The sequence below is a fragment of the Plecotus auritus genome, assembly GCF_963455305.1.
Source record: "Plecotus auritus genome assembly, chromosome: 4".
In the NCBI taxonomy this organism is placed as follows: domain Eukaryota; kingdom Metazoa; phylum Chordata; class Mammalia; order Chiroptera; family Vespertilionidae; genus Plecotus; species Plecotus auritus.
Window position 1 is genome coordinate 147,176,800 of NC_137775.1, and position 67,105 is coordinate 147,243,904.

Below are 67,105 nucleotides of genomic sequence, written 5' to 3' on the forward strand. Positions count from 1 at the left end.
TTGAAATAAATGGCCAAGCAACATGGAGCAATTTCCAAGAGAAACTTAAGAAGTTTTCTTATTCGGTCTTATGATGCATTCTGTGCTGTCTGTAAACTCCTTCTCTCTGCCTAAAACTTCAGCAAAGACCTTGAGTAACTTGTTTGTTTGTGGAGATAATGGAAAAGGGATATAGATCTGTGTCTCAATCAATGCCAAGATGTGGATAAGAAGAAATAACAGCAAGTGCAGGTAATGATATAGCAATGTCTGCAAGTGACTATGAGACTATAAGCCCCTCCAAGAATAATTCACAGTGCACAAAATTCTGGGTATTAAGGGGGGGTGGGGTGGGGCGGGTGGTGGTGGGAATATTCAGAAGTAGAGATACATATTTGAATTGTCCAACACAGGAATTCACTGTTGGGGTGTGATTATTGTATATTGCTAATGGAGGTTTGTACAAAACTGTTTGGAGTCCCAAGGATAGAATAATTATTTGAATTGAATAGAACAGAATTTTCCCAATATACAGGGGATTATTTGAATGAGCATTTGCCAAGTATAGTCCATTGATGATGACTAGAACTGGGAGTTCTTGCTGGATAAACTTTCCTTCAAATTCCTTAACATAACATGGTATGAATACAAACTACTTAAGGAGGCTGTTGTTGGAAGTGCCCAAAGGCCCTTCTCATGATCAGATTCTGCCCTACATAATCCTCTCTGAGCTCTCTCTTGCCCTAGAGGAGTTCAGCACTGGAGCATGTACAGTATCATCCAGATAGACAAGAATGAGTATTTTACTTTCAGAGAGAATCATGAGGTATTCAAGGACCTAAAATAAGTCCAGTATGACCAGGAGGAAAGTCCTCAATTAGGACTGAATTAAAGCCAGCATAAAACAAGATCACATGTCAAAGAGTATGAAGTGAGTCAAATCAGGAGGAAAAGCCTAGACTAAAAGTAAGGAAGAACTGCCTTGGGAGAGATTTAGGGCATAGGACAGAGGTGTCTGTCTCATAGAATTGTTGCATCCCTGACTTGCAAGTACTTGCTGTCAGCCAAATTTTTTAGGTTTTGTCTGAGTTGGTTCCACTTAAATGTATAAGTTCAGGACAAGGTGTCTCAAGGAAAGAGCTTAGAGAACTCAATGGTAGCTGAGTCTTCGTGGGAGTGACAGAAACCCGTGTAAGTCAAAAGTTCTGGTTCATTCGCCATATCCATGACCTAGGATTTGAGGTATAGTTGAAAGAACATCAGTTACAAAAGAAAAATGATTGATTCCCAACCCAAAATACCCACCTTGCTAGGCTGTTTATGAGGACCAAATAAGTCTATCTATGAAAGCAAATCATGGAGTGTACAACAAATACTAGTTTGAAGCTTTACTTCTATCCCTCCTTTCTTCCCTCCTCTCTTTCTTCCTCTTTCTCCTGTTTATCTTTCAGAGTAGAGACCTTAGAAGCATCACTCCCTGACCATCTGAGCCACCAAGACTTCCAATTAAGTCTGATTTTCAGTACTCACGTAGACCCTGCCACAGTGACCTTGAAATGCATTAATCTGCTGGCTTCTTCCCACACCATCTCAGCAAGGGTGATGCTCTATGCCCACATGGACGTAAGCAGAGGGTGATTGTAACCCTGAGTCAGGGTCCCTTAGGGAACATGAGCAGAAACCTCAGCAAACTCAAAGCATGTGTTTTATACATCAGGAGAGAGCAAGAGGGCAAACCATCTGTCAACTCTTTCCACTGCTGACTGGGGAGGTCTTGCTGAGAGCATCCCAGCAATCACTGCTCACGCCTCCCCAGAGGCTATTCATTCTCCTTTTCTCTGTGGCAAATCCTTGTTAATAGTCTAAATGATATAGATTTGATAACGCCCTCTAAAAAGAAGTTACCTGAAGAGTTACAAAACAGGGTGTAAGCAGACCATATCGACATTCATGTGACCAAAACTGTTCAGTATTTATTTTGAACACAGATGGAAAAGGCCACTGCAGCCCCGGGGAAATGTTTTGGAGGCATCTGCAGAAGGGTGGTAGCTGAAACCATGCAGCAGGATGAGGTCACTCAGGGAGAGAGTGGATGCACCATTTAATGAACAGACAGAAAAAATGGCATTCAAAAGGCATAGCCACAGCAATAAGGGAATATCTCTAAAGAAAGGCTAAAACTTTCAAGAAGTCAAGATGGGTAGGGGCTAAGAGTATGGGTTGACATGCAGGTTGAGTATGATGGAGAAGCTTCTCAGTGGTTTCCCATTCTGCCTAGGATAAGATCCTAAATTCTTCACAATGCCCACATTTCCTTCATCCTCATCTTACACCATTCTCTCATTCCCTCACTTCCAAATCTCTGCTCCAGCCTCCCTGGCTTTCTTTTAGTTCTTCTTCTGCACCATGTTCCCTCCTACCACAAGCCCTTTGTATATGTTGTTCTTCTACTAAATTACTCTTCCCTTTAAGTGCACTTTAACTTGTCTTTCTGATCTCAGATGAAGCATCATTTCCTCAGTGAAGTCTTTCCTGACTGATCCAGGCCCCGTAAAATTCCTTAGTTTTATGCTTTTGCAGAATCATGTTTCTTTCTATCCTATACTAATATCAATTTATAATTGTATGTTCATGCGTGTTATTTCATAAAAATGCCTCACCCACTGGATTGTAAACTTTATGAGTGGGACTCAAGAAATTCCTCAAACAGCCATTAGGATTTTAACCCAAAAGCTATGGTTACCCAGCAGAATCAAGTCTGGTGTGAAAAGAGACCCTCTGTACTCTCTGCCCATTAGTGCATGCCTAAACAATCCCATCAAAATCACATTGGTGTTTCTCCATGATTTGGCACTCAAGACACACCCTGGCACATCTCAAGCTTATGAACTCGCTGGTTCCATTAGTATAGGACAATCCATAAAGCAGGTTCTCTAGCCACTAGCTCTTAATCTTTGGAGGGCTAAAAACTCCTTTAAGAGTTCAATGAAAGCAATGGCTATTGTTATGGGTTGAGTTGTGTCTCCTCCAAAAAAATACATTGGAATTATAACCCTTAGTATCTGTGAATGTGATATTGTTAGGAAATGGAGTCTTTGCAGATGATCAAGTTTAAGAAGAGATCATTAGGGTGAGCCTTAATCCAATATAACTGATGTCCTTATATGAAAGGGAAATCTGGACAGAGACAGACATGGACAGAGGGAGACAATATGAAGACACAGCAAGAATGCCATCTTGTAGAATGGAAGAATGCCTGAGGCAACCAGAAGCTAGGAAAGAGGCTTGGAACAGATTCTCCCTCAGAGGCCACAGAAAGCACCAACACTGCTGACACCTTGATTTCTGACTCCTAGCCTCCAGATCTGTGAGGCAGTACATTTCTATAGTTTAAGCCACCAAGTTTGTGGAACTTTGTTAAGGCAGCCTCTGGAAACTAATACAGGTGCTCTCTCTCTAGAAATAAAAGCTCTTATGGACATACACAACTCTGCATGTAATTCAAGGTGTTCACAGATCCACTGCAGCCCAATTTAAAAATTCCTGAACCAAAATCCCATAGGATAAGGGCAAAGAAAAAAGAGGGAGAAAAAAATGGGCATCAGCAGCTGTATGTTTGTTCCATGTTTGGCCCTTGTCTAGACACTTGATATGAATTATTTTGTGGAATCCTCATAACCACTCCATGAAGAAGATGTTAGCAGCCGCATTTCAGAGAAGAGGAAATCGAGACCCTGAGAGATTTAATACAGTGCACTGATTTATACATCTACAGAGTGGTGGAGCTGGGAGTATGGCCTGAGCTTGTTTTACCCTGAAACCAATGCTTTTTCCATTCTTACCCTGCTTCTGTGCATGAGTGATATGTGAGATGCAAAGCACATGATGTGTGGTTTCCAGGGCTGTGAGGTTACAGAGAGACCAGGGTTATGCATGTGTCAGTGGCTTTGAGGGAAACAGGAGAATAGCTAATTTTTTTTAAGTTAAAAAAAAAAGTTAAAGAAAAGCCATTTCTTTGACTACTTTCCTTTCATTGTATAATATTATAACTTCTTTTGAACAAGGATTTTGGTATAGAAGGATTTTTGCTCTTGCTAGGCAAGGATAGAGACAACAAAGAATTAGTTAGGTTATACTGATAATAATTGTTAATAGGAATTTTAGGATTTTTAGGGATGGGAGAGTAATGTGGATGAGAAAGCAAAGCAAAGGGAAGTCCATCTCTCACTCATCAGGAAATATTTACTGATCATCTACTCAATGGCAGGCTCCATGTTCTCTGGACAAAGTGTGGCCACATAGAGCCTTAAGTCTAAAGGGGGAAATCAACAGTTACACCTGTCAGTACAATAAAGTAAAATGTTGTGTGACAAGCAAAAAAAAGTTTACTGTATAGCAAATAGTGGGGGTAACTACCCACTTTTAGTTGGGGAGAAAGCTGGGTCTAAGTTTGCTGAAGTCTGAGTAGTGGTTATCCTGGCACAGGGAGGTAAGAGAGGGGTTGTTTCGGGCAGAGGAAACATATGCAAAGGCCGGGAGGCAACAGAAAATATAAAACATTTGAAGACCTGAACGCAATTCACCACACCCTAAGTGTGGAATGGGAAGGGGTGAAAAAGTAATGACACTGGAGAGGTGTGCAGGAGCTAAACCATGAAGGGCCTTGTCAGTAACTGCCTGAGTTTCCTCTAGAGAGCAAGGAGAAGAGGTAAAGATTGGCAGCAGAGAAGAGAGGACTATTGGCTGTGGGAATCAGGCAAGTGAATTAATCTCTCTGAGTCTTCATTGCTTCATAGCAAGAGATATTAAGAGCCATTGTGAAGACCAAATTAGACATTTCATGCAATGTTCTTAGAATAGTTCCCCTGGCAGCATTGGCTCTTATACCAGTAATGCAGGCAAGACCTGGCGGAGGCCTGTATTACTGTCAGGTGTAGTATCCGAAACACCACACCTTCTGTCCCACCTGTCTCCTGAGAAGGGCTCCCCCATGGCAAGTGCAGGAGTGACACTTTGCCCACAGCCTCCCGAAATCATGCACAAGTTTTCAACAGAATTTACCTATTCCACCTTGGTCAGGGGCTGAGCTGTTTTCTTTCATCATCCTCAGACAAGGTCGCAAGTCTTCAGGTCTGTCAAAGGCAGGCAGTGTCCAGGGCATTGCATGCAGGAGGGGCAGCAGGCAGTGTCCAGGGCATTGCATGCAGGAGGGGCAGCAGGCAGTGTCCAGGGCATTGGGGCATTCAACAGTGCACTGCTGGCAACCCATACTCTGTCTCAGTCTTGAGCTTGCCAAGGCTTAACTTGTTCGGGCTTGCTATGGGACAGCAGAGACGCCCTGGAAGCATGCATCAGAATCTTTATGCTATATACTTCGCTGTTTTGCAGCTTTTAAAAACCCTTAAATATTTTTGGTTCTGTTTCAATGAGGCCTGGGGGAGGCAATACTTAAAAATATCACTCTGCCTCACCACCATAGAAAACTTCAGAAAATTCCATTCATTTGAGAGCTTCCCTCTTGTCTCTTTCATATGCAATTGTAGAGACTCGGTCAAAATATGTTGTGTGTTACAGCTCTTCCAAACACGCGGTGCCGTGGGATATGGGAATTAAGGTCACATTCGCACTATTTGCCAGCCACCAGGCCTCTGAGGATGAGGACAAAACCCATAGATATATGGTCCAGGGAAAGCAGGCTATCTGGGTTCTGAGGATTTCTTCTCATTAAAGACAGAATCTCATATATGCTGAATACCCACCATGCTCAGCGAACTATTGTAGTTGTTTGTTCAAACATTATCTTTTACTCTATTAAACCTGTGAAGTGATAATTAGGATTATCATCTTTACAGCTATAGAAAATATGGCCCAGAGAAGTCTGTAAATTGGACAGAATTTCTCACTTCCTGTGTGGAATTCTCTGCACCCGTTGCAGTCAGGGCCTGACCTGTGTGAATCCTAACTGTATCTCTGCCTGGCTTTGCGACCTTTGACAAGCTACTTAATCTTGCTGTGCTTCGATTCCTTAACTACAAAATAGGTAAGGAAAATATTCACCTAATAGGACCGTTGTGAGTTAGATGAATTCATACTTGTGAAATATTTAGAACAGTGTCTGGTGATTAGCAAATGCTATAACAAGTTAGTCATTACTATTATCATAACTGGAAAGACAACAAAGTCCCAACTTCATCAGGGCAAAGTAGGATATTGCCCAAGGCTTCTGGGATAAAAGTAAATACATCTATAACGAAATAAACCAACAAGGCAAAGAACATTCAATACCAGACCTCAACAGCTCATTCCAAAAATCCTTCCAAAGGAAGAAAGAAAGAAAAAAAAGAAAGAAAGAAAGAAAAGAAAGAAAGAAACCTCTAGAGCAGATACATGAGAAATGTTGGTTTTTAAAAATTGTTTTCCAGGAAGAGCTAATTCCTTTATTTACGTCTCTCACACCCCCTCTAGTTTCCCCACAACTTTATTAAGGATCTGGATGAACTGAATAATACCATCTTTGTCCCATGATTATCTACCATTGTTATTGGCATCCTCAAGTAGAACCCATCCAGAGAATTTTAGAGGAGGCTTACCGTCATTAAAATCTTCAACCTCAAGGTTTATTCAGCTTATCCTCAGCTACAAGTAGGATAACGGAAAGTTAGGGATTTAGTGACATTCCTTAATGGGCAAAGTATGAATCCAAAGTTGTAGTTGTGGTTATAGGCCCAGAACTTTCCATAGGCTTTTTCTTCTCAGAGTTTGGTGGTCCATGAATTCAGTTCAATTAGCAAATTTATATTGATCATCGTGCAAATAACTATGGGGATTTCCAGAAAAGTTGAAGACGGGGTCTTGCTTTTGAGGACAATAAAGTCTAGCTGGGAAACATGAACTGATCTTACATTTAAGTGACTGGTGGAGTCTTGCTGGGAAATTATGATGATACCGAATTATTTCTCATATACTGGCTGAAGCATGATTGAAAACATTCCATCATAATTTAATTTTTTAAAAAAATATTTTATTGATTTAAGAGAGGAAAGGAGAGGAGAGAGAAACGTCAATGATGAGAAAGAACCACCGATCGGCTGCTAAGCCCGCAACCCGGGCATGCGCCCCGACGGGGAATTGAACCCCGACCTCCTGGCTCACAGACCAACGCCCACCACCAAGCCACGCAGGCTAGGCATAATTTAATTTTTTTAATTCACACTTTTGTGCCCCATACCACCCTCCAAAAATCATATGCTTACTTGTCCTGCTCACCTTAGGAATAATTTCCTCTAGGCTAGTGGTTCTTCAACAGCATCAGCATCACCTGGGAACACGTCAGAAGTGCATATTCTCAGGCCTGGCCCAGATCTATTGAATCTGAGATTCTGGGGTGTAGGGACCAGCAATCTGTTTTACCCACTCTTTCCAGTAATTCCAATTCATGCTACAATTTGATAACCACTGCTCTAGAACTTTTCCTCTAACCCCCGTCCCAAACTGTGGCAAAGTCCTGTGGAAGACACAGTGTTTTGCATGAATATGTCTGTTTTGGAGAAGAGGACCCAAAGAATCCATGGCCAATTGATTGAAGATCAAGATTTTAATAGCCCATTAGACTGAATTAACACCCTTTAACCAAAAATAGAAAATTGATGGATAGAAAATTGCTCCAACTCTCAAAGGTAAATAGAGACAGTACCAATGCATTCTGTAAAAAATAATGTGGAAAAAAATAATGTGGAGCCTATGCTAAGAAATGATCAAATGATCAAATGATTCATTAAAAGTTAAAATTTGTACAGTACACAGCCATACTGCACAAAAAATTTAGCTGGAAACATTTAATGTTGGTGATGCCGAATGCTTGTCTCAATCATTCGGGGTGGGAGTGGGAGATGGTAGCATCAGAAATATTATAAGGTTCCCAATTTCATATCACCAAAGTGGTTTCCAGAAATGCAGATCAGCAGCTGTGTCTGAGTTCTTATTTCATCATCAATCCTTTAACATCAGTCAATATTACAAATGTTTTAATATTTACAAGTCCATGAAGGTAAAATGTTGTTTAACTTGCATATCTTTGATTGGACATTAAAAATGTTTATTAGAAATTTTTTTTCCTTTATGAATTGTCTATTTATGTCTTTTGCTTGTTTTCCAATGAACTATAAATATTAATTGATTAGTAAAATGTCACATTACAAAGGAAGTACATTGTAAAATGTCTTCCTCACTTGTTAATTATCTTTTAATCTCCTTTATGATATTATATATGTGGTAGTATGATATTACATAATGTAATATTATGTATCTATTATATATATTATATAAATTATGTTATATATATTTCTTATATTTTTGAAATAGGCAACTTTATATAGTCGGTTGTTTCTCCTGTGTGGTTTTTTTCAATTATCTTTTTTTTTTTTTTGCTTAAATTTTTAAAATCCAAGATCAGGATATGTTTTACTGTATTTTATTTAAGTAGGCTTAAAAAATCCTATAGCAGTTTCATACTGATTTTATATCTATCTCTTTAATGCACTACAATTTAATTCAGTGCATGGTATGGGAAAAACTACAGCTAGATTTTCTTTTTGAAAGAAATAGGTAGGGAGTTTTGGTCAAGATGGTGATGTAAGTGAATAGAGTACAACCACATCAAAATTACAACTAATCTAAAGAACAACCATCATTAAGAATCACCTGAAATCTAGCTGAACAGAAGTTATACATCCAAGGATATAAAAAGAAGCCACAGCAGAACTGATAGGAGGGGTGGAGATGCAGAACAGGCTGGTTCCACACCCATGTAAGGTGAGTAAGAATCAGGAGGGATATCCAGGACCCCAGCCCAGGTTCCCAGTGCCAGGAAGAGAAGTACCCATATTTCTGGCTGTAAAAACCAGCAGGGATTGTGGTTGAGTGAGATGGAGGGTTGCTGGAGTCCCAGGTATTTCTCTTAAAGGCTTGGTGTGCATGGACATACTTCAACTCACTTGCTTTGAGCTCCAGCACTGGGGCAGCAGCTCACAAGTCACCAGGCACGTTCAAGGAGTAGCTGAATTGTCTGGTTTTGGAGTGAGGACTGGAGGGGCAACTTTCTCCCAGACAGAAGTGCTGGCAGAGGCCATAGTTCCTTTGCTGAGCCCTCCCCACACAGAGCCAGCAGACTGGAACCATTTCTGAGTCTCCAGGAACCTGGCTAACACTGTTTTAGCCTTACCCTGGTGATTCCCTGAGTCCCCACCCAACTTTTGGGACCCACCCAAGCCATTTCTAGTGACTTTTCCATACAAACATCCTCTCTTGGCTCATGATGTAGACTTTCCTAAAATCTTTCAAAGAAAAACCAGCTGACCTTGGCATACCCTGCACTTCTTTTTAAGTGGCCCAAGGCCTACCACCAGTGGGAGCCTGCTTCAGTTTGCATCTTGGCCTATGCCAAGCATCTCCAAGCCCAGCACAGGTAGCAACCATCTGCAGATCACTGTCACTTAGCAAAGCTTCTTCTAAGAAAGTAACCCTGATAATAGGGCAAATGGGGGCAGAAAGGCCAGGCCCCTTTGGGTCAGTGGGAGAGAAGGTAGGACAGCTCTGTCCCAGGGCTGGGCCTGCAGGGTTGAAGGTGGAAGATAATAAACACCCCAGCACTTGCAGGGATCTTGGCAATTTGCCTTAGGAGAAGTGGGAGTTGCTCTTTCATAGCATAAAAACTCAGAGATACATGAGGCAGGGTATGCGCAAAATGGCACCCATGCTTAGTTCTGGCCCATTGTCTGGAATACCATGGCTGCAGGTAAGTGAGACAGAGGATGTTCTTATTTATTAATATTGAAGAGCCCGTCTTCTTTCTGATGATAATGTCCACTAGAGAGTTTTACATAAGACTGGTGACTAAGGAAACCCTCCTGCCACCCAGGCCTCACTCCTCAGGCTCTGTGGTTATTGGTAAAGAGAGAGCAGTGCCAAGTGCTGAGGCTGGAAAAGGAATCAGGACACTATGCTAAGGAGACTCCGCTTTACTTGGAGACCGTGGAGAACCACAGGAGCAGGACATCATCAGGTGTGTATTGAGGTCCCACCAGATGTAAAATCCTTCTGGAAGGGGTCTTTTCACTCATTTCTGTGAAATGGCTTAACTACTAAAACAGGCCAGCTGAAAAAATGTATGTCCCTGAATAAAACAAAAGAAGTTCCTTTCTCCTTTGAGTAGGAATGTGGATTGGGGTGGGCATAGCAAAGATCCATCCCAAAGGAGAATGAGCCCTCTGGAGAGCAGCAGGCCATCCTGTGGGTGGAGAGATAAGAAGTGGGGCAAAACTGTCAAAAGCTTTATCAGGCTGGCCCACCTTGAAGGCACTGGGAAAGTCTCCATCTGTGCATTGCTTGGCTGGGCTTCACTCTGCTCTGTGACTCTACCAACCAGCATGTGCCATGGAGGTAACAGGGTTGCAGTATTGGCTTATGACCACCTGAATGAGCAGAAGATGGCTTCTAGAAGAGAAGACCAAGGAAAGGACCAGGGGTATGCAGGTCTTGTAAAGCTAGTGGTGCTAAGAGCCTGGACCTGAATGGTAGCTGATGGGATGGACAAGAGACTGCAGCTCTAAGCACTAGTCTGATAGGACTCGGGACACTGATGACCTGTGAGGACTGAAGGAGAAAAATGGGTCCAGAGGGACTCTCATACTTCTGACCCAGACAACTGGACTTTAAGCAGAAGAGCAAGCTTTGAGAGAGGAGAATGAATTTCGTTTAGATCACATGAAGAACTTTATTCAATTGAGAAGAGTTTTAACTCCCTTATAACCAAGATAACTAATATTTATTACAAAAGCAAATATATCAAAGAATACTCTGAAATGCAATTAAATTTGTTTATTGAAATAATAGAAACAGTGAGTAATACAGATTGTTTCAGCATAATATAGGTGTCACACATTTCTCCTGGTGATAGATAAATAGATGAGCAGAAGCAACACAATAAAAGAATAATCTAGAATAATACATTCTATTACTGGGAGTCTCCCAAGAGATCAGCAAATCCAACCCCATTAACAGACGAAGAAACTGAACACTAGAGAGGCTGGCATTTTCCACTCTACAAATTTTTAGGGCATTCACCATGTGCCAGGCACTTACTTGCTGCTGGGCATATAAAAACTAATAGAACACGGTACCCATACTGTAGGAGATCCTAGCCAAGCTCATGATGACAGTGTCCAGTAAGCAGGAAATTAGCACACAGCCTAAATAAGCACTGTGAGAATTGCATGCTTTAGCTGCAAGGTGCACCCTATCCGGGCATGGGGGCAGTTCTCTGAAGGTCTTGTGTGAGCTGACCTATGAAGGATGAGCAGAAGTCAGGTAGACAAAGAGAATGTGTCCCAGGAAGGCCAAGGTAAGCATAGTGCATTTTGTTAACCAAAGGAATCAGAGTACAAGGGAATTCTAGTCCTGGATTTTGGAGACAATAGTCTCCAGACTCCGAGTTCAGGGCTATTTTTAGAATACTGCCTGTCTCTGTAGGTCTCCTGACAGTATCTGATGATTCAGCACAAGTATCAATACTCTTGCATAGAAAAAAGGAAGCATAAGTGGCTCATGCTTACCAGGGGTAGACATTAGGGTTTTCAAACTCTCTTGTTTAAAATGTCTCTTTAGAGGAATAATTAGTTTGTACTATAGCTTTTCATTTCTTTCCAAAATATTTATAATTGATTCATGCCATGAAGTCTTAAGTCCAGAAGAGATTTTAAGGGGTTATTTTTCAGTAGCCTAGGGAGCATGGGGTGGGGAAGAGGGAGCAGTCCCCTCCCTGGTGGAGGCAATAAAGGGGACATTACCTGTAGGGAACTTAAACATTAATAATAAACTGAACAAAATCGTTCTGCTTTTTATTATCACCATGTGCCAGGAGTCTGGTGATTCTCAGTCAATAATAAAGCATTCTTCGCTGCTGAGGCAAACTGCCCCTACTGATCTCCAGCCCCGTGTAAGCCACTGCACTTCATATACACCTGCACATGCAGAAAGCACAGCACCCAGATAGGCTACAAAAGTCCCCATGTTCATCTCTTCAGTTCATATTACCGCATCGTCTCCATCCTAGCCAACATCATATGTACAAAAAAACAAAACAGAAACCCACATCCATGTATTTCTCCAAAGAAGATGCTCATCTCTCAAGCTCAAATAGGTTTTGAGCTAAGGCCTCCAGTGTTTGATGCTGTCACTCCTGCGTTCACAGGCTTACCAGGAACAGTCCTCGCTCATCCTCTCCAGCTGGGCCGTCTGGCACGTGCTTGGGGGAATAAACACCGAGGGGTCTTTAATACCCAGCTGTATGTCGAAAAACCGCGTGGACAATATCACACTGTAATTTTGGGTGAAGGTTTCCTGGACCGGATAACAATCCTTGACTGTATAAATGCCAATCCAAGTTTCATCTATAAGAGGAAGGAAAGTTGACTTTTAATATAGAAAGCAGGCAAAATGCTTGTATTTTTTATTGTGGTAAATTATACATAAAATTTACCATTTTAACCATTTTTAAGTACAGTTCTGTGGCATTGAGTACATTCACATTGTTGTGTACCCTCACCACCACTCTCTCCAGTACTTGTTCATCTTCCCAATTGAAACTCTATGCCCATTCAATGCTAACTCCCCATTCCCCCTCCCCCTAGCCCCTGGCAACTACCATTTTCTTTCTGTCTCCATGAACTTGACTACTTGGCACCTTATATCAAGGGAATTATACAGCATTTGTCCTTTAGTGACTGCTTATTTCACTTAGCATAATGTTCACCCATGTTGTAGTGTCAGAATTTCCTTCTTTTTTAGGCTGAGTAATATTCCATTATATGAATACACCACAGTTTCTTTATCCATTCATCTGCTAATTGGCACTTGGGTTTGTTTCCACCTTCTGACAATTATGAATAATTCTGCTATAAACATCAATGTTCAAATGTCTGAGTCATTTCTTTCAATTTTTTGGGGTATATGATCAGAAGTGGAATTTTTGGGTCATATGGTAATTCTATGCTTATTGTTTTTGCAAACTGCCATACTGTTTTCCATAGCATAAAGGCCCGTATTTCTGACACAGTATTGGGCTAAGCATGTTGACAGCAGAACAAAGAGCTTCATATATGTGTCTAAAAGCCGACACTAAAAATAATGGCAGTAAATCTGGTCACTGAGACTTTAGGAAGTGATATGGGGGAAGGAAAAGGAGGCATCCAACTCTAATCTGTGCCACAGACAAACACCTTCCATGTTACTGGTCTGGGGAGGTGGGGTGGGGGGATCATCAAATGTCAGAGTCAAGGCTAAGTCCATGAGAGGTCATGTGGCAGAAAGGTACAGGTGGGGCTAGAAGGCTGAGGTGTTTCAAATGATGCTACACAACTAGCAGAGTACATGTGGGCACTTCAATGGGGGGTGGGGGGGAGTAAACAATTTGATTACACTCTTAAATCTCCCTAACAACTACCTTCCTTAGTGGACTTAAACATTTTCCCCATGATGCTCTCTGAGATGCAACCCGCCCGTATTTTTCTGAACCCTTACATGATCTGGCTGACTTTCTGTCGGACCACTCCTGAACGGTGATCTGTTCCTGGGGCCCCCCTATGGAGTACTGGTCCTCAAAGGTAGCATTCTGAGGAATGTCAAGAGGGTCCCAGGGGTCTGCCAGGGTGATCTTGGAACATTGCTTCGTGGCTTGTTCAATCTGAAACATCACTCCATCTTTATAGAGCAAAATATATTCAAATAATCTGAAAGACAGAGTAAAAGAGAAAAGTCAAAACTTTAAGTGACAATTATCATGGCTTTTATCAGCACACGGGTCAAAAGACTTTGATATAAATTACTCTTAAAACAGAAAAATACTTTTGCTCATAGGCAATCATTTACTTATTTATAAACACTAGACATACAAACAATCTGAATATAAAATAAAGTTCCGAGCTCAAAACTGAATATTCACTGGACAATTACTTACCAAGCACCATATGCCAGACTCTGCACTTAGGATACAAACATGAGAAAGACCTGAGTCTGATGAACAGATATTTGTGACCTCTCTTTTAGACACGGGGTCACAGGAGGGTTTGACCGTTGGCTTGGTTGAGCTCTCCTTACAGCACTAAGTCAAGGAATTACGGATACTGAATACAGAATGACAAGAACCTGCTGAGGATGGACCAGGCACCTCAGCCCCATTGTCTTGACTGTCAGTCATGAGCAAAGGGCTTTGGTGAGAATGGGTGCCCCTCAAATACTGGGAGGAGGCTGAGATGAATAAGGACAAAAGCTGAGGGGACCCCAGAGTGAATGGCTTCCCACGCAGTTTGTCTCTCTGCCTCATCTCTCACACCCATGTGCACACCTATTCCCAGGATATGCCTGGAGTCAGCAGACCACCCCATGGTCACCTTACATGCTGTGTTGTCAACCATCCTGTGCCATTCCTTTTTTAAAAAAATCCTCACCAAAAGATATGCTCTATTAATTTTTAGTGAGAGAGGAAGGGACAGAGAGAGAAAAAGAGAAACCTTGATTTGAGAAGCATCTATCAGCTGCCTCCCTTAGGTGCCCCCACTGGGGAGCAAACCTGCCATCTAGGTATGTTCCCTGAGAGGTAATCGAACCCCCCCACCATTTGATGTATGGGAGGATGCTCAGCCACCCGGCCAGGGCCCTGTGTCATTCTTAAAGCTAGCAATCTTGGGTGAAGCCCACTGAGTTTCTTTTGTGTGTGTGTGGTATTTTATTACTTTAAATATATTTTTTCAATTACAGTTGACATACAATATTCTGTTAGTTTCAGGTATACAACCCCATGATTAGACATTATATGATTTACTAAGTGATCACCCTAGTAAACCTCATACCATCTGACACCATACATAGTTAGAATATTATTGACTATATTCCCTCTGCTGTACTTTACATCTCCATGACTATTCTGTAACAACCAATTTGCACTTCTTAATCCCTTCACCCTTTTCACCCATCCCTCCAACCCCCCTCCCATCTGGCAACCACCAAAATGTTCTCTGTATCTATGAGTCTGTTTCTGTTCTGTTTGTTTATTTATTTTGCTTTTTAGATTCCACATATAAATGAAATCATATACCCACTGAGTTTTTGTGCGTTTGTCAATCCAAAACCCAGGCCATGCTGCTGGTTGATGCAGAGTGAGGTTGCAGCCCTGACCTCAAAAAGTGAAACTTGTAGCACCTGAGGGCGGAAGAGCCTAGAGAAGTGGCTTTTCATGAGCAAATACGGAGGGTTAACACAAATGATCTGTGGTGTGTGACTCATCTCACTCCACAGTCCCATGGAGGATGCCTGTTCGCCATCTCAAGTCTGAGCTTACACATTATTTTCTTCAGGAAGAGGTATTACAAATGATCACTGTCTATGTGGTTAAAACAGTATTACTGTTAGGATTATGCTTCTTTTTTCCATGAGCTGGTATAGAAATATATACATGACCTCATTTGACATATTTAGATATATCTATCCTGCTTATTACCGAAAACATTTAAAATGGCTTACAAGGGTAAAACTCAAGCACAGACTTTTAGAAATGAGAGTGTACATAGACAGAAAAGGAACTGTTCATTTTATGCCATATTGTTAAAAAATGGAGTCAGCCCCTTATATGCATGCAGGATTCACATCAAACTATAAGCCCTTTGGGGAAGTTTGGGGTTAGATTGTCACTGTTTCCCCATGCCACAGTTTTCTCATTAGGTCCCTGGCGCATGAGGGTCAAAACATTCGTGGAAGGAAAGCAAAAACAGCATCAATGTTAGAGCATAGTCCATTTGTTAACGTGGTAGTGGAGCTTGCTGAACCAGAGGTGGGCATCTGATATAGGCAGGACAATCTGCTTCGCTCCCTCAGACATGTGGAATTGTAACAGAAGTTCTGCCAGTCTCTGGAACTGTCATATGTAAACACAGAAGTCATAGGAGCCTATTTTACAACACGTGGACTGAACAAGAGCAAAGAATGAAGAAGAAAGAAGCATGAGCAAGCTGGGATTCCTAGAGCTGATCAGTTCCTATGTGTGTTTCTTTTCTGAGGCCCAGTGCCTGAAAAGTTATGATAAGTTTCCTTTGTTCTAGTAAACTTCCCTTTTTCTGCTCGAAACTCATTTCTAATATAGTAGAGTCCCAGGTAACAGCTGCCAGCACAGCTGTTGTGAGAGAGGCACAGCACGGGCCGCTGCAGAACCAAGGGCCACCGGTGGCTGGTCAGGCACCTGCCAGGGACGGGAAGGAGACAGCAGAAGAAGAAGAGCCAACTTCACTGTTTTCCTAAGGCCAGCTCTGCCTATACCAAAAAGTACAATTTAATTTTAAAATGAGAATTCTAGGCTTAAAACAATCTTTACAAAATGTCAACATTTGTTAATTCTGGGTGGTCTGAACACAGGTGTCTGTTATGGTGTTCTCTGTTCTTTTGGTTTCCAAAAACATACATTTTTAAATGAGTGCATAGTGTGATATTGAGTTATGTCAACAGTCCAGTAAGTAAAACAGAAAATAATCATATGATGAGAAAAAATAGAACTGTAACCATTTGCTTTGCAAAATACCGTGTGCCTATATAGGCGAGTACTGCTCTGCACGAAGTTTTGGACAAGATTTTCCTGATGCTGTAGTGGCTTGCATGTTTCTGTGAACATATGCAGAGTTAAGTTGTCAGATTCTCCATTGCAAATAGGATACTGGGCCTGGAATCTGACAGAGCCAAAAGGTCAAAACGCAGAGGTCAGCCAAGGTTGAAATGAGTCACCGGACTGGGATGCTGTGCGGATAACTGTAGACCCGAAGAACTGACCAACTTCAACAGAAACTAGATTCTGGGAGGTGAGATCAAAGCGAAGGAAGTTGTCAGAAACTGTACCCCTGGGGTGCAGTCAAGCAAGGTGAGGTGCTGAAATGGATTGGAGGACAAGGCAGGCAGGTCAGCCCTGGGTCAACAACAGCATGTAAACTCCTCCTTGCTGGCCAGACACCAAGAAAATACAGTTCTGGGAGGCCCGCCACCGGGTGTCAGCTGTGAGCAAGGTCAGGCTCTACAGGTCTGGCCCCCAGTCAGCAGGCTGAGCTCTCCACTGCAACCTCCGCCGAGGGGGTGCCGGTGTCCCATTTTGCTTTTGATAAAATTCTCTGGCTACATTGACAATTTATATTGTTTCCTGAAAATTCCTTTACCTGAGAAAACATGCTCTACCATCCCCATGTTTTCTAAAACACTAATGACCTACAGTTCTTCATATTTTGAAAAAAGGTCTGTAGTTTTTGAAAAACTGATTCATGTTTAATATAAAAATGTCAAACAATATAGACACAGAAAAAGGAAATAAAAATTGTCCAAAAACCCTAACTTACAGAAATGACTCTGGAAACTTAAGTTGAGTTTTTCATTTTAATTTTTATTGTTAACTAGAGGCCCGGTACACAGAATTCATGCACGGGGGTGTGTGTCCCTCAGCCAGGTAGGATTGGGCCTAAACGGGCAGTCGGACATCCCTCTCACAATCCAGGACTGCTGGCTCCCAACTGCTCACCTGCCTGCCTTCCTGATTGCCCCTAACCACTTCTGCCTGCCAGCCTGATCACCCCCTAACCACTCCCCTGCCAGCCTGATTGATGCCTAACTGCTCTCCTGCCAGCCTGATTGCCCCTAACTGCCTCCCCTGCAGGCCTGGGTCCCCCCCCCCCCCCCCGCCAACTGCCCTTCCCTACAGGCCTGGTCGCCCCAACTTCCCTCCTCTGCTGGCCTGGTCACCCCTAACTGCCCTCCCCTGCAGGCTTGATTGCCCCCAACTGCCCTCCCTTGCAGGCCCGATCATCCACAACTGCCCCCCCTTGCAGGCCTGGTTCATCCCAACTGCCCTCCCCTGCTGGCCATCTTGTGGTGGCCACCTTGTGTCCACATGGGGGCAGCCATCTTATGTGTTGGAGTGATGGTCAATTTGCATATTACTCTTTTATTAGATAGGATAGAGGCCTGATGCACGGGTGGGGGCCAGCTGGTTTGCCCTGAAGGGTGTCCCGGATCAGGGTGGGGGTTCCCTTGGGGCATGGGGTGGCCTGGGCAAGGGGCCTGTGGTGGTTTGCAGGCCGGCCACACCCCCCGGCAACCCAAGTGGAGGCCCTGGTATCTGAGATTTATTTATCTTCTATAATTGAAACTTTGTAGCCTTGAGCGGAGACCAGGGCAGGCCAGGGTAGGCAGAAAGCTTGGCTTCCTCCATCACCAGGGAAACCCAAGCCTCCTGCTCGCTCCTTGGCCACAGCCATTTTTGTTGGGATTTATTTATCTTCTATAATTGAAACTTTGTAACCTTGAGTGGAGTCCAGGGCCGGCCAGGGTGTGCGGGAAGCTTGGCTTCCTCCATTGCCGGGGAAACCCAAGCCTCCTGCTCGCTCCGTGGCTGCAGCCATCTTGGTTGGGTTAATTTGCATACTTGCTCCTGATTGGCTGGTGGGTGTGGCTTGTGGGTGTAGTGGAGGTGTGGTCAATTTGCATATTACTCTTTTATTAGATAGGATTGTGGCAAAATACACATAACATAAAATTTATCACCATAACCATTTTTTTTTTGTTAATCCTCACCAGAGTATATTTTTTTCATTGTTTGTTTTTGTTGGTTTTTTTTTAGAGAGAGAGAGAGAGAGAGAAAGTGGAGTTGAAGGGGAGAAACAGAGACAGAGAAACATCGATGTGAGGTATTCAGCATATGCCCTGACCAGGGCCAAGGATTGAGCCTGCAACCCAGGTACATACCCTTGCCGAGAATGGAACCCAAAACCCTTCAGTCCAAGGGCTGTTGCTCCAACCACTGAGCAAAACTGGCTAGGGCCATCCTAACCATTTTTTTAAAATATATTTTTATTGACTTCAGAGAGGAAGGGAGAGAGATAGAAACATCAATGAGACAGAATCATTGATCGGCTGCCTCCTGCACACCCCCCAATGGGGATCAAACCCTGATCGGGAATCGAACTGTGACTTCCTGGTTCATAGGTCAATGCTCAATCACTAAGCCACACCGGCCAGGCCTAACCATTTTTAAGTGTACAGTTCAATAGTACTAAGTACATTCACATTGTTGTGTAACCAATCTCCAGAACTCTTTATCTTGCAAAACTAAAATTCTCTATCCATTAAACAATTCCCCATTCCCAACCTCTACCCTCAGCTCGTGGTAACCACCATTCTACTTTCTGTCTCTATGAATTTGACTACTCAAGGTACCTCAGATAAGTGGAATCATGTAGGAGTTGTTCTTTTGTGACTGGTTTATTTCACTTAGCATAACATCTTCAAATTTCATCCAGGTTGTAGTATATGTGAGAATTTCCTTTCTTTATAAGACTCAGTAATATTCCATTAAATGTATATATGACAATCTGTCTAACCATTCATGCATGGATGGACACTGGGTTGTTTAAAACTTTTGACTATTGTGAATAATGCTATTAATATGGGTGTGCAAATATATTGACTGCTCAATATGAGTACTATTCACAATTTACAAAAATGAATGAATATTATGTATTTGTTTTCTAACCTGCATTTTATTTATTTGTTTTTCTTTATTGATTAAGGTATTACATATGTATCCTTATCCCCCAATTGTCCTCACACACCCCCTGCTCATGCTCTCACCCCCCTAGTGTTTGTGTCCATTGGTTATGCTTATATGCATGCATACAAGTCCTTTGATTGATCTCTCCCGCTTCCCCCCACCCTCTCCTGCATTCCCTCTGAGGTTTGACAGTCTGATGAATGCTTCTCTGTCTCTGGATCTGTTTTTGTTCATCAGTTTATGTTGTTCATTATATTCCACAAATGAATGAGGTCATGTGATATTTATCTTTCTCTGAATGATTTATTTCTCTTAGCGTAATGCTCTCCAGGTCCATCCATGCTGTTGCAAATGGTAGGAGTTCCTTCCTTTTTACAGCAGCGTAGTATTCCATTGTGTAGATGTACCACAGTTTTTTACTCCACTCACCTGCTGATGGGCACTTAGGCTGTTTCCAAATCTTAGCTATTGTAAATTGTGCTGCTATGAACATAGGGGTGCATATATCCTTTCTGATTGGTGTTTCTGTTTTCTTGGGATATAGTCCTAGAAGTGGGATCACTGGATCAAATGGGAGTTCCATTTTTAAGTTTTTGAGGAAACTCCATACTGTTCTCCACAGTGGCTGCACCAGCAGTGCAAGAGGGTTCCTTTTTCTCCACATCCTTGCTAGCACTTATCATTTATAGATTTGTTGATGATAGCCATTCTGACTGGTGTGAGATGGTACCTCATTGTCATTTTGATTTGCACCTCTCAGATGATTAGTGACTTTGAGCATGTTTTCATATGTCTCTTAGCCTTCTGTATGTCATCTTTCAAAAAGTATCTATTTAGGTCCATTGCCCATTTTTTTATTGGATTATCTTCCTTTTGTTAAGTTGTATGAATTCCCTGTAAGTGTTGGAATTAAACGCTTATCTGAGATAACACTGGCAAATATAATCTCCCATGCAGTGGGCTTTCTTGTTGTTTTGTTGATGGTTTCTTTTGCTGTGCAGAAGCCTTTTATTTTGATGTAGTCCCACTTGTTTATTTTCTCTTTAGTTTCCATTGCCCAAGGAGCTGTATCGGTGAAGATATTGCTTCAGCATATGTCTGAGATTTTGCTGCCTGTGGATTCCTCTAAGTTTTTTATGATTTTCCCGTCTTATGTTTAAGTCCTCTATCCATATTGAGTTTATTTTTGTGTATGGTATAAGTGGTGGTCTAGTTTCATTTTTTTTTTTTTTGCATGTGTCTGTCTAATTTTCCCAGCACCATTTACTGAAGATACTGTCTTGACTATATTGTATTCTCTTGCCTCCTTTGTCAAATATTAATTGAGCATAGTCTAACCTGCATTATAAATTCAACAATTTGTTCTTGATATCCTTCCAAGTCTAATACAGCTCTATGGAATTATTTTCCTCTAATTTACTATGAAATATTTTAAACATGCAGAAGAGTTGAGGGATTAGTATAATAATTTCCTTAATATTTACCACCTAGATTCAACACAATTGTTATCTTTTGTCATATTTATTATATCTATTTTCTAAATATTTCTCAAGAACAAGAACTTTCTGCTTCATGACCACTATACCATTGTCACACCTAAGAAATTAAAATTCATTCCCTAATACCAACTAATATATGCTCATATTCAATTGTCTCCCAAAATATTTTTTAAAACTGTTTTTTAAATCGGAATCCTATCAACATTCAAGCATTATATTTGGTTGTTAGTCTCTTCTTTTTTAAAAATCTGGAACAATTCTACTATCGTTTTTTCTTTTAACATGGCATTGACTTTTTTAAGATTCTGTGTTTGCATATATTACATATTCAAGATTCCTTTGATAGGTTCTTCATGGTGTCATTTAATTAAACTAGACATGAGATCTAACGGCTTGATTAAATGTGTCATTGGTAAGGCTGTGCACTTCGTGTTGCATCACATCAGAAGACAGGTGATGTCCCACCCCACTAGTAATGCTACCAACTTTGATAACCAAGTTATTATGTGGTTATTCCAGACTTTAAAGATTTTATATTATAAAATTGTATACCTGAACATTATGTAATGTTATTAACCAATGTTACCCCAATAAATTGAATTTTTAAAGTTAAATTATAAAAAATTCAGTAAAAAAAAAAAAAAAAACAAGAAGAGGAGGAGAGCCTTTGTCCTGTCCCACTTCCTTCATTTTGTGTCTTTGAGCATAGTTGGGTAAGGACATATGCTTGGAGGGGAGGCAGCCACCTTTAAGTGATGAGGCAACAAGTCAGTATGCTCTTGCCACTAAGAGCCAACATTCTAAGAATGGCGTAGTAGATGGATGGAGAAGAACCTGTGGCCTGGATGAAACTGTTGAGGAAAGCCTAAAAAACATGTATCACCAGAATTTTGAGGTACAAACCAAACATTCTCATAGTTAAGCCTTTAATAGTCAGATTTACTGCAGCTGAAAGCATCTTAAATGAAATAAGTAAAAAATACTGCTTTACAAGGTATTAACTATTGGGTTCCTTACAACAAATCTACAAGTCTATGGGAGTCTGTCTTCTAGAATAAGCAGGGCCCAAGAATTTGGCAAGTCCTAAAACCCAAAATACCAGAGCCTGACCTGGGCACAAATGACCCTGAACAGCTCCTGCCTTTATAGCCAAGAGGCACTTGTTTTTCTGTCCTGAATTAGGGTTGTCAGGACAAAAAAGCAAACAACCACCAAAAAAAGAAACAACAGTCTAAGGACAGGAAAATTCAGCTCACTGACATGTTATTAGCTTTTTCCTTTCTTTTTTAAAGAAGAGAATATATGAGGCTCAGAGCATAACTTAAGAGTAAATAATTGTGCCAGGATTCAACGCAAGGTCTTTCTCCATCCAGACTCATTCTAATTCACAACACCATGCTTCTTCCCTCCTTCCACAGGGGGAAGGAGTGATTCTTCCAATCCATGTGGAACTTCTTAGCTATCCAAGGTATATTAAATTACAGAAGAGGGAGTGGACAAATATTCTATTGTGATTACAAAAGGACTTTGGCTTTTATGAAAGAAATTGGACAAACTTCGGATTTGTTTAATATGCACTGTAATAGATTAGTAATGCATGCCGGCTCTCTGACTCTTAGCAGGAAGAATTGAGCTGCGGCCACTTGCCATTCTGGCGTAAACCAAGCCTGAGTTACACCCTACAGTAATTACCAGACATAAAAGAAAAACACTATATTGAAATTGTTGTGTTAGACACAAACTCATTGTGCAGGCTGATGCCAACCACATACAACAACCTGAGAATGCAGCCCTAGGAAAAGTAAAATCAAAGAGTGATTATGTGTGAAATTTAAGAAGCTGTAAGGTGATGGGTCTCCACTACTTGGATTCTAGTTCAAAAGAGGAAAACAGTGCTCAAGAAATTGAAAAGATTATTTTCCAAAAATGTATCTGGATGAATACTGGCAAGGTGTAGGCATAGATTCTTTCATCTGATGGGAAATAATAAAAAAACTTCTCATGAGACAATAGTTCAACATGACCTTTTTTTCCCACTAACAGAAGCAACCTCATTAGTATTGAGATATCCCTGTTGCCCTGGTACACAGTGATTTCTAGAACTACATATCAGTGGGTATTAAAGAGGTTGGGAGGGTACAAGAACAGTCATGTTCATACAGTCAGCGCTATGCTTTTCAGTAGAAATATATAGGTTCCCTCCATGTTGGAATATAAACACACATACACACCCTTCCATCTAACAGTTAATGAAACTAAAATATAAATCTTATTTTTTATATTCAGTGGGACTTGGGTTATTGCTGCATTTAAGAAAAGAAAAGGAATAATGTGTGACCATAAAAATAGCTTTCTAATGAAAAACATGATTATCAAAATAGAAAATGCAGAGGAGGCAGTGTAGAGCACATTTGGCTATGGGGAATAAAAGACAGAAGCAGTGAATTTAAAGGTATTATCCCAGAACTAAGGGGAAAAGCATAAAGTGATGAAAGGTTAATAAAAAGATAAGAAATTTGGGGGACAGATGTAAGAGAACCAATACATGTAAGTAGAGCGATATTCTACAAGGAACAAAGAAAGAAAACAGTGTATTAAACCTCCAGAAATGGTAGGTAAAATTTCCCTAGAGCTAGACATAACTTGGAGATGTTAATTAATACAGTTCAAGGATAACGGAAATAACCTACAAAAACTTGGGCAGAAAAAAATTATTAAAACTACACTAAAATTACTTTGGTATCAGACTTCACTTCTAGCACTCTAACTGCCATAAAAATTTTTTAAGAAAAAATATTTTTATTACCTCATGGATTGTATACCCCCCAAATCATCATTATGTAAGACAGCAATAAGTAGATATCCTCAGACATTCAAAGTCTCTGAAGAAAATAAACTGAATATGTTCTCTAACTGAAACATGAATCAAAACAAAAAATTCAGGTAAATAAGAATATTAGTATAAAAGACATTACAGTAAAGAGTAAAACAATGCATGTTTCTTTTTAAAAAATTTATCTTTATTGTTGAAAGTATTACAGATTCCCTTCCCCCCCCCACTGACCCCCTCTACCCTGCTCCCACTCCCTCCCCAGCCTTGTGGCAAATCTACTTAGAAGTTTGTACGAGCACACACATTATAAAAATTCATCTGTGTTAAAACCCATGAACAAATTGACCTTTTAGAGGTTTGACCAGCATGACAAAAGAAGGAAAGACTAAAAGCCATCCAAACACTTTAAGTTCTTTTCAAGATACTGAGTAGTACTTAAAGAAACACTTGTCCTTTACCAGGAAAAATAAAACAACAACAAAAGAACCGTGTCCTGGCATCAGAAAAGCAGATTTCCAAGCTTCATTCTCTAACTGCCTAAGGAGAACTGAGACCTCATGAGAGTGGCTCCTCTGGGGTTCCAAGGGTAAGCCAGATAAGACCTGAAGCTGGGCAAGCAGGAGAATCACTGTCCAAAATATAGAGGGACAGGCAGAGCGCTCAATTCAGAGAAAGAAGGCCCTCATCCAGAGGAAACATACAAACCACACCAGAAAACGGAATCTGATGTGGCATTTCAATGGATATTAAATCTGGGGTAGATTCTCTCCCCAGCATCCTTTGCTACAGAAGTGTGCGCTGATAGATTTGTCCACTGGTTCATTGTGTTGCGCCAGCACAGCCAAGGGTTCGGCAAGCCTGAGGGGGGCCAGCGAAGGATGAAGAAAAGACAAAGAGAATAAGCTGGCCTAGGTGGATCTTCTGTGCCTGGCTGAGACCACAGAAAAGATCCAGAGGGCAAGTTGAGCCTTTATTTTATAGTCAGAGGTAAACAAGGTAATTTACAATGTTCTTGTAAGTTTCACTTGTTTTGGCAGCATTTGCTGCACCTCCCACAGCCCATTAGCTACCCAGGAAAGATCTAGGGAGCATCACAAGATCAAACTTAATTATGCTAAGAGGGCTGTGCCCTCTAAGCTGGGACTTGCCAACAGGTCAGTCCAAGGCTTAACCCTATAACCACTCCCTACAGTTCATAGTCCTGTTTCTCCCGAAATTAGAGTTTCCCTCCTCTTGTGCTTCCTCCACATTTGCTTCCTCGGCCTCCTCACTTCCTCCGGGCCTCATAGTTCTCTTGAAGCAGCTACCTTCTGTTTGGAGGCCATCTGTCCCAAGAGCTTCTTTCTTTGGAGGGTCTAAGAGTAATGTAGCAACCTGTTAGCGGTTTGATTTTTCAGATGATCTCTCAGTTCAAAGAGGAACCAAGAAAAGGAGAAAAGAAGACTGTTTCTGAAGGAAACCATCGGTGCTTGGAAAACTTCCAATGCCCATATTGGAGCAAATTCCCCAAAACTGAGATTGAGGAACAAGAGACACACTGAGGACAGTGTTTGCTGAGCGAACAGCTGGGGAGAGGCTTGTGCGTAAAAGGAATTTGGGGAATCCATTATGGAAGTTGTGATATGCCCTCCAAGGGGTGATTTACTACAATTATGCTTAAAGTTTTTCAAAATATGGGTAAACAGTGTGATTTGATGTCAAAAAGTATTCTTAACCTAGGAGATATAGTGCAATGTAAAGTATAAATGAATTATACACCATAAAACCATTGCAGTAATCCATGAGTGTATGGATTCGAGAAAAAGAAACAGGGTATCAATAGACAAGGTAGAGTTGTTTAAGAGTTAATAAAATATTTTGTACAAAATATAAATAGAATCTTAAAGAAATGTAAGATTTCATAAAAAATGTAAATAATCAAAAATAACTCAGAATGAAGCAGAAAGTTAAATGGATCAATATCCAGAGGGAAAGCCTGGACTGTGTGGCTCAGTGGTTGAGTGTTCACCTATGAACCAGGAGGTTATGGTTTGATTCCTGGTCAGGGCACATGCCTAGGTTTTGGGCTTGATCCCCAGTAGGGGGCAAGCAGAAGGCAGCTAATCAATGATTCTCTCTCATCATTAATGTTTCCATCTCTCTCTCCCACTCCCTTCCTCTCTAAAATCAATAAAAATATATATTTTTAAAAAATTCAGAGGGAAAAAAATCCTTACAATGGCCCAATGATATCTTACATCTTGGACCTGTGAACTAAAAAAGAGATCAAAGAGTTACTTATTCAAAAGGAGTTGGATCCAAAAGGTTTCATGAATTAGTCTTTTACAACTTCAAGGCTTTAGAGCAGGGGTCCTCAAACTTTTTAAACAGGGAGCCAGTTCACTGTCTCTCAGACCGTTGGAGGGCCAGACTATAGTTTAAAAAAAAAAACTATGAACAAATTCCTATGCGCACTGCGGGCCCAGGACGAGTCGGCTGCTAAGCAAGACAGGCAGCAGCACCCGGCGGGCCGGATAAATGTCCTTGGCAGGTCACATGTGGCCCGCGGGCCATAGTTTGAGGATGCCTGCTTTAGAGCATAGAGAAATATACAAAGCTTGCCAATGCTTTTATAAAGCTATGAAAAACCTTACATTAAAATACATAAACCATAAAATTAAAAACTATAGATTAAACAAATCATGGCTATAGATTAAAAACAAGTATTAAGTAAAATAATAGCAAATCAAATCAAGCAAACTATTAAAAAATATGTGTAATTTTAAGTTAGATTTATTTTAGGAATGCAAAGATGGTTTAATGGTAAGCAATCTATTAGTTAAAATCACTGTAAGTTGGTGAAATTTAACATCTATCTTGATTAGAATACATTCTTTTTTAAAAATATATTTTTATTGATTTCAGAGAGGAAGGGAGAGGGAGAGAGAGAGAGAAACAATAATGATGAGAGAGAGTCATTGATTGGCTGCCTCCTGCAAGCCATCTAGTGGGGATTGAGCCTGCAACCAGGGCTTGTGCCCTTGACCAAAATTAAACCTGGGACCCTCCTGACAGCAGGCCGACACTCTATCCACTGAGCCAAATCAGCTAGGGCTAGAATAAATTCTATAAAAGGTCAGAAAAATATTTACTAGCAGAGTATCTTTGTTAAACCAGCAGTCTGTAGGAGACTTAACTGAAATATTAGAGGCATTCACATTTGAAAGAGAACCATAGCAAGGCGGTGTGACATCACTGCAGGTACATCATTTTGCCCTTCTGTTTCTGATCATGTTAAGAAACCACTAAAAATAATTAGACACCTTATAGGTGTGGGAAACATGAATACTCATAGTCTATCAATTAAAATATCAGTTGGAACAACTTTCCTGAAGGGCAAAGTTTCAAAAAATTTTAATGTGCAAATTCCTTTTCTATCATTCTGTTATCTAGGAATTTATCCAAATTATATTTTTAAATGGCACACATATAATTGCACAAAGTAATACATGTAGTTCTTTTTACTAGTGAAAAATTGAGGATAACGAAACATAATTGTCCCATAATAAGGTACTGCTTCCGAAACAATGTTCTATCCATTAGCTAGAATACCACAGTCACTAAAAATGATTCTGTTAAAGGTTCTTAGTGGCATGAGAAATATACACAATATTTTGTTAAATAAAAAACAACTGCATAGCATGTTTCCATGTTAATGTTAAATTGTATATACACCACCTCTTCACCCTCACTTCCACTCTGTCTGAAAAGCAATGGGAAAAAAAAATTGTATATACAGGAATAGAGAAAAATCCAGAAGCACATTTACCAGGGTTGTTAATCCTGGATAGCAGGATTATGAGATCTTTACCCTCTTTATTTTGTTCTTCCATGTTATCTAAGATTTCCACCATGAATGTGTATAATACTAGTAACCCAAAAGCCATAAAAATGGTATTTAGTCATTCAACACACATTTGTTGAAACTTTCTATGTACCAAGCACCTCTAGTTTCTGGGAATTTGCTAGTAAATCAGATGATAACATTCTCCCCTCATTCTAGGGAAGAGAGACAGACAATAAACACCAGACAACTGAACAGATAAGACACTGTTATGCAGTGATAGTGTCCTGAGAAACACAGAACTAAGTGTGCTATGCAGTAGCTTGTAGGGAGGGGTTTGTTTGGTGGTCACAAAAGGCCCCTCTGAGGATATGACAAGCTGAGACCTGAAAGAGGAGAAACCAGGAGTTCAGAGATGATAGAAAGAGACTAGTTGGTATGGATGAGCTTACAGAATTTGGGGGAGGGGGGAAAGACTTAAAAAGTATTAAATAGTATGTTAGATAGTGGTTAGGTATCTTGAACACATAAGGCAGTGAATTGGGGAATATGAGAATGTGAAGAACAGAGACAGCCTAATTTGGGAGCGGGTCATGTACCTTTTTAAGGAAAAGTTCTTTCTAGGCAGAGGGAACAACACAGTGCCAAAGGGTAAGAAGCATGCTGAGGTCCTGGGCTGAAGTGAGTGAGCTGGAGATGCGATAACGATGATGGTGGAGTGATGATGTCAGACACAAGGTGTAGAGGGGATGGGAGAGCAGGTCCTGTAGGATGGTGAGGTCCTTGTAAGGACATTTACTTTGAGAGACAGCAAGGCATTGGAGGGTTTTGAGCAGCCAAGTGATATGATACAACATTTTTAGTGGAATTACTCAAGATCCTGTCTTGAGAACAAGGGGATAATGGCAAAAGTAAGAGAACTCATGAAGAGGCTATTGCAAAAATCCAGGCAAGAATGATGAAGGTTTGGGCCAAGATGATAGTAAAGTTGTGTTCAGATTCTGGATCTATACTGAAATTAGAGTCAACAGGATTTACTTATGGATTACTTGTGGCAAGAATTGATCTTAAGCAATTGGAGTTGCTATAGGCTGGGATAAAAAAAAATTTTTAAGAGGAAGAACTTCTGTTTGTTTGTTTGCTTGCAGAACACTCATTAGTTCTGGACATGTTGAGTTTGAGATGACTACTAGAGATCCAAATGAAGAACTCAACTAAGCATTTGGATATATGAGTATAGAGTTCAGGAGAGAGCTATAGGCTTCATATATACATGTGGAGTCTTCCATGTAAAGATGGCATTTAAAGCCATGACCTAGATGAAATCAACAAGAGAGAAGTGTAGACAGAAAAGTAAAGGGCTGAGCCCTGGGGCATTCTACTATTAATGGTCTGAGAGAAGAGGAGGAAAAAGAAAGGAGACTGAGAAGGAGAAGAAATAAGGTGGGAGAGGAAACCAGAAGAGTGTAGTGTCCTGAAAGCCACATGAAGAAAGTATAGCAAGATGGAAGAAATGGTCAACAATAAACCAAGGACTGATAAATATCAGTTGATTAGTAATGTGGAGCACATTGCTCTTGACCACAGCAGTTTCAGTAGAGATGGTGAAAGTTTGATTGGAGGGGGTTCAAGAGAGCATGAGAGGAAAGAAATTGAAGTTAGCATAAGATTTGCTTTCAGTATAAGGGGAGAATGGGGTTTCAGCTGGTAGAATCAAGAGAAAAAAAATTTCTTTAAAGATGGGTAAAATAAATTATAAAGGGGGGAATAGAAGATTTTTACTGGAATTGGGGAAATATAAGACTATCACATTTATTCCAGGAAAAACAAACCACTGATTGGTGGAATATTTTCAGATTTTTGGGCACTTTGCCTCTGACCATCATCTTTGAGAGCAGAATCAGGAAGAAAGAGTTCAAAGTTAATGGAAAGGAGTAAATATGTTTTCAGAGCAGTATGGCGACTACCTCTGGCTTCTATTTATGTTAGTCTTACACTGGCCAGTTCCTTTACTTTTCCTGGGCTTATCTTCTTTGAAACTTCTTGTTCTTCACTGTCACATTTCAACAACAGACCCATAGAATTAAGACTCTGAAAGCAAACTTTATGGGCTTCCAAGAATATCTTATTCTTGAAGAAAAATTAAGTATTTCAAGTCAGTATGGTTTATTTTACAGGGATCAAAAGGCCACAAGCAGTCTGAGCTAATGAAAGAAAAGGCTGGCTCTAGCCATCAGGGATCTAGAGGAGGAAGTCAAGGCTAAAAAAGTCGTTCTCTTGCCCGGCCAGCATAGCTCAGTTGTTGAGCCTCAATCTATGAGCCAGGAGGTCATGGTTTGATTCAAGTTATCAGGGCTCATGCCCAGGTTGTGGGCTCAGTTCCCAGTATGAGGGCATGCAGGAGGCAGCCAATCAATGATTTTCTCTCATCATTGATGTTTTTCTCTCTTTCCCTTCCTCTCTGAAATCAATAAAAATATTTTTTAAAAATAAGTAAATAAATAAATAAGAGTCATTCTCCTGAATTGCTGAAAATCATGATTTCATAAAATGAAAGCCCAATCCATGCAAATCTAGGTTTACGATCAAATAAATGTGTTGAGCACTTTATACTAATTTTCCTCCCTTAGCCACACAGACACATTCTCAGAATTTACAATGATGTTACCCGGAGAGATTAAAAAATACACACACACACACACACACACAAAAAAAAAAAACCAACAACAACAATGTGATCTCTCTACATTGCTCTCACTAAACAACTTAGAGCCATTCGACAGGGCCAAACAAGGTAGGCATCTTTTAGCCTGTCCTGAGAGGCAGCACGCAAGGGGACATCATCTAAAGAGAAGCATCATAGCAATGCACAATTGGTTACCTAATGCAACTAAATAATGGGAGCCAGTTTCCTCTGAGAAGGGAGTCACAAAAGTGAACTAGAGAAAACTAGAATGAACAACATGATAGTAGGTTAGAATTAGAGGCATTGGTATAGTAAATATACCTCTATGAATTAGAATTGGAAGTTTAGAAATAAATGTAGATGTAAATGTGTGTATATATGTGTGAGTGGTGTGTGTGTGTGTGTGTGTGTGTGTGTGTGTGTGTGTGTGTTCAAACCTATATCTTCTTGATTTGTCCACTGAGAAGGTTGGGAGCAGCCAACTCAATAGCCATGAGCACAACTATAGCAGAGATCTTGGCTTCCAAATATTATTCTCCAGTAAAAGTAACTAGAGCTTCTTGAGAAATAGATTATTTATTCCAAGACTCTGGCATGGAAAGTAAAGGTTATGTTGGAATATCTTGTTTGTCTGAAAACACCCAAAGACTAAGAGAGACATATAAAAAGAACATAGAGGCCAACTTGAAGAGGGTCCCACTAGCCAAATATGGAACAATTTGAACATCAAAATAAACAATGAGAGCTAATGAAATGATAATCCTTGAGCCCATGCTAATATAAGTAAATGGATAAATTGAAAGTTTAAGGAAAAATGGGATATGCACATATTTTTAAAATATCTCCCTACAAAATACTTACTATTTACAAAGTAAAAAAGTGACACTTCACACTGAGGAAATCTTCTAAACATTAGTTAATCGAATAATCAAAGTAAAATCAGAATGATATTCCTACCATATGTGAATAACTTGAATCTAATTATGAAGATAAACCCAATCTGGAAAACATTCTTACAAAAATACTAGACTGTAATCTTCAAAAGTACTGAAGTGCAAGAAAGACTGACAAACAGATAGAAAAAGAACAAAAAGACACAACACCTGAATGCAATGCTTGAATATAAACTGGGTCCTTTTGATATAAAGAACATGAAAAGAACAACTGTCAAAACTTGAATGAGACCTTAATTTCAAATGGTAGAAATGAATCCATGTTAATTTCTTTATTTTTACGGTTGTGTTGCAGCTATGTAGGGGGAAAAAAGTCCTTCTTGTTAGCAAATGCACATTCAAGTATTTGGGAGTTGTGGGGATATAAAGATGGCAACTCACTCTCAAATAGATGGGTGTGTGTGTGAGGGAGTGGCAGGAAATGATGGCTGTGGACTACCATTGCAACTTTTCTCAAAGTGTGAGATAGTTTAAAAAGAAAAAAATTATTGCAACAAAAAGAAAAAATAAGGTACCTAGGAATAAATTTAGCCAAGGAGGTAAAAGACCTATACTTAGAAAATTAAAAGATATTGAAGAAAAAAAATTGAAGAAGATAGAAATAAGTGGAAGCATATACTGTGTTCATGGATTGGAAGAATTAACACTTTTAAAATGTCCATACTACTCAAAGCAATCTATAGGTTCAACACAATTCCTATTAAAATGCCAATGGTATAATTCACAGATCTAGAAAAATATTGCAAAAAGGTATATGGAACCAAAAAGACCCAAATAGCCCCAGCAATTTTGAGAAAGAAGAACAAAGTTGGAGGTATCAACACTACTTGATATCAGACTATACTAATGCAAGGCCATTGTAATTAAAACAGCCTGATATTGGCATAAGAACCGGCATATAGATCAATGAAACAGAACAGAAAGCCCAGAGATAAACCCATGCTTTTATGGTCAATTAATAGTTGACAAATGAGGCAAGAGCATACCGTACAGTAGACAGTCTCTTCAATAAATAGTGTTGGGAAAATGGGACAGTACACGCAAAAAAAAAAAAAAAGAAAGAAAGAAACTAGATCACCAACTTACACCATACATAAGATTAAAATCAATATGTGTTGAGAAAAATTTTAGAATCTATTTCAAATTCATTGTATCATGATATAAACAGAAATTACCCTCATATAATAGAAGCATGCTTTTATGGTATAATTTTTTTATGGTATAATTTAAACTTATCTGTACCTAACTTAAGAAGACCTAAATATTTAGTATCAACATTAAATTAAATTAAATTAAATTAAAAGATGGAAAAAACTGATGTTCTGAGAAGTTAAGGACCTTGTTGTAGTGAAGCCAAGATTAGAAGCAAGGTTTGCTATCCCATAACAGTCTAAATGAATGCCCATCCTCTCCCCACTACACTAGGTGTTTTTTTGAGGGGAAAAATAGGTAAAAGAAATTAAAATCCGCCCTAGCCAATTTAGTTCCATGGATAGAGCCTCGGCTTGCTGACCAAAGGGTCCCTGGTTTGATTCTGGTCAAAGGTACATGCCTTGTTGCAGGCTTCTCCCTGGTCAGGGCATGTACAGGAGGCAACCAATCAAAGCGTTTCTCTAACATAGATGTTTCTCTCTGTCTTTCCCTCTTTCTTCCACTCTCTCCAAAAGATCAATGGGAAAATATCCTTGGGTTAGGATGAACAAAACAAAAAAAAAGAAATGACATTCTGTTCTCTAAGAAATTAAATGCTCTGAAAAAATTGACACAAACATGGACTGACCAGATTTTGAATACAAACCACTTGCCAATTCTTATTTTTCTTTTCATCTTTTACCCTCCCCTCCCCCAAAAAAATCCCTAAACAGATAGGATTGATTGTTTGTTTTTTAATTTTTCTATTACAGTTGAGATTCAATATTATATTAGTTTCAGTTGTACAGCATAGTGATTAGACATTTATATAACTTATGAAGTAATCCCCACAATGAGTCTAGTACTCACCTGACACCATACATAGTTATTACAATATTATTGACTATATTTTCTATATTGTACTTTACATTTCCATGACTATTCTGTAACTACCAATTTGCACTTCTTAATCTCTTCACCTTTTTTATCCAGCCCCCAAATCCCTTCCCATCTGACAACCATCAAAATGTTCCCTATATCTGTGAGTTTGTTTCTGTTTGTTCATTTATTTTGTTTTTTAGATTCCACATGTAAGTGAAATCATAGGGCATTTGTCTTCCTCAGTCTGACTTATTTCACTTAACACAATACCCTCTACGTCCATCCATGTTGATGCAGATGGTAAGATTTAAGTCTTTTTTATAGCAGAGTAATATTCCATTGTATATATGCACCACTTCTTTTTATCCACTATTCTGTTGATGGGCACTTGGGTTGCTTCCATATTTTGGCTATTGTAAATAATGATGCAATGAACATAGGGGTGCATATATCTTTAAAAAATGGTGTTTTGGATTTCTTCAGATAAATACCCAGAAGAGAGATTGCTAGGTCATATGGTAGTTCTATTTTTAATTTTTTGAGGAATCTCCTTACTGTTTTCCATAGTGGCTGCACCAATTTGCAATCCCACCAACAGAGCACAAGGGTTTCCTTTTTTCCACATCCTCGACAACACCTATTGTTTGTTGATTTATTGATGATAGCCATTCTGACAGATGTGAGGTGACATATCATTGTGGTTTTACTTTGCAGCTCTCTGATGATTAGTAATATAGAGCATCTTTTCATATGTCTACTGGCCATCTGTAGGCCCTCTTTGGAGAAATGTCTGTTCAGGTCCTCTGCCCATTTTAGGATTAGTTGTTGAACAGTCTTCTAAGATAGTATCCCTCACTTATCAATCCATATTATCTTTTTTTTTAAATAAATCTTTATTGTTCAGATTATTACAGGTGTTCCTCTTTTTATTCTCCCATAGCTCCCCTCCACCTAATTCCCCACCCCACCCCATGCCCTTCCCCCCCCCCACTGTCTTTATCCATAGGTGTAAGATTTTTGTCCAATCTCTTCCTGCACCCCTCACACCCCCTTTCCCCTGAGAATTGTCAGTCCATTCCCTTTCTATGTCCCTAATTCTATTATATTCATCAGTTTATTCTGTTCATCAGATTTTTTATTCACTTGATTTTTAGATGCACTTGTTGATAGGTATGTATTTGTTGTCATTTTGTTGTTCATAATTTTTATCTTTACCTTTTTCTTCTTTTTCCTCTTCTTAAAGAATACCCCTTCAGCTTTTCATATAATCCTGGTTTGGTGGTGATGAACTCCTTTAGCTTTTTCTTGTCTGTAAAGTTCTTTATCTGACCTTCAATTCTAAATGATAGCTTTGCTGGGTAGAGTAATCTTGGTTGTTGTAGATTCTTGCTGTTCATCACTTTGAATATTTCTTGCCACTCCCTTCTGGCCTGCATAGTTTCTGTTGAGAAATCAGCTGACAGTCATATAGGTACTCCCTTGTAGGTAACTAACTGTTTTTCTCTTGCTGCTTTTGAGATTCTCTCTGTCTTTTGCCCTTGGCATTTTAATTATGATGTGTCTTGGTGTGGTCCTCTTTGGATTCCTCTTATTTGGGGTTCTCTGTGCTTCCTGGACTTGTAAGTCTATTTCTTTCACCAGGTAGGGAAAGTTATCTGTCATTATTTCTTCTAATAGGTTTTCAATATTTTGCTCTCTCTCTTCTTCTGGCACCCCAAAAATTCGGATGTTGGTACTCTTAAAGTTGTCCCAGAGGCTCCTTACACTATCTTCATATTTTTGGATTCTTTTTTCTTTTTGTTTTTCTGGTTGGGTGTTTTTTGTTTCCTCATATTTCAGATCTTTGGTTTGATTCTTGGGGTCCTTTGATCTACTGTTGAATTTCTATATATTCTTTATTTCAGACAGTGTATGCTTAATTTCTGACTGGTCCTTTTCCATTTTTTGGCATTCTCATTAAGATCCTTAAAGGTCTCACTAAGTTCCTCAGAGGATTTTAGAAGATTCTTGAGTAACCTTATAAATGTGGTCTTGAACTCTATGTCGTCCAGTAGTTTGCTTTCCTCCATTTCTTTCATTCGTGACATGTTTCTTTGCCTCTGCATTCTGGCTGCTTCCCTGTGTTGATGGAGTGGCTTTGTGTGGTAGGTGACCTATAGGGCCCAGTGGTTCAGCCTCCCCTATCACCTGAGTTGGACACTCTTGGTGCACCCCTTTGTGGGCTGAGTGCAAAGTCTTGTTGTAGTTAAGCCTTGATTGCTGTTGGTACACTGGGAGGAATGACCTCCAGGCCAATTGGCTGTGAGGATCTACTGTGTCTATAAAGGAAGAACTGCTGTGCTGGAGACACCCTTATGGGGCAGGACTTGTTTCAGTGGGGCTTTGGTGCTCACTGAGTCTGCCTCTTGAATGTGTCACTTATGGATGTAAGGAGCTGAAATCTGGTGTCGTCTCACACTGATGACTAGGTACACTAGCTTCTGGATCTCCAATGGGGTGCAGGTCAGCTACTGTCTGAGGCCACCCAGGAGGAGCTACAGCGAGATCTGCAGATTTCTCCTCTTTGCTTGGAAGTTTTGGAGCTGTCTGACCAGAGCTGCAGTTTGTTAGGTTAAGCTGCAATAGGGCAGGCCATTTATATGCAAAAGCTGCTGCGTAGGGCTTGGGTGGGTTTGTAAATTGTGCGGGGCAGGGTCTCAGGGAATCACTGGGCTAGGGTGTGGCAAACAGCGATGGCTGCCAGTCAGCTGTCTCTGCATCTCCAAGTTTCTGTGTCCCCATGTCCCATGCCCCAGCACAGTAAACAATGATTCCTGCACACACCTCTGCAAGAAAGCCACCCTCACTTTCCAACCCAATGGCAGACAGTCCAGCTTCTCCCTGTAGGAGTCTGGTTCCCCAGAGTCTCGCCAGAAACTGGAGTTCAGAGTAATTGGGAGCTTGTGTCTCCCTTCGGGTTGAAAAAAAGCAGTGCACCCAGTCGCCCGCCGCCAGCCCGATTCGCGCGATTCACCCGCCTCCTGTAACTCAGCTTTTCCGCGCTTGTGCACGTCTCAATGCTCTTTTCTCTTTCCTTCTAGTTGTAGAACTTCTACTCAGCCAGCTTTTCCGTGGTTCTGGGTGATAGACGTTTTGTCTTTTAGTTGTAGTTTTGGTGTGGTTGTGAGAGGCAGCACGTACAGGTGTATACCTTATGCCGTCATCTTAGTTTTCCGCCGTGATAAATTCTTCCAATCCATATTATCTTAATGTTTCTCTGCTCACTCTACATGAGTAGCTTCATCAATTACAACACTCTAAGGCACCATTTCATAAGTGGGAGGAGTAAGTTATGGGTAACCAAATAAATTCAGTATCTACATTGTTCCTTCCATAAAGTTCAACATGTTGACTGATTATGAAAATAATCTTCTTGCTTTTCTTCAGTCTTTAAATATAATACTTATGAGTTTAATCAAGGAATCAGAAGAGACAGTTGGAACAAAAAAAATAGTATCAAATGCTAACATTTCCCATTCTCTGCTAAGTCTTGTCTTATCTGAAGCTTGTAAAGTTGTTTAATCTTTTCCATCCTCTCAGGGTAAAGAGAGCCTGGAAAATCCTAGTCACTCAACAGTAACTGTCAATAGTATTTTCCATAACTATCTGAATGCAAAATAAAAATCTTAAGAAGTTGATCCAATTCTAAAACTTACTTCTCAACTTACTAATAAATATGAAGAGACAACCCATCCATATTTTCTTTAAATAACATCTGGTTTCTTGGCCAGACTGCTAATACATGAAAAAGTTCCTGAGTTTGTTCCAACCAATCTACATTTAAAAAGCTTTAAAATGTATTTATGCATTAAACATTCTTTTCTACATCCTACATAGGGCCAGAGATGGGACTGTGAGATAGAACCCTGCCAAGAAATTGGAAAGAGGGGGAATAAATTATCTTCTAAAAGTTAAACTGTGAAACCAACACTTGATGGATCAGGGCAGGAAATAAGAAATCACCACACGGAACAAAAAAGCTTCCAGGCCAGCAAGATTTGGCTGTGACCCCACTAAAGATACAACACACACCCATAAAGACCATATCTGTCAATCATGGAGTTATAGAGGAAGAAAGGTTGCTATGACAGACCTGAGTAAGACCCACCAAGGCTCTGTGCAGAGTAGGGAGAACCTGGACTATCAATGAACCAGTGACAAAGCATCTCTATAGTGAAAATGAATGCACCACTTTATCTTAGCCTCATTACTCTGAGCTGGCTTGTGTTATTCATGATGGAAAGCTCAATATTGAGCTTACAGCCTAGCCTAGAGCAGGCAATCATTAGATTCAATGAATTTGTTCCAACTCTTTGCTCACAATCTCCTGATTATAATTTGGCTCCCACACAGTTCCGCCTACAGGGAGAGAATTCTCAAATCTTGTGGATTTGAGAATCCTGGCCCCCATGCTGGCTACAGCACTCATTGAAATATACAGTTTAGCATTTGGGCTTGCTTAATCAACTCAGCTCTGAAAGGAAGGGCCCTGGAGTGCCTGAGGGACCAGGTTTCTGAGCCCACAGGGCTGGCAGAGAGTCTCTGGGCCACGGTTAATTCACCAGGGTGGTGATGATAATGGTGGAGACAGGGACAGCATGGCCATGTGCTGAGCAACCTCTGTGTCAGACACTGCACTATGTGCTTTACACACTTGAACTCTTTTAATCCCGCAACAATCCAATAAACTAGGCATTATTAGTGTTCCCATTTGGTAAATGAAGAACCTAAGACTGAGAAAGCTTTAGTAACTTACCCAGAGACCCAGATTTGTCTGACTCTAAAGCTTAATCTCTTAAAATTTTTAAATACCATCTCAGAGTAAACCCTATCCTTCTCTGGGCCACACTCTTCTCTGCGTCTACAGTTCATCTTCATCATGACTATTCATCACTACACCACTCTGTACCAGCCTTCACATCAACGCACATGAAGAGTAGCAATCAATCCTTAACCAGAAACGCAGAAGGTCAAACCCTATCTCAGTGAATAGCATCACCATTCATTCCATGCCATCATATGGTTACCTTCAGAAGCCAAATGATGCTTCCCTCTCCATCACCATCGTAGCCACACACTGTCTAATCATTTTCATGTCCTTCAATAAACCTCATCAACGCTTCCCTACTGTGTCCACTTCTCCTTGTCACTGTTGCCACTACCTGTCTTTCACCTAGAGTCCTAGACCTCTACAAAACTCTCCTAGGGCATGTTCTTGCTGTTACTCTTGCTCTCCTTCATTATCAACCTTGCATCTAATGATCTCAGTATTATCCAATCATGACATTCCACGGTTTAAAAATCCTTCAGTGGACCCCCAACCTCTCATCATACTCTGTGCTTCAGTCCTAACAGTGATTGGCCTGCAGTTCTTGGAATATACTCAGTCATGTCTGCTCTAGAATGGCACACAAGCTGGACCTGGAATATACTCACTTGCATCCCCCTGAACCATTGTTCCCTCCATACCTCCTCTGGTCAGCTTATACAGGGGCTTTAGAACTCACTCATGTTTCACCTTCTCCAGGACACCTGGGTTAGGTGCCCATCTGAGGCACTCTCATCATGCAAATCATCCCTCCTCTCCCTGTATGGAAAGTTTTTATTTGTGTGACTCCGCCCCCAAACTACGACCTCCCTGAAGCCTGTTTACACACAGTGCCCCCCCACACAAACACAAATGCATGTATAATAAGTGAATAAATGAACAAACAAATGTACATCACAGATGTAAAAATCCAACCCTGCTTCCTCAAGTTCAGTTGTGTGATCTTAAGAAAGGTGTTTTGTCTCCCTAGACCTCAGCTTCCCCATCTGTAAAATAAGTATCATAAATCCTACACTGTCAAGGTCTTGAGAGATTCAAACCAAACCATATAATATAGGAAAAGTCCTCAGCACCATGCTTGGTATATAGCAAGTGCTCAAATGCTGGTTGTTACTATTATTATTACCATGTCTTTAAAGACCTAACCGAAAACATTCATGTTCTTGAAAGGCCTCACAGCTCTATTCCCAGACCCTACGATGACTCGGCCACTCCAGGCCTTCTAGTACTTATGTTTTACACTTTATAATGCATTATCTTGCACTCTTGAATGTACTGCTTTGAAAGGATCCCATACTTTCTCCACGATGCCTAATACTCAACAAAAGCTTTCAGGTGAAATGGCATCAAGATTTGCTACAGATTGTATTCCCCGCTGGAGCCTTAGCCCAGGGACATTCACATGGCACCTCCTGATGATGCAAATGCTATACAGAAAAGCTAGCATAACCCTGAGAGGGACACACAGAGAAATAGAAAGGCTGTGTAATTGACAGGTGGTGATCCCAAAATAGAAACCACGGCTTAAAGGGGTCATAACTAAGATGAGGTCTCAGAAAGGGGATGTCCTTTATCACAACAGATATGGAAAGGTGAATTATAGGCCAGTGGTTTAAAAGAAATTATGCCATAGCCCTTCAATGGAATTGTGCAGCCATTAAAAATAGATAGGGGGCCAACTAATAACGTGGCAAATAAAAACACATAAGACCTCATGTTATATAAAAAAAACATACAGATAATACATGTTTTTGATCACAGGATGTAAAATTTGTTTTTAAAAATGTAAGGGAATAAACCAAAATTTTGGTATTTGTAACAGGGTGATGAATTCCTGGGTATTGTTTTTCTTCGGTCAATTCCCCACACTTTGTAGTGTCATATCCTTTAAAAAGACTCTCCCTGGCCAGGTGGCTCAGTTATCTGGAGTATCGTTCTGTACACCAAAAGGTTGTAGTTGGATTCTGGGTCCAGGTTGCACAGACCCAGGTTGCAGGTGCAAACCTGGGTCAGGGTGCATAGGGGAAGCGATCGACCCATCGATGTTTCTCTCTCTCCCTTCTTCTCTCTCAAAAATAATAACAATAAATAAGTAATCGATAAAAACATATTCTCAGGTGGGGGTTATAAAAAAAACGTAAAGACTAATTCTTTAAAAATATATGTTCTGGGTGCCTCCCTCGCAGATTGCTCCAGGAAGAAATTAGGCAGAAGACATGCGCTAGGCTGAAGAGGGCTCCAAGAGCCTGGGGCCTGCCAGGTTCCTCTTTCACTGGCCACCGCCCCTCTGGGTCTCATTTAGTGCCCTCCAGCAGGCAGCCCTAGGTGGGCCCAGCGCTCCACCCAGCCCCAACCTGAGCTATCCTCCTTGCAAAGGTTCTGTTTGGTGGGAAGGAGGCGCTGTGAGCAGCTGGAAATCCAGCGCCAGTGAGCAGCCCCGGAAGCCTTACCCCACCCGGCCGCCCACCCCGCGCCCGCGTACCTCTTGCAGGGGATCAGCGCCTTCCTCTCGTCCAGCACCCGCACACGCTGGTTGAGCCCGTCGTAGGAGAGCAGGGCGCGGCTGTTGCGCCCGCTGCTCTGCCGGTACAGCACCTGGCGCCCTTCCCACTGCTGCGGTGCCTGGCAAGGGCGCGGCGTCCCCGGAGACCCCCAGGGATCCGCTCCCAGCGCTCCCGCCCCGAGGCCGCCAAGGCCGCCCAGTACCCAGACCCACAGGCCTCCCAGCAGCCAGGCGCCCAGGGCGCCCCCAGCCCAGCGGAGGGGAGCGCGCCCTGGCATCTCCGTGCACCAGGCTCGCCACCCCGGGAAGGCCAGCCCGAGACCAAGGGGGCGCTAAGCAGCGGGCGGCAGCAACTGGTTCTCTGCGCTGTGCCTGTGTCCTCTGTCGAAGTTGCTGTTTGTCCCTGTAACGGCCGCTAGAGCTGTTGAGATCAAGATGCTGGAGAGCGGGAGCCGGACCCCGGGCCAGGGAAGGCTCCGGTGAATCGCGCAGGAGCTTTTTCTGCCCAGGCCGCTGCCCTTGGTTTTCACTTGCTCTCTGCTGCCAACAGGAAATGCAGTGGCAGCGGTGCCACTAGCACCCTGAAGGGCATCCAAGTTTTAGAAGTGGAGGGGTGGAGGGCACGGTGTAAAGGAATACGTTTCTCCACTAAGTTAACTGTTCAGCAGGTAGCCCCACACTGGAGGACAAAATCAATGTCAGGAACGCAGTGCTGCTGCACTTGTTCTGCCCACATGCCTTGCTCCTTCTGCTAAAATTGACATCTCTTTCCTCCAAATAAGAAGTGGAAAGAAGAGTCCCTTGCTGAGGCCTTAGGGAGCTCACTCAGGTCACTGTGGAGAACAGGTAGGCAAGGCAGAAGGTGGGAAGAAGGAGGAAGATGCTGTCATAACCCAGACAAGAGAAGCTGTCAGAGGTAAAGTGGTGACAGTGGGAATGCAGAGGGTGGAACAGAGTTGGGAACTACGGAGACGGATTTAGACTCAGAGAGGGTTCTGGTTTGGGCCACTGGGGATTCGAATAGTGCTGAGCTAGAAAAGATAAATTCAGTTAGAATTGGCTGATTTTGAGGTGACTGTGGGATATACAGGTGGAAACAGCCCAGCGACAGTTGAATAAGCACTTCCAGGGACCAGCCAGGGGAGAGGTCTGGATGGTGAACCATTGGCATCTAAGTAGTCACTAAAGCCAAAGAGTAAAACAGTGTTTCTCCACCCAGAGAGGCCTTGCCCCTCCCCCCAGGGGACAGTTGGCAGTATCTGGAAAGGTTTAGATTGTCACAGTGGGGTGGGGACTAAGCTGCCAGTGGCATCGAGTGGGAGGAGGCCAGGGACGCTACTACCGATAATGCACAGGACAGCCTCCTCCCTCTTCCAATAAAGAATTTTCTAGCCCTAATGTCAATGGTGCCCAAGCCAGGAAAACCTGGAGTAGCAGCAGGTGTAGAGAGCAAAAAGAGGGATGAGGGTGAAGCCCCTGAGAATGACAGACATTTGACAGATGGGCAGAGAAGCAGGCACTTGAGATTGAAAAGGAATTACTAGAGAGAAGCTAGTGGCCAAGGCAACTTCCTCAGGTACACGAGCTTTTAGCAAAAGGTCAAGGATGGGCTAATGGATTGAGTGCTAAAGCAGGGCATGAAGAGGGAGATGGGTTGATAGAATCCTCGTGAATCCCTTACTGCCCCCCACTGTCCTTCCTGGCCTGAAACACTAGGGACAGACTACCAACAGACCTCCTGGGGTAAGCAAAGAGCTTGGTGGAGAAGGGCTCTTTACTTCTCACCCTTTCTTAAAAGACATGCCATGGAGAACATCAAGGAAGCACCCAAAATATGACTTGGGACTTGCACAGTTAAACAAATTTAGAGGTTCAAACTGGCTGCAGACATAAGAGCCCCCTCCAACTTTTCCTCCTCAACCGACTCACAGGAAAAAGGGCAGGTCAGCTTTTTCTCAAAACTGTGTTTTCTTCCCTCAGAAGAACTCAGGTTGAAAAGCTTTTTTACTAAGTCAGGGGTTCCGTCTCGTTGGATTTTACTGCTGGAAATACCTGGAGATCTCATGGGGCTCTCCCTTTGCTTGCCATGGTGCTAGCCTGGCTTAGCATTTCTAAGAGAACCACTGAGATCTGTCCTAGAGAAAACGGAAATACCTGTCTGGACGGGCCTGGCTGCCGGAGCTTCCCCACAATCAGTGGTTCTCAACCTTCCTAATGCCGCGACCCTTTCATACAGTTCCTCACGTTGTGGTGACCCCCAACCATAAAATTATTTTCGTTGCTACTTCATAACTGTAATTTTGCTACTGTTGAGAACCGCTAGCAGGGTTGCCTAAGACCATCGGAAAGCACAGATATTTACATTACAATTCATAACAGTAGCAAAATTACAGTTATGAAGTAGCAACAAAAATAATTTTATGGTTTGGAGTCACCACAACATGAGGAACTGTATTAAAGGGTCGAGGCATTAGAAAGGTTGAGAACTACTGCTCTAAATGGAACCAAACTCCTGGGGTACATCCTGAAATGCATTTGTGTTTAATTCATGTACCCACCCCCAATAAGGTAATGCATTTAAAGCACTTGGCACCTTGCCTAGCCCATTGTAAATGCTCAATAAATGTCTGTTGTGCTTTTTGTTCCTTGGGTATTTTAGTCCTCAGTCCTGATCAGAGTCAAAACTAAACTTATTTGGTGGTTCTAAGTTTTGGAGAGAAAAATCTGTCTGCCTTAAGTTCAGATTTCCAGTGAAATTATGTATTTTAACATTAACATTCAGAGAACATGTTTGCATATTCTAATGTCGTAAAAAAATAACGTATACCAGCAAACTTACTGCCTGAAGATCTATGTACCCTTGTGACAAAATGCCACCCTTTTCTGTGGATAGCTGAGCCAGCAGTTTGTTTTACTACCTCTTCTTAAAAATAAGATAAAATAGAAAACAAAACATACATCCTTGCTTTCCATACTACATAGCTTCTTACTCAATTTAAACAACAGTTTCCAAACACATCAAACATCAAGATTTTAGGTTGCTGGATTAGAATCACTTGGCATGGGGAGGGGGGGAGGTAAGGGGAGGGAGGGATCTATCAGACTGTGGTGTCCATAATCTTCTTTGTTTTCTCCTGGGTTTCATTCATGTTGCAGAGAGGAATAGGGAGTTAGAAGAAGAAAGGGAAAAGTTGGTAGATGAAAGACGTTTCTCAAATTAGAAGATGCTATTGAACCTTTAGGCAGTTTTGTTACTGGAGCTGGTAGAGACCAAATGCCATTCTGGAAAAACTCGAGCCCAAACTAATGTCAATTAGCCACTACAATAACAACAAAACAAACTACATACAACATGGGGCGGAGTGGGGGTAGTTGTTTGTTTACATCCTCTGCCAACAATTACTACTGCATGCTCCCATCCCACACACAATCTCGCTACTCAGCGCTTCTCTTACCCCCTACTGGAGGAAGCGAGTATTTTCCAGAATTCAAGGGCCGCAGATGTCCCTATTTCTTTCCAGCTGTGTACTTGGGGAACCTATAAGGCATAAGACGAAAAGTTCAGCTTTGACTCAAAAGAGCAGCTGTTTTTCTCTTGAAATCCTCTCTCGCACCCTTTTGAATACGGTTTTCAAAAACGACAGCCAGAGGCTCTTTATCTTGGTCCGAAGAGAAAGGACTGGCCAGACCCAAAAGGAGGGACTTTGGGGGGAATGTCAGGTTCCAACCCAGGGCTGCGGCCTGGAGGAGATGATGTCACCGCTTCTGCAAAGAGAGGGCTGGGGGTGGAGCGGCGGAGGGCGAGCCCGCGCCGCGCCTGCTGCTGCCAAGGGAGCATTCCGAGCCCACGTCAGGGGAGGTGTCGGGATAAATAGGGTCCCGCAATGGCCATGGCTGGCTGCGCTGGGAGCTGCCGCGTCCGGGACTGGAGCTGCCAGTGCGGGTTCGCGCCCCGGAGGCTGAGGTCTGGCGCCGCTTGGCACTGCGCTCCAGAGGGCGGACATCCCCGACCAGCCCCAGCGCCCCGCATTGCTGCCGAAGGGAGTTTGGGGGTCCTGTGCCCTAAAGGACTTTCTCCTCGGAGACGGGAGAGAGGAAGATAGGGTGGGAGTGGTGGGTAGCGACGCGCCTTTCTGCCTGTCGGGGTCGCGGCGCAGGACGGCAGTGCCATGCTCCTCTCCATCCTGGCCACGCTCTGCCTGTGGCTGCGCCTGGCGCTGGGCGTGCGCGGCGCCCCGTGCGAGGCGGTGCGCATCCCCATGTGCCGGCACATGCCCTGGAACATCACGCGGATGCCCAACCACCTGCACCACAGCACGCAGGAGAACGCCATCCTGGCCATCGAGCAGTACGAGGAGCTGGTGGACGCGAACTGCAGCGCCGTGCTGCGCTTCTTCCTCTGCGCCATGTACGCGCCCATCTGCACCCTGGAGTTCCTGCACGACCCCATCAAGCCTTGTAAGTCGGTGTGCCAGCGCGCGCGCGACGACTGCGAGCCCCTCGTGAAGATGTACAACCACAGCTGGCCCGAGAGCCTGGCCTGCGACGACCTGCCCGTCTACGACCGCGGCGTGTGCATCTCGCCCGAGGCCATCGTCACTGACCTCCCAGAGGGTGAGGCCAGGGGAAGGACTGAGGGGGATGAGGAGACACCCTTGGCTGTCGCTGCCCCGTGAGAACCGTCTGCCACATCTCCAGCTGCCCGCAGGTGGTCGGCCGGCCCCTCCCCCACCCCACTTCCCAGGGCAGGGCTGGTGACTTAACTTCTAGAAGAGTCTGATTTCTCCATAGGCATTTCAGAGCGGAAGAACACCCTGTCCCATTAAGGAGGGCGGATTTTGCTTGCAAAGGGAGCCACTGGAGACGGCTTCATTTACAGTAATAACAGAATAGTCATAGCAGCAGTAGTAAAAGGGAATGTAGGTCTTAAGGTGGGTCTGAGCCAGCGTTAAGCACCTTACACGTATCTTTAATCTTTTTAAAAAATATTTTGGGTTGTATTTTTTTTTTTTTGTTAATCCTTACCAGAGGATATTTTTCCATTGATTTTTTTTTTTTTAAAGAGAGAGTGGGAGATAGAGGGAGAGACAGAGAGAGAAACATGGATGTGTGAGAAAGAGACATCAATTGCTTGCCTCCCACGCCCGCACGCCCGGACCAGGGCCAGGGATCAAACCTGCAACCAAGGTAGGTGCTCTTGACCAGAATCTAACCTAACGGGGACCCTTCAATCCACTGAGCCAAACCGGTTAGCGCTCCTTTCATCTTTAAAGCAATCCCACCAGGATTCTCCACTTAATGTAAGCTCTTGAAAGCTCTTTTTGAAAAAGCATTTCCAAGCATCACTCCCTGAAAACGCATTTCCAGGCATCACTCCCCACCAGCAGTGCACTTGTAAATGTAGTCACCCTGGAAAGTTATGGTGTCTGTTTAATAATCTTTAACCACGAGCCAACATTTGTGGCATCTTAGTTCACTGGATCTCATTTTCCACTACCGTCCTTTGTCTTGGTAATTTTGCTGTTTTCCTAGGAAGAAGGAGCAGGTTTCCATCCACTTGTTGAAGTGGAACCTAAGAATATTTTTGCATTCTTCTTACCCCTGACCTAGCTTGCCACACATTCAAAGAGATTATGGTGTAGTGTCTCAAGTTATGCATACCCCTCAGAACACTGACCAAAATAGGAAGGAAGGGAAGTAAAGTGAAGGGAGAAAATCAAAACTCCTCTCTAATTCAGCTTAAGAAAAAACTACTTTTTTTGCTTAAATTATATAAATGACAGAGGGTTATGCTTGTTTTGGATTATGTAGCTGTGGACTGTTTCTGCACTGCAAAATGTAAACTGGGATTTGGAAATACTCCAGCTATTTTGTTTAGTATAAGCTGATCAACATTTTTTTTTTCAAATTTTTATTAAGGTATTATATGTGTACATATCTTACCATTGCCCCCCCACCCCACTCCCATACATGCCCTCCCCCCCAATGTTTTGCATCTGTTGGTTACTCTTATATGCATGCATACAAGTCCTTCAGTTGATCTCTTATTTCCCCCACCTCTCCCTAACCTTACCGCTGTAATTAGACAGTCTGTTTGATGCTTTACTGCCTCTGTAACTATCTTTTGGTTCATCAGTTTATAATGTTTTTCATTATCACCAAATGAGTGAGATCATGTGGTATTTTTCTTTCATTGACTGGCTTATTTCACTTAGCATAATGTTCTCTAATTCCATCCAGGTGTCTACAAATGGTAGTAATTCCTTCTTTTTTATGGCAGCATAGTATCAACATTTTTAAATGGATTTGAAAAGGAATGGCATAATTTGTCCGGGTTGTCTGTATGTATCAGAAAGTTAAATGGATGTGTGTTCACATCAATTTGTGCTGAATAAGGCAGTCTCACCTGAAAGTCTTTCCTAATCCTAGGGATGTCTATGTGAAAGAAATAGTTCACAATTGCATGCCATTTTCACTATTTAGTATTTTTTTGTGTGTGCGATGCTGCATTAGTTTATGTCTCTAGATGGTTCCTTGTTCCAGCTGGGCGAACAGACCAAAATCACTGACCACACCCATGTGACCCTGTGTGTGTTTCAGACGCGAAGTGGATAGATATCACACCAGACATGATGGTACAGGAAAGGCCTCTTGACGTCGACTGTAAACGCCTAAGCCCGGGTGAGTTCTTTGTCCTCAAGACTCGGCTTTTTTTTCTCCCCAGAATGACTTCTCTGAATCCTCTTCCAACATTTTTGTGTCTCTCTTGCCTTCTTTAGACCGGTGCAAGTGCAAAAAAGTGAAGCCAACTCTGGCAACATATCTGAGCAAAAACTACAGTTATGGTAAGTCATCTAATGAGAACATTCACTTGGGGATTTGGCACATTCTAAAGCCAGGTCTGCTGGCCATAAAGTAAAGAAGAGGTTTGGTGATTTTTCTAGTTAACTGTATGAGTTTCAAAGGGCATAATAACAACTATAAAACTTCTTGCTTTTCTGGGTAAATCAAATAAATACAAAGTAAATTACTCAGATGAAAACAGGAATGTGGCTCAGTTTGCAAGTTTGACATCATGATCCTATTTGACTTGGTGACAAGTCCTCCGCAGCCAGGACAGCACACTCCACTTGTTCTTTTCATAAGATTTCATAGCTGCAGGGAGGATGGGTGAGTGATCCATGGATTTGATTATCTGAAGCCCGTAGGCCCAATAATTAAGATCTACTCATGTATCTTATAAGTAGCTATGAATATTTAACATCTTAAAGAAGTTGTAGGAATATGTTAATCCCAAGACTCTGTTGCTGTAAATATTGACATAGCTTAAATGCCCTCTTCTCTCTTATTTGAAAAAACACATACATCACTTTCTTCAAAGAATAAGTCAATAATTCTATTTTGAATGTTTTAAGTCAACTTAATTCTACTGTCATCACTTGAAAGCAAATTTAATTTAAAAAATTTTTTAAATGTCTATTTGGGCTATTTTATGTTTCTTTGGATTTCTTAAATTATTTCTGCTGAAATAACAAAAACTGTTTTAGGAAAAAATATTCATTTTATTTGCTAAGTTTGTTTTTCATATTCAAACTGATATTGTATATCATAAGAATATATTATATACACACATGAAAGAAAGAAGATAATGGCAACATAAAAGTGTGAAAAAATAACCTTTTTTTAGGTTGTCAGATTTGAGAATCATATATATCTAATGTGGGTAATTCAGCCAAAAATATACACTTCCCTTTTTAGTAGGTTTTGTTTAAAACCCGTTCTATGTAGATACAGTCTTAATATGATCTACTTAGTCTAGAACCACTGCTGTAGAGCCTAAGACCATCGGAAAACACAGATATGTACATTACGATTCATAACAGTAGCAAAATTACAGTTATGAAGTAGCAACGAAAATAATTTTATGGCTGGGGGTCACCACAACATGAGGAACTGTATTAAAGGGTCGCGGCATTAGAAAGGTTGAGAACCGCTGATCTACAGAATTCTCTGATCAAACGCTATCTATAGCCCAAAGAGCAGTCACTGGCCTAAAGGCAGAACCTAGACTAAGCCTGATTGTCCATTTACTTTTACATCTGGAGCATGATTCAGAACTTTTAAGACAATGTTGACAATATGGGAGGCCTTATATTTAGCATGTGATTGTGGGCTTTTTGTCTGCATTTGGGCAACTTGGACATGACCATAATTACAGGAGTGATTCTTTAAGAGAGGCTCAGGAGTTGGCATGAATACAGCATCCCTGTTTTTCTCCAAAGGCTTCAACAACACTTATATCAATTTTTAAATTGCAGTCATCCATGCCAAGATAAAAGCTGTCCAGAGGAGTGGCTGTAATGAAGTAACGACAGTGGTGGATGTGAAAGAGATCTTCAAGTCCTCATCACCCATCCCTCGAACTCAAGTCCCACTCATTACGAATTCTTCCTGCCAGTGTCCTCACATCCTGCCCCATCAAGATGTTCTCATCATGTGTTACGAGTGGCGCTCACGGTAGGCACGAGGGGCAGAAGAAACTGCATATGGCTTAAGAAAACATGAGTCTCATTTAGTAGGTAAAAAAAAAGGCATCAGTCTTTTAAAAAAAGCAATTTTAATAGAATCTTCCTTGGGATATTATGTAAGTACTAGAGGCCCGATGCATGAAATTCATGCAAGAGTAGGCCTTCCTTCTCCTGGCTGCCGGCACTGGCTATCCTCTGGCACCCGGGGCCCGGGCTTCCCTCGCAGCCCCGGCTTCATCTGGAAGGTCATCCAGAAGGATGTCCGGAAGGACATCAGGTCTAATTAGCATATTATGCTTTTATTATAATAAAATAATTCTTCATAGAATTAAGGAAAAATAAAAATATAAGTATTTGAATAGGATCTTTAAAAATCAATGTCAGAATTCATTAAATGATTTCAAAAATGTAAAGGCAGATAAATTACTTTGGGTAAAACCAATCATTTCAGCCTGGCTGATGTGGTATGAACCAGGAGGTCAGGGTTTGATTCCTGGTCAGAGCACATGCCCAGGTTGCAGGCTTGATCCCCACTAGAGGCATGCAGGAGGCAGCCTATTAATGATTCTCTTATCATTGACCTTTCTATCTTTCTCTCCCTCTCCCTTTCTCTCTGAAATCAATAAAAATACATTTTAAAAAATAAAATGCTTTAAAAACAACAACAATTTACTTCAAGTCATTCAAATCAGTCTTACTGTGGCAAATACTGAATGTTTTAAAGTCTCTTTAATAACTTACAGATCAAATAAAGATGGCCATTTGAGACTACAGTTCCAAACTTTTCCCTTATATAACTTAGTTTACAATTTGTGGTGCAGTATCACACACACACATACACACACTCACTCATATCTCCAGCTGGAAGTGTGTCTCCCCAAATCTCTTTCCTTAGCAACTTTTTATGTATTAGTATATTCCTTATAACATAAAAGTCAAACACTTCAACACAGGTTCCAGGATGAGCCCCAAACTTGCTGCAATATACTTCTCCAGCAAAATTATTCATTTTTATATAACAAGTCTTCCCCTTGATTCTCTGTCTTTAATGCTTATCTGTTTATTTCTTCTAGATACAGCTCAAGACTCTACTTTAAAAAAAAAATCTTTTGAATTTGACCTCACTTGAAAACTTTCTTGTTCTGTTCTGTACTCTACCAGCACTTGGGCACCCTCCTCAAAAAGCTGTTCTGCTTGTATCTTGCCTCTCTACAGAAGCTGAATGAGTGAATGCTGAATGAATATTTCCAGGCTTACCTCTTGCATGGTGTTTGCATTTGCTACAGTATTAGGTGCAGCTCTGGGGATGTACCATGTTGCTAGTCATTAAATTCTATTTAGATATACGAATGGGTTATTAATTAATTAGATAAGAGTTTTCATGTCAGCTTTCTCAAGTTACTTTGTAAATTTAATGCAATTCTGATCAAAATCCCAGTAAAAATTTTGTGACAATTGGAATTTATGTATTCACAAATAATGCTAATGATCATTTGGAAGAGTAAACTACTAAGGGCATGTTATTTTGAAAATAAGAGGGAGGAGAGGAAATCTGCTTAATGAGACATTCAAATTAGTAGAATGCTACACTTGTTAAAATCATGTGGTACAAGAGTAGACATAAAGATAAGTAAAACAGAGGAAACAGATTCTAATACATAAAAGAACCCATATTAGTAAGAAATATGGCAAGTCAGTAGGAAATAAAAATATTTAGTGAAAGTTGCAAATATTTTTATTTGGAAAAATAGTACATATTTTCACTTCATAATCTACTCTAAAGTATATTTCAAATGGATTAAAGAGATACATTTTTAACATTACCTTTATAGTTGAATAATACAGATGTCCCCTTCGTCCCCCATTGACTCCCTCCACCCCTCTTCCACTCCCTCACCAGGCCTTCACAGCACTATTTTCTGTGGCTATGAGTTATGCATATATGCATATAGGTTCTTTGGTTAATCTCTTTCCTCACCCCCACCCCTTCCCTCTGAGATTTATCAGTCCGTTCCATGTTTCTAGATCTATTTTATTTGTCAGTTTATTTTGTTCATTAGATTCCACATATAAGTGAGATCATGTGATACTTGTCTTTCTCTAACTAGCTTATTTCCCTTAGCATAATACTCTCCAGGTCCCTCCATGCTGTCCCAAAGGGTAAAAGATCCTTCTTTTTTAGAGCTGCATAATGTTCCATTGTGTAAATGTACCCACCTTTTTTATCCACTCATCTACTGATGGACACTTGGGTTATTTCCATATCTTAGCTATTGTAAATAGCGCTGCTATGAACATAAGGATGCATACATTATTTCTGATTAGTGTTTCAGGATTCTTAGGATATATTCCTAGAAGTGGGATCACTGGGTCAAATGACAGTTCCATTTTTATCTTTTTGAGGAAACTCCATACTGTTTTCCATAATGGCTACACCAGTCTGTGTTCCCACCAGCAGTATATTTTAAAAACTTAAAAAGGATAAAATTAAGTAAATAAATGTATGCTATCTGAATGGCAAAATACTTTGTAAACATAAAAGTAATGTAGAAAAATTACAAGGAAAAATGTCAGTACACGTATTTGACCACATACTAGCCTGTACATAAAAATCACAAATAAATACAACAGGTGTGACATTGGAATAATAATAACCTTACTCTCTAAAGAGTTCACATAATATTTCAACATTAAGCCAGCAACATAGATACGTGTGTACCTAAATCTATAGAGACAAGATCCAGAAGAAATACAAAGAGTAAATAAAACATTTAAAAATTTTTCTCCTTAATTCTCCAATCCAAATAAAAATAAGATTCAGTATTTACCTAGTCTTAGTATTAGTAAATTGAATGAAAGTTTAATCATTTTGAAAACAATTTGGCACTATGCATTGGGGGGAAAATATATATATATATATATATATATATATATAGAGAGAGAGAGAGAGAGAGAGAGAGAGAGAGAGAGAGAGAAATAGAATATATTATAGATACTCAGTTGTAATCTTTTTGGTTATTAAAATTATATTTTTGAATTCTAATTATATCATAAAATGCATACAGGGTGGGGCAAAAGTAAGTTTACAGTTGCTCATATGGAAAATAATACAATAATTAATAAATAATTATACAATAATAAACTTTTTTGCATACTCACAACAGTAAACCTATTTTTGCCCCACCCTATCCTATATAATAAAAGCCTAATATGCTAAGTTGAATGGTCATCCGGTCGGCCATTCAACCAATCAAAGAATAATATGTTAATGATATGCTAAGACCGCTCAACCGCTTTCTATGATGTGCACTGACCAATGGGGCAGACGCTCCCACCGGTAGGTTAGCTTGCTGCTGGGATCCGGCCGATGGGGACTGAACAATATGGGCCAGACACTTCCTGGAGCTCTCCTGCAGTCCCGCCCTGGCTGGCCCTCCCGAGCCCTGATTGTGCACTGGTGGGATCCCTCCACCTGGACTGTGCCCTCTCACAATCCAGGATGTCAGAGAGCCGGTTTCAGCTTCATTCCACAGGCCAGGCCGAGGGACCCCACTGGTGTACAAATTCATGCACTGGGCCTCTAGTGTAATATAATGATTAAATGTACTATATGATATAAATATACAGTGTGCTCTAAAATATATATGTACAAGGAAGAATGAAAGGATGTATCAACAAAATATAAATGGTGGATTGTGAGGTTATTGAAGAACATTTTTTTTAATTTTTTGTATTTTTAAACTTTTTACTTTCATAAAAAGAAATTGCTTATTAAGATAAATTACTCTTTTTCAGGATGATGCTTCTTGAAAATTGTTTAGTTGAAAAATGGAGAGACCAGCTTAGTAAAAGATCCATAGTAAGTATAATTAACAATATTAGGAATATGGATTTAAGTGTATATAAAGAAAATCTGTAGAATTTGATGATTCTTCCCATTCTTTTGGATAGGTAGTTATGAGTATAGCTATTCTCACTTGGAATTTTTATCATAAATCTCTCTTCAACTTCAAAGACAATTTGGCTGCATCCAATACTGACCTACTGGTTATTTCCAGATTAAATGAATTTTTTTTGTTTCTTTATTGTATTACATGTAATTGCTTTAGCAAATAGTCAGGTACTGGAGCAGAATTTATATGCAGAGGGGTTAAAACAGACATATACATGTAGAGGTGTGATAGGATGAGTTCTAAAGCATAATACAAAGCATAATCTTTTTCCCTGTACTTAAAGTAATTATTTTGTATTTTGTACTATTTGTCATTTTAGTGGTAATGTCATAGAAATATTGGTAATTCAACTAGAAGAGGTAGAGTAATTTTTGCCCAGACATGTGAAGTCATACTAGAACTAAATAAATAAGGTCTTTGGGCTCAGCCAGTGTGGCTCAAGGGTTAATCGTCGACCTATGAACCAGGAGGTCACAGTTCAATTTCTAGCCAGGGCACTTGCCTGGGTTGTGGGTTCGATCCCCAATAGGGGCGGTGCAAGAGGGAGCAGATCAATTATTCTCTTTCATCATTGATATTTCTATCTCTCCCTTCCTCTCTGAAATCAATAAAAAAAAAAATATTTTTAAAAAGAGAAATAAGGTCTTTGGTTTGAAATTTTTAAACTATCTGTTCCCCTGAAATGTTGAGATGTATTCAGGAGAATTTGTGTTTTAAGGTTCACAAAGGTATTGCAACTGTTTATGATTTCCTTGTTTGCATTAATAAAACACTTGATTTAAGGGGAGAGTGATATTAATACTAACTTATGTAACACAGCCTCTCCTACTCAGTGCATTTCTGACTAAAAGAACCAAACACTACTGTTAAATCTGAGCTAAAATCTCATCAATTGCTCAGGAGTATGCCTTAGTGTTACTGGACAGAAAATTCTGGAAGAATTAGTTATCTGGTTTCCAAGACTGCAGTAGATTAGAAGCATCAATGTAGAAGGTAAGTCCACCATGAGGACCTGAAGGGGAAAAAAAACTTTCAAGAATCAGCTGTTGGGACCATTTACTTTTGTAACAAACATTACAATACACTTCAGTAAGAATTTGAAAATATCACCATACAGTAGCAACATACAGTAAAGAGTTTACTATTTTAGAACCCCTTCGGAGGGTGTTCATTTCATTGCAGTTCTTGTGCTTAGGAGAATGCCTGCCCTATGGCGGTGCTCAAACTCTTTGCTGATTGAAATGTATTCTAACAAAGTTGCAACATGTGTGTTACAATAAAAAGCAATGTCTGTTTAAGTGGACTCACTTTTTCATTCTTCTTCTTTATGCCACTGTTTAAATAAATAGTATTTATTTATGTTAAAAATAGTAAGTCCTTTTCTATCAAGGAAACTTGACTGTTCAGAATGACACATTTCCCCTTCAGCTCTGGCTAGCTGACTCTGGGGGATTGCTAGATGTAGGTGGTGCTTCTGTCTTCTATTGGATATAAGAGAATTAAGTGAATCCATAAGTGAACCCCTGGTTGCTGGTTAGGCCGGATACATTTCTGCTTGTGGCCAGGTCTGCCATTTTTAGAAAGCTTTGCTGTGTAGGAATGCTGCAGTAGAGGGCCTTGGGCTCTGGAGTGAGACTGGTGACTTTGAATCCTAGCTCCGACATTTATCAGCTGTGTGGCCTTCTGCAAATAACCTGGGTGTGTTGGATCCTGGTCATGACAATGGTGTCCACCTAGAAGGGCTGTTGTGAGTTTCAATGAAATGAATGCATGTCCAAACTTCATCACACGTCTCTGGTACACGATAAGCGCTCAACAATGGAGGGTAGCTATTATAACTATTGTCATGATTAGTATGTAACAGTGGGGGGGGGGATGTCATTAGTTCTGATATTAGTGGAGTAGCATAAAGGGGTGAGACGTACTTGACAATCATGTTTACAAATTGCCTCCCAGCAGTGGGAAGAGAGGCTACAGGAACAACAGAGAACCATCCAGGACAAAAAGCGAACAGCCGGGCGCACCAGTCGTAGTAATCCTCCAAAACCAAAGGGAAAGCCACCTGCTCCCAAGCCAGCCAGCCCCAAGAAGAACATTAAAGCGAGGAGTGCCCCAAAGAGAACAAACTCGAAAAGAGTGTGAGCTAACTCTTTCCAAAACGGAGACTTCCTCTCAGGATGAGGCCAGGCATTGCCCAGACAGCCCGTGGAAGGCCACACACCCCTTGTCTTAACAGCTAAGATACTCTTCATAGACACATCTTGCAGCGTTTTTCTTAATGATATGCTTCAGTTTTTCTTTTTACACCACTGCAAGCGTAGTGGTAGGTATGCCCATTGGTATGGAAGGTATATGAAAGCTGGTCCAAAAAAGCATGTCATGTTCAGAATAGCCTGTGTGCATATTCTATGAGAGGTCCAGGTAGGGAAATACGCTTTTCTTCTTTCCATGTGACCAACTATGTGCATTGTAAAATAAATGCCATATTACCAAAAAAAAAAAAAAAGGCATCCAATTTTTACAATATGTTTTATCTCAGTTTGACTTCTGTTGTAAGAATCTTAGCAATTTTTTTAAAAATGTGATTCAAAATAAAAGCAAGAGGAATGAATGTTTAAAAGATCTTTATGTTTATTGTTTGTGGAATAATTTTTGTAGTGAAAGGGGAATTTTAAACAATCTAGAAAAGTAGGATATGGAAAATTGTAATGAGTATTTTTGTTTGTGTATTGTTTTCGTTTTGTTTGTTTTTTACAAAGAAGCCTTTCTGCTCTGTGTTTAGCTATAAACTCTAGAAAATAAAATAATAATGATGATGAATAAATAAAAAGGAAAGGCAGCCAAACAATGCTTGGGTCCTTGTTCTCTGGTTATCATGCCATGGTGGGGCGGCGGGGGGGTGTCTGGTTTTACATTCATGCTTCTCAACAGTACCTTTAAGTAACACCAGAAACAGAGTTTCTTTCAACTATTATGACTGAGGTACCAGCTAGTCAACCCAAATATTTTACCTGTGGGTGTGGTACTTGTCTCACTTCCCAGGACATCCTAGGTTTCCTGAGTCCAAGTCTCTCTGCTGATTGCAGGTGTTTGCAAGGGCCTTGGGCCTGAGGTGGGAGGGTCAGGATCCAGAACCTTGGGTTGCCAGCCTGCTATGAGACTGCTGCCACACACCAGTTCTGCACCTGGAAAAGGTCACTTGTCCATCCACTACTCAGGAACGTAAAAGAACAACCTGATTTAGCTTACGAGTTAAATCTCCTCTAAAGGATGTACCATGGTCCCTGGTTTTCAGAAAAGGGATAAGGTACACGTTGCAGTCACACAATATAATTAAACAAATTGTTTTATTTCATACCTGTAGCCATGGGGTCACAGAAGTGAGGTGTGTGGGTAAGCCAGGGGAGAGTGGAAGAAAAGGACAGGCACTCATCTCCTCCTGAAAGCGTGACTGTGCCTGCACTGCTACCCCAGGGCAACAGAATTAAAGGAATCCAATAGATTGGCCCACAAAAGGGTAGTGCTTCTGCTGTATAAAAGCCAAATCTCATTGGCCCTTAAGGAAGCCAGGTTGGTGTTTAGCATAGCATCCAAACTAAAGAAACCTAGGAAAAGCCATTAAAAGGCATTGCTAGCCTAGTTCGACTTCTTAGCATAATTGGAATTCTTTGGGGAAGGGGACTTAGAAATGAAACTCCATGGGAAAGGAGATAAAACACTTATGTAAGACCTTTTTTTTAAAAGTGCAAAAGAAAGTAAAAAGAGTTTGGAGATGACTTTACAAATTTAAATACTGCTTACTTTGAATATTTAAATAATATATTGATTATTACACAAAAATTTAATCAGGCACATTTATCAGTTTGATTAATCGATAAAAGGTTAACAAGGCTGCCATTTGTTTATTTATTTTGAAAAAGTTGAAAATGAACATTAGCTCACAATATGACAAATATAGAATTGGCCTTTGTGTGAGAGTCAAAAGTTTATTTTTCTCACCTAAATATTTCTCCACCTAAATACAAGTGAGATGAGGTAAATATAAATACATGGCAAGGAAAGCTGAGGTTCTATCTCTGAAATGGAAATTATGAGAGTTGGGTTACTTTAATTTAAAAAATAACGTATTTTATTATAGGTTTATCAACACATTTTGTAATTGAAGACAACTGGAGGCACTTATTTTTTAAAATAATTCTGTTGGTCTTTCAATAATATGGTAAACATGTATTTTCTATAAAGCATTCAATAAATACATAAAATAAAATAAAAGTAATTGAATTAAAATCCTACATAATCCCATTCACCACTATTCAGAGGTATTCACTATTAGTATTTTGGTATATAATTTTCCAGATGTTTCCTATGCATTTATATTATGATTTGAAAAATAATAAAACTAGGAGCCTATAATGCATACTGTTTCATAACCTGCCTTCTTCACTCATAGTTCTTACGTCAATAAAGCTGATGCCACCTCCTTTATAATGACTGTGGTGTATTCCATGGTATGTATTACTCAACAAGTCCTTACGTTATTGGGGATTTAGCTAGTTTCTTAACAGAACATACTGAATAGACAAACACCTTGATAGCCAGGATCTGTGCCCATCCTTAATTAGTTTTTTGAGATGTTCATTTAAGTAGCATTGCTAGGCTGAGGAGTATGACCACAAGGAAAGTTCCGGATCATATTATTAATTTTCCTCCAGCATGCTTGGACCGTAGATGTATCAAAGTGTTGACTTTCCAACTCCTCACTGAGATTGTTTCCTCCTTCCCATAGTTTTTATAAATTTAGCTGGGAACTGGATGTCATCAATGGTGAAGCTCCTCTCTTCATCTGTGAGCCACTCCCAACCTCCAGGCAGCTGGGAAATGAATGACTGAGTAGATACATAGTTGATAGATAGTTAGATAAGATAGAGTTCTCAACTTCTAGGGAAAACCTGTGCAACTATCTCAATTTTTTAAATGAATCAAATTTAATATAATTAATCAGCTAGAGAAACCAAATAATTAGAATTTAACAGAAATGCCAAGGAGAAACCAAGATGACAGCATAGGTAAGCACCTAAACTACTGCCTCACACAACAATTTCAAAACTACAACTAAAAGACAGAACGGACATCATCCAGAACCACAGGAAGGCTGGCTGAGTGGAAATTCTACAACTAGAAGGAAAGAGGAAAGCTCATGGAGAATCAGAGGAGTGGCAAAGGGCTGAGGTACGGAAACACACACAGAGAGGAAGGGCAACTGAGTGCCTGGCTGACTTTCTCTGGCAGGAGGGGGAAGGAAACCCCCGACTGCACTGAACCCCAGTTCCGACTGCACTGAAACCCAGTTCCGGGCGAAACCTCGTGGACCCAGGCTCATACAGGGAGAGTCTGGACTGTCAGGTAGAGAGAAAGGCACACGGAGACTCGGAGACCCGGGGGAGCCACAGCGGGTCTGGAGGCGCGTGCGTGCATGCACGCGCGCATGCGAGTGCTCGCAGAGAAAGCTGAATGCGGAGGTTGCTGCAGGCATTCCCTAGCAGAAGGGAGTCGGAAGCTCCTGACTGCACTGAACCCTAGTTCTGAATGCAATGAACCCCAGTTCCAGGTGAGCCCCTAGGGACCCATGCTCTTACAGGGGGAATCTGGACTATCAGGTGGAAACTCAGGGGAATCGCAGAAGGCAGAGGTCTGGGGGCGTGTGCACAAGGGCAGGGCTGACTGGAAGCCAAGACTGTCTGCTCCGCCCTGAGACTCCGCCCCATCCAAGCTGAGCACAGAGGCTTTTGCAGTTTTGCAAGTCTAATCCTATAAGGCTGTCTCCAGCACCAAACTTCTCCCAGCATAGACACAGCTGATCCTCACAGCCAACTGGCCTGGAGGTCTGTTCCTCCCAGTGATACCAACGACAATCAAGACTTAACTACAACAAGACTGTACACACAGCCCACAAAGGAGTGCACCAAGAGTGTCCACCTCAGGTTAACTGGGGAGGCCGACCCACTGGGTCATATAGGAAACCTAGCACACAAATTTACCCTACCAACTCAGGGAAGCAATGAAAATGTGGAGACAAATAAACAGATCACAAATGAAAGAAATGGAGGAAAACAAACGACTGGATATAGAATTCAAAACCACGGTTATAAGGCTTTTCAATAATATCCTAGAAAAGGCCGATAAATTTAGCGAGACCCTCGAGGATATGAAAAAGGACCAACTAGAAATTAAACATACACTGACTGAAATAAAAAATATTATCCAGAGACCCAACAGCGGACTAGAGGAACGCAAGAATCAAGTCAAAGATCTGAAAAACAAAGAAGCAAAAAACACTCAACCAGAAAAGCAAAAAGAAAAAAGAATCCAAAAAGTTGAAGATAGTGTAAGAAGCCTCTGGGACAACTTCAAGCGTACCAACATCAGAATTATGGGGGTGCCAGAAGAAGACAGAGAGCAAGATACTGAAAACCTATTTGAGGAAATAATGACAGAAAACTTCCCCTACCTGGTGAAAGAAATAGACTTACAAGTCCAGAAAGGGCACAGAACCCCAAACAAGAGGAATCCAAAGAGGACCACACCAAGACACATCATAATTAAAATGCCAAGGGCAAAAGACAAAGAGAGAATATTAAAAGCAGCAAGAGAAAAACAGTTAATTACCTACAAAGGAGCACCCATACGATTGTCAGCTGATTTCTCAACAGAAACTATGCAGGCCAGACGGGAGTGGCAAGAAATATTCAAAGTGATGAAAAGCAAGAACCTACAACCAAGGTTACTCTACCCAGCAAAGTTATCATTCAGAATGGAAGGTCAGATAAAGAGCTTCACAGATAAGAAAAAGCTAAAGGAGTTCATCACCACCAAACCAGTATTATATGAAATGCTGAAAGGTATTCTTAAAGAAGAGGAAGAAGAAAAAAGTAAAGATAAAAATTATGAACAACAAATACATACCTATCAACAAGTAAATCTAAAAATCAAGTGAATTAAAAATATGAGGAACAAAATAAACTGGTGAATATAATAGAATTAGGGGCATAGAAAGGGAGTGGACTGATAATTCTCAGGGGGAAAGGGTATGGGGGGTGCAGGAAGAGACTGGACAAAAATCGTACACCTATGGATGAGGACAGTAGAGGGGAGGTAAGGGCACAGGGTCGGGTGGGAACCGGTGAAGGGGAGCTATGGGGGGAAAAAGGAGAAACAATTGTAATAATCTGAACAATAAAGATTTATTAAATTAAATATATATATATATATATATATATATATATATATATAGAGAGAGAGAGAGAGAGAGAGAGAGAGAGAGAGAGAAATGCCAATAGATTTTTTTTCTCACTTTTCAGCTTTCTTATAAGATATATGAGAACTTAATTAAATAACCTTAGTTTCTTATTTTCCAGTTCTAAACCAATGCAGTCTGACCACCCTTTTGGTTTCTGGCCTTGGATGCTTAGAAGATTGTCTACTGCAAACTTAGAGTAAAATTCTTTGACCATCAATACACTGTTTGAATCCCTAGTACCAAGCTAGCAGAAGGGTACTCCTGCTTGGTGGAACCAGTTCCTGAATAAAAAAATAAATAAAATTTTACCAAAAGTCTCTACCTGCTGTCATCACCAATTCAAAAAGCAAAACATGGGACGTTATAGGTCAGTGGTCGGCAAACTCATTAGTCAACAGAGCTGCAGTTTGCCGACCACTGTGTCATCATCTAGCTTGCTGGTGATGTCAGGGCTTGATTGATGTCACACAGGTAGCTAGAGAAAGATCTTGGGCCCCAGAGTTACTCAACTTTACTTTAGCTGACCAAAGTGTAGTTGTTTTTCAGTAACATAAAACCATGCTACTGGAGGGAATACTCATTTATCACGAAAGAAACAACAACAAGAGAACAAATTTCTGCTTCAGGTTATAACATGTGCTAATACTGACCATATTTCCTAACAGAAAATACTTTTTGAAAAAAGCATTTTATAATGCAAGATATGTTATACTGACAGACATGGCAACCAAAAATTTTAGTTTATTGTTACCTTTGTGACTTAACTAATAAGCAAGCAGTATTATGTTCTCAGATCAAGTACCTGGATAGGGTGTCTATGTTAACATCAGTACCCATCCCCCCAGGAAATTCTTGACACTCAGATGGCAAAGAAATATCCCCCTTTTATTATTCAAACAAAAGAGATAAACAAAAAGAAAAATAAAAGCACCCCAAATATCAAAAGAGCTACCCCAAATGTCAAATTAGCATTTTATATGAATCTTTTCGTACGTTCTCCCTGTTTGCATATATGAATTTAATAATGGCACATAATATTTTTTCCCTGTAAGAAATGCAATGGAATCTTCATTTTTCACAGCTGCATAGCATAAATGTATGAAAGTTTGTTTTGCCAATAACTTGTGAGAATGGACTTTTAAATGTGGTTCCCAGGCATGCTAGGGTAGGACAAAGTTGTGTGACAATATTTTTTCTACTATTATTGGATTCTCAGACCAGAAAAAAATGGGGCATGGATAGGTTTTTTGGTATTTTTTCTAATAAACATGTTACTTTTATAATTAGACGACACTACAAAATGAGATAAATTTAAGCTACATAGACATGCAAACATGACAACTGTTTCATTGATTATGTGTTTGTTAATCTATGTCATCAGAGAAGCAGACACCAAAAGGGAATTAAACTAAATGTGAAAGGATCTATTAGAGAAAACACCTGAGAGAGAGCATAGGCAGGAGCTGAATTGGAAAGAGGAAAGGAAGCATTCAGATTGCCTCGATATTAAAGACAGTTTGGCAAGTCTATTGTGAACATCAGAGAGTCCCTCATCTCCTGGGATGGCTCTGCCTTTATATCCTACTGCTCTGTCATTGACCGGGAGCAGCCCAGTGACAGCCTGGTCTTGATGCAAAGGTAGCAGTAGATTTCAGACTGTGGTGTCCGGATACTTGGATAATTATGGCCCCTGTGGTTGAAGTCTAGACTCATATCCTCATGGCCATCACAGTATGACAGTGATAAAAATATTGAGATTTTGCCACTACATTTTCAGCAAAATCTATAAAGTGGTTGTGCCAGGCAATAAAATGCCTCCGTCGACTTTTGTAATTATCATCAATACACTATTTAAATCCCTAAACCTCAAAAACTTTTATGTCTCTATTTTACTAGAGGCCCAGTGCACAAAATTCCTGCTTGGGGGGGTGGTTCCCTCAGCATGGCCTGCACCCTCTCTAATCCGGGACCGTTGGATCCTAATCACTCACCTGCCTGCCTGCCTGATCGCCCCTAACCACCTCTGCCTCAGCCCCCGCCACTGTGGCTTTGTCCAGAAGGACATCTGGAAGATGTCCGGTCTAATTAGCATATTACCCTTTTATTAGTATAGATTTCAAATTTATTGAAGAGAAAATGTGTTGAGTATTACTACAGATTTTACATATTTATTCTATCCAAGAAAGGTCTCTTTATACTAGAATGCAAAAAAAAAAAATCCACAAATATTTCAGAGGTGTTTAATGGCAATAAGAAATGCTATGATGTGTAATTTTGCCTTTACCTATTCAGATAGCATAAGCATAAACCTAATATACCTAGCTGCAATATTTCTATGAGAACAGTTTTATAATCCAATAATGCTAACATATGTAGCTGCAACATCTAGATGAGGACCATTTTATAATTAGAAGTTTGGATCACATTGGTGATATACTTTGAGAGGGAAAAGATCATACTTTATTAACAATAAAATTTAGCTGACAGCAGACTCACAACCAAAGGGCTGAAACCAAATCTCACAAACTTGTAATTACACGAATAATACAATATGGTACAAAGAACTGACATTAAGCAAAACATGGTATTATGAATAAAATTCCATGAAGGTACTGAGAAATATCTAAAATGCTGTTGTTGAATCATACGGATGGATTTTTTTCAAATTCATTAACATTTTTAGTCCTCTAAAAATTTCAAATATTTATTTTGTCATTGAAATATTTTAGCAGCTGAATAACGTGTGGAAATGGCCCAGTAAAATTTATTTCTTTATTAAAAGCATTTCAATAACTGGCTTGGGAGGTTCATCCAAAGTAGCCTCCAAGGATGAACAAGTTCAGACACAGTTCAGGCAAGCATCTGAATCAGGGGTCCTTCCAGTGAAAAGAAAGGGTACCAAGAGAGCCCAAGAAGAGGACCATAAAATACAGCATAGCCTGTTTTAGGAAATGTTTCCATTTTTACAGAGCATGCGCTTACAGGGAACAGGATCCCGGGAGGGGATATTATTAGGATCAAATCAGGAATGCTTCAGGCGCCCTATCTTGGAAAGACACCAGAGGGTTTAGTAAGGCACTCAAAGAAACTGGTTTCAGAGTCAAGGTGCATGTCTAAGCCTGTACTACATAATGGGACTGTGCTGTATGGTGAAATTCACGAAGACACAGCTCTGCTTGGTGTTGAGATAGAAGCACTTCCCTCACAGGCATACCATGGGACTGCCTCCTGAGCTAGTCCTTGTATTTGGACCCATCTCCTCACTATCATGTGCTTCTCGTCATTCTTACAAAACTCATCTCAGAGCTCTCATGTGTGCCCACTAATACTGCAGTCCTCAGTTGCCTCAGTGACAGTAGTCCAAAACACGTGTGGTTTTTCTGCCTAAAGTCCAGCTGAGATTCAAAATCAGCCTCTTTAGCTGGAGCCCTGACAATTTCTAGCCTTTTCTAACCTTTCTCCCAGGGCCAAGAAGATATTCCCAGGTATGATTAATCCCAGCCCTCATATGCCTGCCTCATGCTGTAGTGTCCCACCCACTAAATTCAATACCCTCAAGACCAACATCAACAAAAACTGAAGTGTAATTGACTATATCTCTTTGATCATTAATTATTAGATTTCTACTAGTTACCTCAAGACTAATTCTATAATCTAAAAGAAATAGCCTTTCTCAATATCTTGCTTATAAAATCTTTGTACAGACTGTACACATATATGGACAACTGAGTGAAGCCTGCCATCTGCTGGAGAGGTACATTATTAATTTTTAGAGAGCTTATTGTTTTAATGCTTTTGAAGTTCTGGACCATTTAATAACAGTGCACCAATGAACACAATTATAGATACCCAAACTCTCTCAACCATGTAAACAGCAAATAAGGATATTTGATTTGAAGGAGTGCAGAATGTGAAGAAAGTGAGAAAGGTGAAGATTTTCACGATGCTTATTCCTCTGCATAATCCAAAGAAAGCTGATCATTAATTCACCCTAGTTTTTTTAAAAAATGCATTCTGAAGAAAATGCAATTTTAAAAATTTGAGAAACATCCTTACTGATAATTCACATGTGACTAGATTTTGTACATTTTACAATACAACGTATTTCCAAAATTTTTCATCACCCTATTCAGAAACTCTTTACCAGTTAAGCAATAACTCCCAATGTCTCTCTTTCTCCCACATCTACTTCCCTCTAGTATACACCCTGTTCCTATAAATTTGCCTATTCTAGGTACCTCGTATGAAGGGAATCATACAATATTTGTCCTTTTTTGTCTAGATTATTTCATTTAGCATAATATTTCAAAGTTCATTTATTTTGTAGCATGTATCAATACTTTATTCATTTTCATGGCTAAATAATAGGCCATATGTATATATATTCCATATTTGTTCATCCATTCTTCTGTTGATGAGCACAGGGGTGTTCTACCTTTCAGCTATTATGAATAATGCTGCTGTGAACACTAGTGTACATGTTTGCATTCCTGTTTTCAACATTCCTTGTGTTATCCTTCAGGTAGCCTCCAGACAGGTTAGAACAGAAAAACACAACAATCCTATATAATAAAAGCCTAATGTGCAAATTGACCAAATGGCGGAATGGCCTGTGGAGCCACTGGTCATAACATTGTGCACTGACCACCAGGGGGCAGACGCTCAATGCAGGAGCTGCCCCCCAGCCCACAGGCCCCAGGGTCAGCCAAGGCTGGTGCCAGCAGGGGCCCCTGATCACCCCACCAGTAGCCCCGCAGATTGGCCCCGATCACCGGCCAGGCTTAGGGACCCTACCAGTGCATGAATTTTGTGCTCTGGGCCTCTAGTTAGTTAATAATATCTGCTCTATTCTCTTTGGCACTGAAAACCGGAGTCCCATGCTGAGAACAAAGGCTGTAACCTTCAAGAATGTGACCAATTTGGGGAAGTGATGGGGCAAGTAAGAATGTCACAAAGCTTTCATACCCATTTTTAAGGTGCCCCTTTATTGCTTCAGTACTTATTTGGTTACTGTAAACCTTTGATTATTTTCCAGAGCTCTGACGAAGTTTGTTCTGACAGTTTCTGCTTATGTCTTCAATGTCCCCAGGGAGGGATGGGAGTTGACAGCTGCCTGCTCTACCATTTTGCTGCTGTCGTTCCAGCGGAGCCTTCTTAGCTCTGCTGCACGGAGGGCCTGACTTATTCTCAACTCAGATGCCTGCATCCCCACATGAGCAAAACAGAACTCATGGTATTTCCTTCGTTTTCTCTTTTGGGTCCCCTATCTTGGAACGGTTCAAGCATCTCGTCAGTTACTCAAGCCAGGAAGCATTGTCTTTTCCCATTTATTTGATAGAGCGGTGGTCAATCATAAGTCCTGTGGATGCAATGCAGCCTTTTAAGGATTCTCTGATCATTCGGCTTATTGCTAACTCACAATTTCTACAGATTTCTGTTATCTTCCACTTTGATTGCTGCGATGCCTCCTGCCTGGGTGGTTTGTATCTCATTCTCCCTCACCATCTCCTATATGCATCTGCTCAAAGCACTCTAATTTTTTTTATCTCCTTCTTTTAGAGTCCTGAACTCCTTTAGGACAAGGACTATGTGTATTCAGCCCTGCAACAGTGTCCAGCATATAGCATGAGTTGAATAAATGAGTCTTGAGTGTCTGAAACAGTCCCACAATTCTATCCCTTAGAATGATATGAACTAGTATAGTAGGCATAGTAAAAGCAACCATCAAAATGTCCTTATGCTATCTAATAAAGAGGGAATATGCTAACTGACCATCACACACTCACAAGATGGTGGCGCCCACAGCCAATAAAGAGGGAATATGCTAGTTGACTGCCATACCCTCACAAGATGGCGGTGTCCACAGTCACAAGATGGCGGCGCCCAGTCTCCTCAGCCCTGTCTCATCCAGCTGGAGTCCCCCAATCCCCTTAGCCCCACAGAGGAAGGCAGTTGGAGGCAATTGGGCCAGCAGAGGAGTAGTAAGGTGTCAATCAGGCAGGCAGGGGAGTGGTGAGGGGGCTATCAGGCTGGCAGGCAGAGTGGTTAGGGGCAATCAGGCAGGCAGATGAGTGGTTAGGAGCCAGCAGTCAGACATCTCCTGAGGGGTCCCAGATTGGAGAGAATGCAGGCTAGGCTGAGGGACACCCCCACCCCCTGCGCACAAATTTCGTGCACCAGGCCTCTAGTATATGTATACATATCAAGATATACCCATTTAGAAACTTTTAAAACTAAATTCACTTTCTTGCTTCCTTACTTTCGATTTTGAAAACCCTACCCTTTATTCAAGATCTATGTCATCTCTTACCTTCTCAAGCTCCTACCCATCAAATACACACCTGTCATTTCAGCACTGTATTATACACTAATTTGAAGTCCCTGATACTATTCATAATGCTTCCCTCATCAAAAAAAAGGGAGGAGTGTGCAAATGTTAGGATAGATCTAACCAGGTTGTTATTAGATGCTATAAACAGAATGTAGTTGCACAACCCAAGTTATTCATCACTGTCATGCTTAATAATGTACTGTCTTATGGTGG

At 40.8% G+C, this 67,105-nt stretch overlaps 2 protein-coding genes across 2 annotated transcripts; one reads left to right on the plus strand and one right to left on the minus strand.

The window, feature by feature from the left end:
* Positions 1-10,839: 10,839 nt before the first annotated feature.
* Positions 10,840-41,477, minus strand: EPDR1 (ependymin related 1). The gene is made up of 3 exons (XM_080666996.1): positions 40,763-41,477; positions 13,555-13,763; positions 10,840-12,425 (listed from the first exon to the last, which is right to left on the minus strand). The coding sequence occupies exons 1-3, from the start codon at positions 41,059-41,061 to the stop codon at positions 12,229-12,231; spliced, it is 705 nt and encodes a 234-aa protein (XP_080523122.1). The 5' UTR covers positions 41,062-41,477; the 3' UTR covers positions 10,840-12,228.
* A 3,475-nt stretch (positions 41,478-44,952) lies between these two features.
* On the plus strand, positions 44,953-55,760 carry SFRP4 (secreted frizzled related protein 4; the record flags this gene model as incomplete). Its single annotated transcript, XM_080664686.1, has 6 exons — positions 44,953-45,397; positions 47,384-47,464; positions 47,563-47,628; positions 49,102-49,300; positions 53,107-53,170; positions 55,221-55,760. 6 exons carry the CDS (start codon positions 44,953-44,955, stop codon positions 55,404-55,406), a joined length of 1,041 nt encoding a protein of 346 aa, XP_080520812.1. The 3' UTR covers positions 55,407-55,760.
* Between the last annotated feature and the right edge of the window lie 11,345 nt (positions 55,761-67,105).

Bases quoted from the DNA above. Each gene is read 5' to 3' on its own strand.
- EPDR1 (XM_080666996.1), bottom strand. From the start codon at position 41,061: ATGCCAGGGCGCGCTCCCCTCCGCTGGGCTGGGGGCGCCCTGGGCGCC. The intron at 13,764-40,762 runs GTACGCGGGCGC...TCTGTCTTTCAG, and splicing joins GCGCTGATCCCCTGCAAGAG to ATTATTTGAATATATTTTGC. The intron at 12,426-13,554 runs GTAAGGGTTCAG...TTCCTCTTATAG, and splicing joins CAGAAAGTCAGCCAGATCAT to ATGAAACTTGGATTGGCATT.